Raw genomic sequence first — 72,089 nt, 5'->3', positions numbered from 1 at the left:
CCAGCACTTGTGAATGGAAGAGGGTCTCTGCAGACAAAGTTAAAGAATATAATCATGCTAGATGACCTAGGTGGGCTCTACATCTGATGATGAAAGTCCTTTGCAAGATCAGAGAGGAGAAGACATCACACAGAGGAGACGGTAACCTAAAGGTATGGGCAGAGTTGGGAGGGGCCCCTACAGCCCAGGATCTCCAGGAGCCACCAGAAGCTGGGAGAGGTGAGGAAAATCCCTCCCCCAGAGCCGCAGGAGTAAGCGTGGCCCCACCAACACCATGACTCTGGACTTTTGGCCCCCAGAGCTGTGAGAGAGTGAGTTTCTGTTGCACTAAGCCACCAAGTTTGGCGTAATTTGTTACAGCAGATAAAGGAAACAGTTACAATCTAACAGAGCGATTTCCAGGGCATCACTAAGAAACCAGATCTGCTAAACACCTTCCAGTCATGCTATTTAGTTCCAAACACCTAAATGCTGGTTTTTTAAAAGTTGAATATGTGGAAAACTTACATATCTTAAAGTATGAGAACTAGGTATCTTAAAGAATGAGAATTTCAGCTGGGTGTGGTGGCTCACGTCTGTAATCCCAGCACTTTGGGAGGCCAAGACGGGTGGATCACAAGGTCAAGAGATCGAGACCATCCTGGTCAACGAGGTGAAACCTCATCTCTACTAAAAATACACAAAATTATCTGGGCATGGTGGCGCGTGCCTGTAATCCCAGCTACTCAGGAGGCTGAGGCAGGAGAATTGCCTGAACCCAGGAGGCAGAGGTTGCGGTGAGCCGAGATCACGCCATTGCACTCCAGCCCGGGTAACAAGAGCGAAACTCCGTCTCAAAAAAAAAAAAAAAATGAGAATTTCAAATTGTGTTTTTAGTGAAGTAAGTGCGGTGTTCTTTACAAAGCAGGGACCTCAACCCCAGGGAAACAGACCAGTACTGGGCTGCAGCACAGGAGTGAGTGGCAGGCGTATTTACAGCCACTCCCCATGGCTCACATTGCCACCTGAGCTCCGCCATCTGCCATATCAGCAGCAGCATTAGATTCTCATAGGAGCGTGAACTGGATTGTAAACTATGCATGCGAGAGAGCTAGGTTGCAAACTCCCTATGAGAATCTAACACCTGATGATCTGTCACCATCTCCCATCACCCCCAGCTAAGACTGTCTAGTTGCAGGAAAACCAGCTCAGGGCTCCCACTGACTCTACATCATGGTGAGCTGTATGATTTATTAATATATTACAAAGTAATAATAATACATATATTTCTATTTCCCCCTGACCTGGTCCATGGAAAAATTTGTCTTGCAAGAAACCAGTCCCTGGTGCCAAAAAGGCCAAGGACCACTGTTGTATAGTACAAATATTTTATCCAGAACAAGTAAAAGCGGCCGACATGCCTGAGTTTTGCCATGTGTGCTGGTTGAAGGAACGTGTCTGTGCAGCTCTGCCTTTGGCTTCCTGATAGCAGGTGTCCCAGAGCACCTTTTTACTCCACAGAAGCTCAACAGAGCTTCTACAAGCTGGAATGCAGAACCAGGCTGCAGACCTGCCTCCACTGTTTTCTAGCCCTGTGATTTTTTTGACAAGCTACTTGGCATCTCAGCCTCTTATTCCTCACCTAGGTGATGGTGCCCATGACAGAACTGACCACTCACTGCCGATCCTGGAAATCATGCCCGTGGAGCCGCGCCAGGCACTGCAGGACCACCAGCCACCTCCCCCACAAGTATTTGCCTGTGGTCTAATTCTGTGTCCCTCCGGCCCTCACAAGGGACACAGGAACCATGTCATAGACAATCCCTGCATTTTGAAGTTGGCCCACAGAGAGTCGTTTTACTACAATCTGATTTCTAACTTCAACAACCGAGTCCAGGATGAAAGCTCATTACCTCAGGGTGGCAAAATGATTAAATTTCCTCATTTTATCCTCATTAACTTCTGGTTTTACACATCATAATTAAATAACTAATTATGGCATCCATATGAGTGTGACAAATAAGGTTAAGAAATTGACAATGTTATGCCCTTGAAAGGTTGGCCTGGGATTCTGTGTCCCACCACAAAGAGGAAGCCTCTGAGCCCAAATTCTCCCAAGGTGAAATGCTGGTCACTGAGAGAGAAGGGGACAGCTGCCATCTTCCTGGGGACCATGTGCTGTGGACCCTCTCACAGATGCTCATACCCCCATTTCTCATCTGGCTTATGGAATGACACCCCCATTCCCAGCAACTTTCATCTCACCTGTGCACAGGAGCACATGTAAAAGGCCTGGGAGCAGTAGGCTTTGATCTAAGGTGTCCTCGGGACACTGAAAGGGTGGCTTGCTAGAGAGAAGCCAGTGAAAAGTAGGGCTCTTCAAAGTTCAAAAAAATAGCCAACATCAAAAATGTCCTTTGCCATATTCAGTGCACACACTGTTTACAACAAATATTGTTCCATTTGACCTCCCCTCAAACTTCCCATTTTAAAGAATGCAAGTTCAGGTCCCAGTGTTACCTTTTCTGTTTAACTGCTGCTGAAGGTGGCCCATGCATGTCAAAGCGGGGAATCCTGTCTTAATGGCTGATTTCCAAGCAGAGAAAGGTGGTGAATCCATAGGATCATTTCTAGTGGCTCTCCTTTCCACCCAAGACAGCACCTGGTCCAAAGTCTCTACTCCAGCTTGCTAGCTAACTGCTGGGGCCAGCCTGTGGAGAAGGAGCACATGCCCCAGGTCTTCCATCAGTGGACACTCACACCTCCCTCACAGACTGCATCATTCCTCCCCTCCCGTCCCGTCCCGTCCCGTCCCGTCCCGTCCCGTCCCGTCCCCGCCCCGCCCCGCCCCTCTTCCACTAGCTTTCTTGTCCTGTGAGGTTCCATTCTACACGGAGCAGGCAAAGTGAGCTTTTCAAGCTGCAGCCTCATCGCTTCATTCCTCTACCTGAAATTCTTCAGTGACTTCTTGTTACTCTCAGGATAAAGGCCCAAACCCCCTGCCATGGCTGACAACCTCCTGCATGGCTGCCCTGGGGCCAGCTTCTCTATTCCTGACTCAGAACATGCTCATTCTTTGAACATCAGCCATTCTTCCTTTACTTCCTTCACCATGAAGCTCCTCCCTGCCTCAGGACCTTTGCACATGCTATAGATGCTTCCTGGAACTCTCTCTCCTACTGCTCTTCACCCTCTACATCTCCTGCCCCTTCCCTGGTTTTTTTTTTTTTTTTTTTTTTTTTTTTGTGGCAGATTCTCATTCCTGTCACCCAGGCTGGGGCGCAGTGGTGCAATTACAGCTCTCTGCAGCCTTGACCTCCTGAACTCAAGTGATCCTCCCACCTCAGCTGCCTGAGTACCTGGGACTACAGGCATGCATCACCACACCCAGCTAGTTTTACATATTTTTAGTATGTAAAATATAAGGTATGTATCTTTTTATTTTAGTATGTAAAATAAAAAGAGACAGGGTTTCGCCATGTTTCCCAGGCTGGTCTCAAACTCCTGGGCGCAAGCTATCCACTCACCACAGTCTCCCAAAGTGCTAGGATTCCATGTGTGAGCCACCCCGCCTGGCCACTTCACCCACTTTGTTCTCATTCACTTGTTACCTATCAGATTAAATGCCATTTCCTTAGGGGCGTGTCTTCTCACCATCCCCATTCAAACCATGCCCATTTGCACAATGAGAGCACTGCATCCCTCCCTTGGCAGCACGCACACAGTGGCAACCTGCAGGCACTAATTTGTTTCATTCCTTCCTGCTCTCCCTACTGCTCTGCATTTGATTTTTTTTTCTGCTCACCGTTATATCCTAGAGACCAAGACCTGGCATGTAGGAGGTACCCAATAACGCTTTGTGACCCGCACAGTTCTCCATGTAAGTCCATGCTATTATTGGCTACTGACAAGGCTGGCACAAACTTAGCTTGCAATCAGAGAACCCTAGTGACTGAGTTAATACAGTGACCATCGTATACTTCATTCAGGTGTTTTAAAACCAGGTCGTAGTGTGACATGAGATCCTAAATACTAAATTTTCTAGAGGGATATCAATCAGCTGGAAGTAGATTGAAAACAAACAAAATGCTGGGGATACCCAAAGCCAGGCTGTGGGGAAGATGTATGAAGGATGCTTGAAGAACATGGCCATGATGGAAGAGAACTGCTGCAGGGAAGTGAGTGTCATCTCAGGCCACCTAAATGTCTGTCCCCCAGGAAAGGCCAGGCATGTGCTGAGCAAGTAGGAAGCCTGGACTATGGGGGCAAGTTTGGGAAATCAGATTTCAGAGCAACACAAGGAGGAACAAGCACTCCCAGAGGTTGAAACTTTGACACCTGTGTGATTGAGAGCATCTTACTCCTGCTTGGCCTCATTTTCCACATGTGTGAAATGGGTGACAGTGTCTTCCATCCCATTGGTTTTTGCAAAGATAAAATGAGAATAGATATGCAAAGCCATGCCCCGCAAAGGAGAGCTCACAGCCAAGCTCTTCACCTTTGTGTAAAAGGGACCACCTCGGCTTCTTCTGAGCATCAGGCCTGGTCCTTATTCCTTGTTTAGGATCAAAGAGGCAGCAGCAACTGTAAGGCCAGTTGCCTCGCAGGGAAGTTGGACACACCCACCTCTGCACCCGGCACCAGGCTCTGCACTCACACCCAGCTCTGCCGCATGGCTCTCCTGGAAGGCTCCAGCTGATGCAAGGCTCCTGGCCAGCTCTCCCACTGGAAAACCCGCCCAAGAACCCGCCAACCAATAGCGGCCTGCCCCATCTCAATCCCGCTCCCCTGGAGTTAATCAGAGCACCCAGCTGTTGCTCGTTCCCTCCAGCCATAAAAATCCCACACCCCAGAAGCTGGTGCAACTTCCCTGACCCCTTTCCCTGGGACCATGGAACCTCTCCTGAGCTGAATAAATTGGATTTTCGTTTTCTTATACTGGCCTCAGTTTCCTCATTTTAAACTCAGCAATAAACCGTACAGCAATTATCAGCACTGGGCTTTGGGATGAACAGGTGGAGAAGCCGAACACCTACCAACTGCCACACCTCTGATCACTTTCCTTTTGCTTGTTGTGTTTTGCTCTGTATTTTTTATACTATGGACCAAACTATTTTATAACAGTTGGATAGAGGTGGTCACGTCCAGGACTGCCTGTTATTCCAATGCAAATATTCAAGGTCACACACCTTCTGTGTTTTTGTTAATGCATACATTCAAATAGCAAAAAGTCCCCTCATCTCTGCAGTAATGGACAAGTCTGTTGGTTGCAAAGATATGTCTTTTTGCAAAACCAAGCCTGTGATTCTTTTAACACCATTAGTGACTGGAAATATGTTCACTGTTCATTAGGATGTCAGATGCAGAACACTCAATATCAAACAAATGAAATATTTATCTGTCATTTTGGAGTACAAAAAGTTAGGATTTTATTTTCAGGAGGAGCAAATGGCATTAATACTTCTGACTACAGCAAAAAAACGGTAACAGTACCTGACGTTTACTGATCACTAGCTTGTTGTCAGTAATTTCGCACATAACACCTCAGTTCCTTTTACACAGAGAGGGGGTTGCCCAAGTTGGCTGGCTTGTAGACTCATGCCTCAGTTCACCAGCCAGGCCCAGGCTGACCCACAGCTGCCCACTACTCTTCCTCCCACACAAGCTGGTTGTTTTCAAACACAGCCAGCTGTAATCAATCCAGAACACCTTAAATAAATCATTAGTCATGGGCATTCAGTTAAATTTGTGTTGATGATTTTTCCCTGCTCTATGCATTTTTTAGTACTTAGCCTTGAGACAAATGTGTCTCTTTTGTTGTTGAGGAATTAAATGTGATTATGAATGTATGATTCTGATTCTGCTCAGGGACATTCAGTGAAAGCCCACTTGTACATGTCCTCTTTGTAGGGGTTGAGCAAACAGGCCAAACCCTTATGCCTCCCTCATGAGACTCACAGCCAGGGTCAAGAAACTCAGTCAAGGCTCAGCACAGAGCACACAGGAGCCCTTTCAGGGAGCATGCTGGGTGGCAGGGCACACATATCTGTGCCTGGTTCATGACAGGCCATCCATCTTGGGGCAGCACAGAAAAGAACCCTCTGGTTACAGGGTAGACTCACCCCCCTGGAGCACCAGAAATGGACACCATCCTGGGTGAGCTCAGAGGACACAGTCCTTTCTACAAAGAGCAAACCCAGCAACTGGGGTTGTAAGACATAACATGAGAGGATGCATTAGTTCATTCTACTGCTCCTAATACAGACATGCCCAAGAGTGGGTAATTTATAAAGGAAAGAGGCTTAATTGACTCACAGTTCAGCAAGGCTGGGGAGGCCTCAGGCAACTTACAAGCACGGTGCATAGGCGAAAGGAAAGCAAGACATCTTCTTCACAAGCCAGGAGGAAGAGGAAGTGCAATCAGGGAAAGTGCCAGATGTTTATAAAAGCATCAGATCTCGGGAGACTCACTCATCATGAGAACAGCCTGGGGTAAACCATTTCCATGATTCAATACCTCCACCTGGTCCTGCCCTTAACAAGTGGGGATTATGGGTATTAAAATCCAAGGTGAGATTTGGGGAGGGGCGCAGAGCCAAACCATTCATATAGCAGGATGAATGAGGAAAACAAAGAAATAAAGATCTATTAAAAATTTATTGCTTACAATGTGATAAGCCTAACCCTGGATCTTCACATCTAATTATCTCAGTTTGCTCTGAAAACAGCCCTATTAGAAAGCTATTATTACTGTGCCCATTTTACAGTTAAGGAAACTGAGGCTTAAATAAGCTAAGTAACATTTGCAAAGTCTCACATTCAGCTTTCAAGTGTTAGGTCTTCTGACTCCAGGTGCTATGCACACAGGGCACCCTGTGAAGGCATTGATAAAATCTGGGTATAACCCAGACATGAGAGGGCTCATCATGCAGCCCAGTCTCTGTGTGGAGTCACATAAAGAAACAGGCTCACACAATCACACCTCTGACTGCTCAAACAAAATTGAGATCATTTCCATTTTTTGTTGGAGTCTCTCAAAGAGCATCAGAGAAACTACAATTCATAACTCACAGTAAGGCTTTTATTTCTAAATTCCTGTTCCACTCATTCTTGGTCTCTCCCATACCCTCTAGCTGCCCTCAAATTCTTTCTATCTATGTGCCTCTCCCAAATTTTTCTCTTGAGCTTCCACTCCTACATGAATCTCCCCAAACCTAGTGCTTTGCATTGGTGATTGTCTCCCCTTTCTGATCCTCTCTCAGTCTCTTTTTATTTTGTTTCCCAGTGAGCAAATATTCCATAATCACTTTTCATTCAATGACTCAGACTCACCTGCCTCCCACCAGTTCTCCTGTCTTTCTACCCATTATCCTCATCTCAAACCAAAGCTGGGGCCTGAAATTGGCAGAGGATAGCATAGCTCATCTCAAGCCTACGGGGAGGTGACCTAGTCATTTTCTCAAAATGAATTTCTTGTGAAGGGGCTGATAGAATTTGGATATTTCTCCCCACCCAAGTCTCATATTGAGTTGTAATCCCCAGTGCTGGTGGTGGGGCCTGGTGGGAGGTCTTTGGGTCACGGGCATGGATCCCTAATGGCTTGGTGCTGTCTTTGCAAGTAACTGAGTTCTCACAATATATGGTTGTTTAAAAGTCTGTGGCACCTCCTCTCTCTCTCTCTCTCTCTCTCTCTCTCTCTCTCTCTCTCTCTCTCTCTCTCTCCCTCTCTCTCTCTCTTGCTCCTAGTTTCGCCATGTGATGTGCCTGCTCCCCGTTTACCTTCTGCCATGATTGCAAGCTTCCTGAGGCCTCACTAGAAGCCAAGCAAATGCCAGCACCATGCTTCCTGTACAGCCTGCAGAACCATAAGCCTATTAAACCTATTTGGTTTATGAATCATCCAGTCTCAGATCTTTCTTCATAGCAATGCGACAATGGCCTAATACAGAAAATTGGTACTGAGGAGTGAGGCATTGTTATAAAGATATCTGAAAATGTGGAGGTGACTTTGAAACTGGTAATAAGCATCTGTTGGAAGAGCCTGGAGAACTCAGAAAAAGATGGGAAGATGAGAGAAAGTCTAGAACTTCTTAGAGACTGGTTAAATGGTTATCACCAAAATGCTGATAGTGCTATGGACAGTGAAGTCCAGGCTGAGGAGTTTTCAGTTGGAAATGAGGAATTTACTGGGAAATGGAGCAAAGGTCACACATGTTACGCCTTCATGAAGAACTTACCTGCATTCAGTTCCTTCCCCAGGAATCTACTGACTTTTGAGCTTGAGAGTGAGAACTCAGGTATCTGGCAGAAGAAATTTCCAAGCAGCAAAGCATTCAAAAATTGACCTGGCTGCTTCTAACAGCCTAAGCTCACATGCGGGAGCAAATAAATGACTTAAAGATGGAATTTATATTTAAACAGAAAACAGAGCATAAAAGTTTGGAAAATTTGCAATCTGGCCATATGTCAGAGAAAGAAAAAGCTTTTTCAGGAAAGGAATTTAAGTGGCTGTAGAACAACCACTTGGTAGAGAAATTTACTCAAAACTAAAAGGGAACAAAGTGTTAATATCCAACACAATGGGGAAAAGGCCTCAAAGACATTTCAGAAATCTCCCAGTCAGCCTCTCCTATCACAAGCCCTGAGGCCTAACAATAAAGAATGGTTTCATGGGCCAGAAGAGTGCCCCACTATTACCCTTCACAACCTGAGGCCAGTGCTCCCTGCATTCCTGCTGCTGTGACTCCAGTTGAGGCTCCAGTTACAGTGTCAGTCTTGGCTCAAAGGGCCTCAGGCACAGCCTGGGCTCCTACTCGGGAGAGTGCAAGCTGTAAGGTTTGGTGGCTTCCACATGATGATGGGCACACAGAATGCAAAAGTGAAGGCCTGGGTGCCCAAGGCCATTTAGAAGATGTATGAGAAAACCTGGGTGCCCAAGCAGAAGCCTGCTTCAGAGCAGAGCCCTCACAATAAACTCTACTAGGGCAGTGTAATGGGGAAATGTGGGGTTGGAGCCCCCACACAGAGTCCCTACTAGGGTACTGCCTAGTGTAACTATGGGAAGGGGGCCACCATCCTCCAGACCCCAGAGTGGTAGATGCACCAGCAGCTTGCACCACGCACCTGGAAAAGCCACAGGCACTCAACCTGTGAGAGCAGCTGTCGGGGCTGATCCCTGAAAAGGCCACAGGAGTGAAGCTGCCCAAGGCTGTGGGAACCTACCCCTGCACCTGCACCAGTGGGCTCTGAATGCAGACTGTGTAGTCAAAAAAGAGATTATTTCAGAGCTTTAAGTTTTCATAACTGCCCTGCTGGTTTTCAGATTTGTGTGGCGCCTGGAGCCCCTTTCTTTTGGCTGATTTCTTCCTTTTATAATGACAATGTTTACTCAATGTCTATACCCTCATTGTATTCTGGAAATAAATTACTTGGTTTTGCTTTCACCCACTCTTAGGTGGAAAGGGCTTGCCTTGTCTCAGATAGGATTTTGGACTTCGAACTTTTGAGTTAATGCTGGAACAAGTTAATATTTAGGGAGACTATTGGGAAGGCATGACTATATTTTGCCATGTGAGAAGGACATGAGATTTGGGAGGGACTGGGGGACATAGTTTGGTTATTTGTCTCTGCTGAAATCTCATGTTGAATTGGAATACCCAACGATGGTGGTGGGGCCTGGTGGGAGGTGTTTGGATCACGGAGGCAAATGCCTCCTGGCTTAGTGCTATATTCAATTCATGATAGTGACTGAGTTCTTGTGAGACCTCATCATTTAAAAGTGTGTGGCACCTCCTCCCCAAAACTCTGTTTCTCTCTCTTGCTTCTGCATTCATGATGTGATGTGCAAAACTCTGTTTCTCTCTCTTGTTTCTGCATTCATGATGTGATGTGCCAAACTGTTTCTCTCTCGTTTCTGAATTCATGATGTGATGTGCCAAACTCTGTTTCTCTCTCTTGCTTCTGCATTCATGATGTAATGTGCCAAACTCTGTTTCTCTCTCTTGCTTCTGCATTCATGATTTGATGTGCTTGCTCCCTCATCACCTTCCAACATGGTCATCAGCTTCCTGAGGCTTTCCTAGAAGCCGAGCAAATACCAGCACCATGCTTCCTATAAAACCTTCAGAACCACTAGCCAATAAAATTTTTTTCTTTATAAATTACACGGTCCTCTGTATTTCTTTACAATAATGTAAGAACAGCCTAGTAACAGGCGGTGGGTGACAAAAAAGGGGTGGCAGACATAAAGAATATTTTCCTTCCTGATCCATCCTGAGAAAACCCTGAAGACAGGTGGTTGAAGGGCAAGTGGTGACCAGTCGCAAGTCTTCATCCATCCAGAGGCAATCCCTGGAGGCTTCTTGGGGGAGGAGATTCTTGAATTATTTGTAAAGCATAGGCAGCATTTAGAGAAGAATAATAAAAAATAAAAAGAAGGACACAGAAAGGTGGGGAACGATGGCATTAGCTGTCACCACTCCCTCTGTAATTAGCCTGTGTCAGTCAAGTGAAATATTCAAACCTTAACCTTTTTAAACCTTTGATCTGGGTCTGAAGAGAACTTGAGGATAAGACAATACTCACATTTCCATCTGAGGCTACTGTTCTTACCAGAAGTACCTATTACCCATCATGAAATAACAAGCTAAAATTGGCTGTGAAAATGAGTTTCTACTTCATAAATACATAATACAAGCAGTATTTTTTTTTAGATTGACTTATCTCAGCAAATTGTTTCTCCTTTTATGTTAAAAAAGCTATATTCTGCTTCTAATTTAATTATTGCAAGTTTTTATTAGAATTATTGACAGAATTCATAACTAGAATTTGAAACACCTTTTTATCCTTCATGGGACATAGAGTGCAGAGCCACATTTGTCACCAGAATGAGACTTTCGTTACACTTACAGGCATCATGGTAATTGGAAGGTGATGGATTATTGGGTGGAAAGCATGAGCAGGCACTGAGGGTCAATTCTGCTATTTCTGCTGAAATACCCTCTTCTAGAAAGCTGAGAGCACAGTGCTGCTGCAAAGACCCCCAAAGTTGGCCCCACTGGGGACAGGTCAGTGGCCACCTATTCCTCCAGAACAGGAGCAGCTGGGACAGGCACTGCACCTAGAGGGATGCCAGGCCCCCAGTTGCTAGACAAGGCTGAGATTTGTCACTGGGCAAAAGCTCTAAACATGAAATTCCAGGCCAGAAGCAGGACCCAGCTGGGGACCACAGAAGCAGAGTGGGGTCAGAGGGAGAACTCCTGGAACAGACTTCAGTGAGAAATTCCTAGGACCAGTGCTGCAAATATCCTGGGGCCAGTAATCTGGTGGTCAGCCTAATGGACCAGGGACAGGGAGACAGGAGCCAGACGAGCCACAGCCACAGTCAGCCCTGCAACCCAGAGACAGTGACTCATTCACTCTCTCCTTCATTCTTCTCTCTCCCCCTTCCTCCCTCCTTCCACCTCCTCTCCTTCACTGTCTCTCTCAGCTTTCTTCCTTCTCTCCTCTGTCCCTGCCTCCTCCTCCTCCTCCTGAAGCTCCTCCTCCTTTTCTCTCCCTCCCTCCAATCCTCCTCCTGTTACCAGTGGAGGGTCTTGACTACAAGTTGTCCAAGCTACTGGCGTTTTGAACAAAGCATTGAACAAAACGCACAAGCAAACCAATGAAAGAATGAAGCAACAGAAGCACAGATATATTGCAATGAAACTACACGCCACAGAGTGAGAGCAGTCTGGAGCAAGCGGCTCAAGATCACAGGTTACAGACTTTTCTGGAATTTAAATACCTTCCAGAGGTGTCCCATTGGTTACTTGGTTTACATCCTATGTAAATGAAAGAAAGAGTGGCCTGTGACCAGTCTGATTGGTTGTACAAGGTGGCCAATCAGAGGCGGAAGTAAAGTTACTACATCCCTATGCAAATGAAGACTAGGCCCATGGCCAGTCTGATTGGTTATGGGAGGGGACCAATCAGATACTTTCTGTTTATCATCTGCCATGCCGCAAGGGGGTGGAGAATTGCAAAGGGTGTAGGTTCTATTCTTATGTTACTGGAAAGTTGGGGTTTTCCTGTGGATTTAGTAGCTTTTTTTCCCCCTAATTTTTAAGTTTTTGAAGGGATGGGGTCTCACTATGCTATCCAGGCAGGTTTCCAACTCCGGAGCTCAAGCAATGCTGCCACCTTGGCCTCCCAAAATGCTGGAATTACAGGTGTGAGCCATTGTGCCTAGCCTATATTATATTTGTTATAAATATATAATGTCTGGCTGGACACTGTGGCTCAAGTAATTTCAGCACTTTCTGAGAGCAAGACTGTCTAACACACACACACACACACACACACAGTTTTTGGCCAAGTGCAGTGGTTTTGCCTGTAATCTCAGCACTTAGCGGGGCCAGAGTGGAAGGATTGCTTGAGCTTCAAACTTTGAGACCAGCCTTGGCAACAAAGAGAGGCTCCATTTTCTTTCTTTCTTTTTTTTTTTTTTTTTTTTGAAAGAAAAAAAAGGAGAGAAGGAGAGGAAGAAAGTGGAAGAAAAAGAGGGAGAGAGAACAGGAATATTGCTTTATTCTAAAAATGGGTATTAATAATGGCCAATCAATATTTTGTGTATTTAAAGTGGAGAATGTATATTTTGTGTATTTCAAGTGGAGAGCTCTATAAATATTTATTAAGTTTACTTGTTCCAGATCTGTGTTCAAGTCCTGGATATCCTTATTTATTTTCTGTCTCGCTGAGTCTAAATCTCTTTATGGGTCTTATGTATCTGGGTGTTAGGATCGTTAGCTCTTATTGTTGCATTGATCCTTTTACCACTATATCTTTGTTGCTTTGAAATCTTATTTTATCAAATGCGAGAATTGCGACTCCTGCTTTTTGTTTATTTATTTTTGCTCTCCATTTGGTTGGTAAATTTTTCTCCAACCCTTTGTTTTGAGTCTTTGTGTATCTTTGGATATGAAATCGGTCTGGATGTAGCATACCGTTAGATTTTGGCTGTATCTTTCAATTGGGGAATTTAGTCGATTCAAATTTAGGGTTACTGCCATTTGATGTTAACTGGTTATTTTATCCATTTGTTGATGTAAATTCTTCTTTATGTTGATGCTCTTTACTTTTTGGTATATTTTTAGAAAGGCTAATACTGGTTGTTCCTTTCTATTTGTAATGCTTCTTTCAGAAGTTCTTGTAAAGCAGGCCTGGTGGTAATAAAATCTCTGAGTACTTGCTTGTTCATAAAAGATTTTATTTCTCCTTCAATTGTGAAGCTTAGTTTGGCTGGATATGAAATTCTAGGATGAAAGTTCTGTTCTTTAAGGATGTTGAATACTGGCCCCCACTCTCTTCTGGCTTGTAGGGTTTCCACTGAGAGACCTGCTGTAAGTCTAATAGGCTTCCCTTTGTGGGTAACCTGACCTTTCTCTCTGGCTGCCCTTAGTATTTTCTCCTTCGTTTCAACCCTGGTGAATGTGATGATTATGTGCCTTGGGGTTGCTCTTCTTGAGCAATATCTTTGTGGTGTTCTCTATATTACCTGGGGTTGAATATTGTCCTGCTTTGCTAGATTCGGAAAGTTTTCCTGGATAATATCCTGAAGAATATTTTCCAGCTTGGATTCGTTCTCTCCATCACATTCAGGTATACCTATCAAATTTAAATTAGGTCTTTTCACATAGTCCCATATTTCTTGGAGACTTTGCTCATTCCCTTTTATCCTTTTTCCTCTATTCTTGTCTTCTCATTTTATTTCATTAAGTAGGTCTTCGACCTCTGATATCCTTTCTTCTGCTTGATCAATTTGGCTATTCAAACTTGTGCATATTTCACTAAGTTCTCGTGTTGTATTTTTCAACTCTGTTAGTTCATTTATATTCCTCTCTATATTGTCTATTCTTTTTAGCATTTCATCAAACCTTTTTTCAAAGTTCTTAGTTTCTTTGCATTGGGTTAGAACAAGTTCTTTTAACTCCCAGAAGTTTCTTATCATCCACCTTCTGAATCCTACTTCAGATAATGGAACACAGTTCTTTTCCATCAGGGCTTGTTCCGTTGCTGATGAGGAACTGCAATCCCCTGTAGAGGGAGAGGGATTCTGATTTTGGGTATTCTCGGCCTTTTTAGGCTGGTTTCTTCCCTTTATTATAAATTTATCCATCTGTCATCTTTACAATTACCGCCTTCCCAATTAGGTTTCTGAGTGGACGCCCAGTTTATTGATTCCCAGTTCTGGGATCCGAGCAACCCACTGTGACAGCCAAAATAGCAGTGATAAGACTGATGATGCTTTTCTGCCTGGGAAGCTCCAGTCTGGCTTCCTTCTTGAGTCCGTAACAAGTGGCTCTGCCTTCCCGGAGCTCCAAACACCAGTCAGTAGGGGAACCATTCCCATTTGCTCTGCATGAAGAGCTACCACACCGAGGCACCAGCAAAATCGCTGCGCCAGTCACAAGAGTCGTGCTGGCGACCCGTGGGGCTCCTCCACTGGAAATCTTCTGGTCCGTGAGCGACGAAAATTCGTCTGAAAGTGTGGCGTCCTCTCATTCTCTGCGCTTTCACTGGGAGCTACAATTCCGAGCTGTCAGCGATCAGCCATCTTGGATCTCTCTCCAAGAGAGGATTGCAAAGGGTGTAGGTTCTATTCTTATGTTACTGGAAAGTTGGGGTTTTCCTTTTGATTTAGTAGCTTATATTCTTTTGTTATGTGGAAAGTTGGATAGCTCCAGGAAGTCAATGTGAATTGGCCTTAGGTTCTCTGCCTCCAGTCCCTATTTTCCTGACTCATTTCCACCCTGAAAGACGTGATTCCCGTAAGTCTTCACAGCAGGCAGAGACCCTGACAGTCTTTCTTCTGTAACTGCTTCAACCTGACTTGGGCACAGTCCCTACCTTTTGGGGAATCACAGAAATCCCGCCCTGCTCTGTCTAGTGGAGAAAGAGTAGCTTCTTGATGGTCAGAGGTGGTGTCTTTACCTGGAACTGACTGGAAGCCCTGCTGCGTGATTATCTGAAGCTTGACAGTCTCTAGGCAGGAGGAAATGAATTTGGTTGAGAGGTTTAACAAACATGGTCCAAAAACCAAGGCACGTATTACCATTCATGATGAGCTGGCTAGAGGAAGGGGTCATGAACCTCAACTTAGCATTTTTGACCAGGAGTTCCATGACTTCATAGCTGTTGTCATATCTTAGAGGCCCAGTCAGCTAATTTTTCTGGGTGGCATTCCTTACTAATCCTAATTAGTTGACATAAAAGCAGCATTCTTCCTCTAGGAAAAAGACATAAGCCACCTTTTTTAGCAGTTAGGAGATCCAGTCCCCTCCTATTTTGTAAAGTGACTGCTGCCAAGAAGTCTACCTGATTTTGCAAGGTGACAATACTTTGGGCAATGTCATCCAAGCTTTCCATAAAATCCATGGACAGGCACTGATAACAGGATAGGAAAGTTGCAAGCCCACTAACTTCTGTTCCTAATCCAGTTGTTATTCCTAGCCCTACCAAAAGGGATATGAGTTGGATGCTTTACTTGTGCCTGGCAGTTTCCGACAAAGGTATAATGAGGGACTGGTTATTAGGAGCTATATTAATTGCAGGGGTTAAGTAAACAAGTGTATAGGTTCCAGTCCAATTGGCTGGTAAATGTAAGTAGGAATTAGTTCCACACAGGAAAAAAGCTCCTTGTTGTTCAAGACAAAAATTGTTTTCTATGGGGAACGTGTGTGGGTTAGCTTGCTGTTTTTATTTTTCCAAGTGGTTAAGGTCCCTGCTAAGATGGCCCCAGTTAATGGCTAGAAAATACCTTGGGAAATACCCTGAGTTGTCCCAGCAGTTCTGCTTTCCCAATGGAGTTTGTTATGCTTAGTGTCCTCCAATAATCACCCAGAGGTATTATTTATGCTGGGAAAGCAAAGGCAACCAGATGTCTGAGGATTGGAACAGTCTTCTCAAGGGAAATGTGAACACAGCTAGTGGGCCTACCTTGACAGTTAGACTGTGTTTCCTTTAAAGTGCCCTTAACTAGGGGTGGTTTCCATGAAAACCATACAGGTTTCTAAATAATGCAGTTTGGATAACTGCATAGCTTACATGATTCTGTGAGGAGTTAATTTCCAGGGTTCCATCATACTGATAACTTTCCAAGGTTCCCAGGGCCTGACCAAAATTGTAGCTTCTCTTAATATAAAGTGGCACCTGGAATTTTAGTTCTGTGTGCACTGATATTGGCCTCCAAATGGGTTTCTAAAGGGGATGCAGCACCAGAAGTGTTGCTCTGATGGAACTGGAGAAGGTTTACCGCTCGTACTGTCATTGTAATAACATTGTAGTTGTCCTTTCCATAATTGTAAAGACATATAAGTCATCTGGGCTTATTAATTTGAAAGGAGTTCCTCCGTTGTAGTTAGGATGATAGGTTATTTTCTCAAGGGCCCATGATTGAGCTGGGATTGAGTTGGCAAAGTATTTGGATGATAATGGAGATAAACAAAACCAACAGTGCTCTGCCAGTGGGGCTGGTGGTATTTAACAGTCTTGACATTAAATTTAAAGTTCTTAGTAAGTACCCAGAATCTATTAATTGATGAAGAGGTAAAGAGAAGCTCTGTTGTAAAATAAAGCTGATGCCCATATGCATGGTTCCACTGTACACATGCTGTGGGTGGCCATTATGGAGCACAAACAATACTCATTTGTTATTTTTTTCTTTAGAATGGAAACTTCAGGGTGGGGGTGGTGGTGAATACCTATCCTTTCAGGAATGATTGTTATAAAAATTGATTATAACATTGTGCTTTGCTTAATTATTAGAAAGGAAGTGATTCCATCTGTTTGGAAGAAAGCAATTAGATTGTAAAAATATAACAATGGCTACTAATATCCAGCCTACAGTCACTATGTAACAAAGACACCAAGGAAAGCTGGGAAGTATTTACTTATCTTTTGACTGTCTTTTAAACAGATACGTCAGGTCTTCTACATGTTCACAGGTATACTGGCTGATGGTAGCTTCAGATTCCAGGTCCAGGGCTTCAGGTATCTCAGGCTTGACCCTGGAAGGATGTATCCAACCATGTAATCCTAGCTCTGTGACCACAGAAGGCATGGCCAGTGTCACTGAAAATGGTCCATTCCGTTTGGGTTGCAATTTTTGAGCAGGTGATCTGTCCTACCATGTTTTAATAAGTACATTATCTCCTGGCCTGATTTGGGGTTGCTGATTTGTTCGTGGTGTGGGGAAGTCTTTGAGTTCCAATTTTTTGTACAGCCTGCTGAAATTGTCCTAGGCTAACTAGGTATTTTATTAGACTGTGAAGTCCTGCCCCCAGGGACTGATCACCAAATCTATGCTAATTTTTTATTACTTTAAGAAAAAATTTCAATCCCAATTTTGACATGTGCCCTCTATAAGCACCCAAGGATGGAATAAAAAGAGGTTATTTCAGCCACATGTGTCTTCCTGAGTCAAAATGTTGTTCTTTAAAATAAAAAGAGAGCAACATGAAAAGAGAAACATTTACAAATGCAAACACAAAGTTACTCTCCTTTCCTGAGGGATGAACTTTAGAAAATCCTTCTTCTATTCAGGTATATATGATAAATATAATTTCATAACTGATATCTGGTCATCAAGCAGCACAGTGGAAGAAATGCCATAAAAATTTGCATTTGAATTTAAATGTTTAACTCTACTCTGCAAAAAAACAGACAAAAGAGGGTAGTTCCAATAAATTAATTAGGTCCTGCAAAGTAATGACAATAAGTTAGAACTTTTTCTATAACCTTCAAATATTATATTGGCCCAGTGCAGTGGCTCATGCCTATAATCCCAACATTTTGGGAGGCCAAGGAGGGTGGATCACTTGAAGTCAGGAGCTCAAGACCAACCTGGCCAACATGGTGAAACCTCATCTCTACTAAAAATACCAACAAAAAAAAATTACTTAGGCATGGTGGCAGCTGCCTGTAATTCCAGCTACTCAGGAGGCTGAAGCAGGAAAATTGCTTGAACCTGGGAGGTGGAGGTGGTTGCAGTGAGCAAAGAGCACACACCTGTGCTCCAGCCTAGGCAACAGAGCGAGATTCCATCTCCAATAAATAAATAAACAAACAAACAAATATTATACAGATGTAGCAAGATAAATATGTATTTTTCCCTGCTGGAATCCCTCCAAAAGACTTACCTACTCAGTGGCCATGGTGGAGAGCAAGACAAGGAACCTCCCTTTGTATTGGGGAAACTCCAGGTGTCTGCACTGTGGAGACATGGGGGATCTGGAAAGATGGACACCCTGATGCCTCTTGCACCATCCATGGCCACACCAATGACCAGGAGTTGCACTAGGGCATTCACACCCCATTCTTTACAGATTCCCCCAGCACATCTCTCATTGAGAAACATGCTCTGAACAGATAATGGCAAATGGTAAAAGAAAAATCTGGGGAAGAGTTGGATGTTTTAGTTTATAGAGTGCTTACCTAAGGATTATGTCTACAAAATGAACTACAGTAACTACAGTAACACACTCAAATCAGAAGCATATGGACACACTGCAGTTCAGGGGATATCTCTACAGACAGTTCTCCCTCTGCTTAAAAGTACAAGGCATCATTGGGCTGTAGGTCCCATTAGGCAACAAAAGGGTGCCATCTTGAAATGGCTCTTCCATCAGCAGCAGCAAGTGTAAATTCTGTGCCCCATATGCTTAGAAAGAGCCTGGGTCTATCTATTTCCCTAGTTGCTCAAAGATCACTCTTATCTGGGTATCATCGTACCATCCACGGGGAAGCCCCACCATTGCAAGCTTCTGGAATCTGTTCTAGTTAGATGTGAATTGACCTCTTCTGTGCCCATCACAAGGTAGGGAAGAGGGCTCTGGCTGCAGGAACAGACCCTGGCATTCTTCTTTGAGAAGCACTGCTTTTTAATTACTTCACATAATTTTTTGATATAACCCAGTTCTGTCCAGGAAGTTATCAGGTAGATGGGACTCAATATGCTGTGCAAACCAAAGACACTGCCACAGACCTTCATTAATGAATGAGATGGAAAGAACTCAGACATTCCAGATCTTAAATCTCTGCCTCCACACACATTAAAATCTCTCATCAAATGATTACCCATTAAGGAAATGCACACAGAAAAAAATGCATATAGAACCTCTCTCCAAAGTGTCTAAAAGTGCCGTTTCTGAACAGAGAAAATGAGTATTTGGGAAACATACGTGTTTAAAGGACCAAAATCTAAAGCAAACATTTAATCAATTAATACCTCTCATTAAAAAGTAATACGTGCTTAAATACCTAGCAAGGAAATGTGCAAGGCAGTTAATCCTTTCCGCTTATGGTTCTTATCATTTGGCATCACGCAATCTCGCTTCCCTAGCGTTCCCCAGGGGAAGATCCAGCAGGAGCGAGAAGAAAGGTGAAACGCACAGCTAGGCATTCCAGGTGAACTCTCTCTGGCTGAAACTTTTTTAACCGTTACCTCCCACTCCGCAGTCGACCAACTTCGGTTGCCTTTATTTGCATTTTAATAGTTACCCTAATTCCAAACTTAAAATTATAGACTTTTCCCAGCTGCTTTTTAAATGCTACATTATAATTTTGAGGAAGCATCATACGTAATTACATTTAATAGACATGGAATTGATTGAAACACTTAGCTGGAACAAAAAGCCCAGACCTAATTTTGTAAACATGTTATTGTACAGTAACCCCCAATGAGTTTGTTCTTAAATCTTCTAATTAATTTTTAATTAAAAAGCTCAAAGATGCTATTACACTTGTTGTTGTAAATGGCAGCCTCATGCAAGTAGAAACGGCAGAGCAGTGTAGACAGATATCTCCCATTAAAGACTGTGTTAATGAGAACTGCTGTGTTCAGGATTTCTGCGATAGAAAAGGGGCAGAAACCACCATTTAAGGGAAGCATTAGATGGAAGGTTTTTCCCCTCTAACTTATAGAGAGATGTGCACATCAAGTGTGATGAGTTTGTATATGGCAAGCTGTCCAAAACCTTATTTAAACATATCCTTCTTCTACCCTTTTCAATATCCAGCTAAATATAGCTGGTGCATTCAGTGGCAAATTATATTTAATACTGTTACAAGCCAGAGAAGCTTCTGCTTCTTGCAATGATGAGTCTTGCTCTCCTGTTCAAATGCCTTCTAGATGTTAAATTACAGTGCCCCTCCTCACAGCCCCTGCATAGGCAGACACTCTCAGTCTCTCCATTTTAATATCTCCATCTATCAGCCCAATCTTGCAAGGGTTTTGTTGTAATGCAGTAATTGAAACTCTGTTTCTCTGGGGAGGTAGGTGATGTCACAAATGGAGAATTATTAATAGCACCAAACAGTGCAAGTGTCTTTTTTCAATGCAATATCTTAATAACAGGAGGAAAAGTGTTTCAGCAAAAACCGACCAGATCATTCTCCTTGCCTATAACTCAAACATGATCAGCACATCACCAGACCAGGTGTCCTTCCTCTGCCTGGCTGCTGAGGAAATGAGCCACGTGGAGGACTGTAATTTAGAAGTTATGGCGCCATGTTTACTAGCTGCACTTTGTAATTAAAAGGAAAAATATCCATTGCGGTCCTTGTCATCTTGGTTCCTAAAAAAGGCAAGATTTATATAATGCATGGTCATCGTTCTGAGTGTGGACATATTTCTCCTTTTCGAATTTTCTAAGGACAGATCCCAATGCTATCCAAAACTTCTAGGCCAGGGTTCCTTGCCAAAATGAATTGTGGACTATTTCATCTTTATGCAGGCTTCCCCTACAGACCAGGGCTTTTCGGCCCCAGTACCATTGATATCTGGCTGCATGAGTCGGCTGGGGGAGGCCCTAGGATGCCCTGGGGGATCCTTCTGCACCACAGGATGTCCAGCAGCAACCCTGTCTCCCAGCCACCGGATGACAGTAGTGCCACCCCTCCCAGGTGTGACAGTCAAACAGGTCTCCAGACATTGCCAGGTATCCCATGGGAAGAGGATAAAATCGCTCATGATTGAAAACTACTACTATGGATTGAACAAGGAAGGCCCCCCTAGGGCAACCATGCACATGAATAAGAGGGTGAATATTGACATGGCAAGTAGCATCGCTGACAGGAAGACTCATCATAAGGGTCTCAGATTGAGCCAGGCAACTAAGATGATGGGCTAGGGTGTGTGTATGTGGCTGTGTGTGTGTGTGCACGTATATGCATGTAAGTATGTGTGTATGTGTGTGTATGTACTTATGTGTGTGTATGTGTCTGTATGTGTGTGTTTGCACGTGTGTGTGTGCTGTGTGTGTGTGCCTGTGTGTGCTTGTGTGTGTTTGCATGTGCTGTGCATGTGTGTGTGCCTGCATGTGTGTGCATGTGTGTGTGTGCGCATGCACTCAAGCACTCAAGCATGTGTTTGTGTAAGAAGATACAGCTGCTGAGCCAGTAGGGAAGTTTCCAGCTCAACTTTAATTCATGCTCATTCTTTCTGAAACACCTTGGTCTGATCTTCTGAAAGGAAGCTGCTAAAGGCCAGAAATGAGCAGGAAGTCCATCCACCTTAGGGCTTTCCGACAATACCCTTTATTAACACGCCCCATGGAGGAGCACAGGCACACGCCTGAAGCCCAGCCAGCAGTGGGGGCAGGCCAGGAACCAAGCACAGGATGAGGGGGGCCTGCAGAGCCGTCTGGCCCAAGCTGACCAGGCAGAGAAGGCTTCGAGGGTGTGAAGGAGGTCCCCTGAACAGGGTGGGGTTTGCTTTCTCAGATGTGTTCCTGTCATCAAATGGACATACTCCGAGGAGGACATCCTCGGTAACTGTAAACCAAATCACATTGGCAACATGCTCTTTCGTTTAAGGAAACTCAATGGCCATTCTTTTGAGAAGAGGAAGAAGTGTTTTTCTGTGAAGTGAACCATCTTTATTAATTTCTATTTTTTCCAGTTTGGATGTTGGGGGCTTCTCTAGTAAGAACCATTGTCTACAGGATGTGGTGCTTCCAAATGACAGGAAAAAACAGAAATAAAAGATGTCCCAGGAGAGGAATTCTAGGCATTCAACAGAGCCTGAGTTTGAATTCTGGCTCAGACCTCAGCCACGCCACTCAGGCTTGCTCAGAGTAACAAAATCTGTTCTCTTTACATCAAAGCGTGTTTGAGGATCATATAACAAAAGGGCTGAGTAAACTGTAGATTGCTATTGCAGATAACGTTACTTATTTTTTATTTTTTAGCAAGAAAACATTTCTTGGTGACTGGTGGCAGTTAACTGACGGTATAGATAACCTAGCAAGCTTCAGCAGTGGCCTGACAAGTTCTGGCTGCCTCTTCCAAAAAGCAGGGACTTATTCTCGTCGCTTCAAGGTCACCTGCAGCCCTTAGCTTTCCCAATAGATTTCTCTCTCCAAAAGTCCCTATTTTAGCTGTTTTCACAGGGGCACCCAGAGGCAAATATTATACAGAAACTGCCACATTTAGACTGTGATAACCCACACCTGCTGGACAGGAAGTTAACCTTTGTATAAAGAAGAGGGTTGGCTGAGTCAATTTATGGCAAGAACAACTTGGAAAAGGTAATGCTGAAACTACACAAGTTCTTTCTCAAGCATCCTCCAGCATTTCAGAAGCAGCTGCCAATTAATATGTTAATTACAAAGCATTCTTACCTGTTCAGGAAAGGGCTCCTAAGGCCTTCTTCCAGGGGAGACTTTCAGCTTTATGAAAGCCACTATGTTGGAAGAAACACAAAATACTTTCCTTCCCTCCAGCCTATCCTTCAGACTTCTTCCCCTTTCTAAACAATGTCCAATCTCCATCAGAATTCCTGAGTAGCAACTATATTGCATTTCTTCTGCAAAAAGTAAAAGAAATAGCAACTATGGAAATTATTATCTTGAGGTATACCCCCATCCAAAGTTCGCCTCTCATTTGTCTGGGATAATTTTCCTAAATCACTTATATTTTGTCTTATTCCTCAGCCAGAGTACATTTTTATACTAGAATTTCAGCACCCATCTCCACTGCCAATTCTCCCTTGTTCTGGCGTCTGTCTCTTCGGAATGCCTTGCAGGTATTCGAGCCCAAATTATCTAGGTCACTTCAATCCTGTGTTCCTGGGATTTGAGTCATGGTTTTGAAATTGTAATAAATGTGTCAGCAATTCTTAAGGTACTAACCTTTGTGAAGTTCATACCAAGCAGGACTAAGAATCGGGTAAGTTTTAACCATGATCAGCCTAAATCTCTGATGTCTAAACTTACATGCACACTGCACCCCAGCCAGCATCTTGCTTCTTGAGAAAAGTGGTGTTTTTTTAAAAAGTTAATGGTGCTCCAGGCTTCTCCCTTCCAACAGAGAGAAAGCGATTCTTCACGTCATTACTAGCAGCCCTGGAGGGGAATTGTGGGAGCCATCTCCAGAAAAAAATCAGTGCTGTTCCCCTATCATGGTTGTCATTAAATCCAGCATTCTAGATTCTGTCACTGCCATGATTCTGATAAACCATCAAGTTTGTTAGACCACATTCAGATCGCAAAGCCATTCAGTTGAAAAATATCTGCAAGATTTGTTCACCCTTCCCTCTCTGGACCCTCCATGAGAGAGAGGTTGGGCTAGGTTGGATTAAGAATTGAGCAATCTCTCTCTGTGGCAAGGGGTCAGTCAGGAAGAGGACTCTATGCAAATTATTGTTCACGGAGGGTAGTGCAAAATGTGGGAACATCAAATCGCCATTTTTTTTTTTTTTTGGAGATAGAGTTTTGCTCCGTTGCCCAGGCTGGAGAGCATTGGTGCAATCTCGGCTCACTACAGCCTCCACCTCCCGGGTTCAAGAAATTCTCCTGCCTTACTTAGTCTCTTAAGTAGCTGGGACTACAGGCATGCACCACCACACCTGGCTAACTTTTTTTGTATTTTTACTAGAGTCGGGGTTTCACCATGTTGTCTAGGCTGGTCTTGAACCCCTGACCTTAAGTGATCTGCCTTAAGCAGTGGCACCTGGCCCCAGTAGCAATTTTCCATGGGCTTGCACTTCTGTTGGAGGTAGAATGTATATTCATTTTAAGTGCCTATCAACAATGATATATTTCTAATATATTAGATCTTTTATTCTTCTTTGTCAAGATTTCAATTCAATATGACTGTGAATGATGTGTTAAAAAATAAATGCTGGCCAGGTGCGGTGGCTCATGCCTGTAATCCCAGCACCTCGGGAAGCTGAGGCGGGTGGATCACTTGAGGTCAGGAGTTTGAGACCAGCCTGGCCAACGTGTTGAAATCCCATCTCAACTAAAAAATACATAAATTAGCCCGGCATGGTGGTATATGCCTTTAATCCCAGCGACTCAGAAGGCAGAGGAGAATCGCTTAAACCTGAGAGGCAGAGGTTGCAGTAAACCAGTATCACACCACTGCACTCCAGCCTGAGTGAGACTCCTTCTCAAAAACATAAAAATACAGATAAAAAAGGCTGGCCTTTCTGACTGCACCAGGTGTTGTGCTAAGCATCTTGTGAGTGTTAAAGTATTTGATCTTCACAACAACCTATTATAGCTGAGAGTGAGACAGAGCAGCCTAGTAACTCACCCAGTCACCTAATTAGTGAGTAGCAGAGATGGGAACCTAGCCAGTCTGGTTGCAGTCCCTGTTCTCCTGAGCCCTGTACTAGACTTCCCAGGAAACCCAACCACTGTCCACTGGTCTTCCTAAAACACTTCCCCAAAGTGCTTCATCTGCCTCACTGGCAAGTGCACAGCCTGGGTTTATGCCTGCCACTTCCCTCCACACACTGAGATCACCAGAAGTAACAAGGAGCCAGGAGCCACATCTAGAGCCTCAGACCCCAGAGGGACAGCTACCACCTGCACCAACAGGTTAAATCTCCAAGATGTTCCTCACTGACACAATCTCCTCACTAAGGTCCCCGAAATGACCGAGAGAAGGTGTCCTCAGCCTGCTGGCCTCTGTTGTTTCTCATCAACAGTCATAAATCTTCAGGGAAATCAGAAGTAGTGACTTCTCCGGAAAAGGTTGAAGACCCTCCAGCAAGGATACTGTGAAGGTGCAAACACTCCAAGCTAATGAACCGAGGAGAGACAAATCAGATTTCCCTCTCAAGCTCAGTCTGCAGTGACCTCCAGGAATTTTCAGCACTCGGGGGATAATTGATTTGTGAGTGCTTTGATTGGAAGCGGGCCATTTTTGCCTGATGGAGGCAATCCTGTAAGGGGGGCGAAGGAAAATGTTTTCTCATGGTTTCTGCAGAGCAGTCCCTGAATAAATAAGACACAGCAGAGTAATGAAGTAATGACAGCTTTTGTCTTAGCCTTGAAGAACGTCATTATGCAGGAATAATTCATGGCTTGGTACTGTCAGTCCTATTTATGTGACTCTCAACTGTCAAGCCCTATGAAACTAGACTCCGTGTGAGCCCTTATGTGCCACACTCAATTTACATATGCTCCTGAAATTCAGAGACTTTACCAATTGTCACTTATTCAACAAAGGCCTTAACTAGCTTAACTTTTATGTAGCGCATCAGAAAGACAGCTCCTGCCTCCCAGAAAAAGACTTCTAGGGACTCAGTACACTCTGACCCTAAAATGTTGACTCAAGTTTCATCAAGATTTGATCATACACATGTGAGTATCAAAGTCTCTTTTTCAGGAAAGGCAAAAGTTTTCTTTGCCTGAAATCCACGGATATGTTAACATGCTCTACATTGCTGAGAAGAAATGAATTACATGAGGAATTGGTAATGAAAGTGCTTTCATTAGCCTCTATTGGCTAATGGGGAATTATCAGGTGAGGAGATCTCTCTGGAGCTTCACTAAGAAAATACATTTTGTTCAATGCCCATTTCAAGGATGAGAGTCTGCATCCCACTAAGTGGCTGAGAGCTGAGGCTCATGGAGGTGCCTTTGGTTTCTCCAAGAAATTTAAGGAGTGGGTGGCCTTTAGAAGTGACTGTGAAGGGCCATTCAGCCCATCTCCAGCTAGTTGCTCCAGTGCCTGTGCATGGTGAACAGAAAATGATATTTCTCCTCCCAGAGCCTTGGACCCACTCCCATCCTTGCCCACCCTCCATGCCCTGCACTACACAATGCTTTCTTGGGTACAATGGAGAAATGCTCAATTCAGACTAGCATGGGGGAGAAGAAATACACCTGCTTATGTACCTGCGAAGTTCAGGGACTCAAGGGAGGTCCCAGTCTATGTGTTCTTAGAACATCCCTGGCTCCAGCCCTCCCTCATAGTAGGCTTGATGGTTTCACCAGGAAACAATTTAGCGGGAATCCTGATTGACCCAGTGGCCATGCACACATCTCTGAGCTGATAGGTTCAACCTGGTCATGTGCCTATCCCTGAGCTGACTGGTTAGGTCCAGTCATGTGTGCATTCATATGCTGATTGGTTCATCCTGGTCACATGAACCTCCTTGAGTTGTTTGGTTTGGTCTTGTCATATGTATATATCTGAGCTGATTGGCTTTAGTTGGTCACATGTGCACCCCTGAGCTGCTTGGTTTGAATTGGTCATGTGTGTGTCCTTGAGCTGACTGATTTAACCTGGTCACATGGATATCCCTCAGCTGATTGGTTCAGACAAGCCAGGTCATTGCCTATTCCTAGGAGAAGGTTGGAATATTGAACCAAGTGAAATGTACTCCTCATGGCAAGGAAGGGCCCTTTTAGCAGAGAAGAAGGAAATTTTTGGCAGGCAGAAACACAGTCACACTCCAGGTAATTTGCAGCTATGAGCCTTGTGAAATACTTGTTTTATCTGCATGTTATAGGTGGAAAACATGGACCCAGAGAAGTGATGTAAATTGCCCAAAGTCACAGAGCTGGTAAATGGTGGGTCCAGGACTCAAACAGGGTCTGCGTGATCCCAAATTATAAGATTTTTCTGCAGCCTGCTCCAACATTCCACTCTTGAGCTCTTGATTTTAAACCCTACTAATGCCACCAACACTCACACTACAAATAGAGTAGAAATGCTGTGACGTTTAAGAAGCACCAATGTTAGAAGGCCCGTTTACAATCCCACTTGGACAAATTTTCTTCTAAGCAAACCCTGCTGTAGCCAATAGGAATGGGATGCCTTCTGGAGGTGTGACAGCAGGCCCCAGGGACTGGGCACCTGCTAGGTCACTGGGATCTGGTCAGACAGGACACAGGTGGAAGGATCAGTTTGCACCAAAGGTCAGTTAAAAAGCAAGGTGCAAGGCGCAGGGGATGAGATTGTCCAGAGGCAGGGACTGAACATTGATGTTCTTACCAGCCCTGAAACCCCACAGGCTACTCACAATCAACTTATGGATTTAAATGACAGGGGCTCTTTCTCACAGCACAGCGAGGAGCTGTAGGTTGGAAGTCCACATTGAGTGGGGGCCTGGGGTAACCTTTCACTTGCCATGCCCTCAGTCTGTGTCCTTTGCCAGTTGCCACAGACTGACATGTTTGGCCACTGTTTTCCCAGCCATGCCTGGTGGCAGCATTGCTGCTCCTTGTGACCTGTGGTCCAGACTCCTGAACACAGCAAATGTTCACCCAGAGCCATGGAATGATGGGCACACCTGCTTAGTCAAGAATGACCCCCATCTCTCAGAATACTAGTGTAACCTTCAGTGGAGACCTGGCACTGCAGAATCTGAGAAGAATCCTTCAATCTTGAGGGTGTCACCATGCCACACCCGTGACATCCTGCCCTGGTCCTGGTCTCAATCATGGGGAGCCTTCACGAAGAGAGATTATGAGGTCAAGAGCCCAGCCTTTCCCCTGCTCCATCTCACTTTCCACCATCCTGTCCCTCTCCATGGGGCAGGAGGAGAGCCTTTGCCGTATTCAAGTGCAGTCGGTATGTACTTACTGAGCACCTATGGCATGCCAGGTCCTCAGCTGAGCCCTTTGGATACTCTGATGAATACTCTGATGAAAATGTCCTGTTCCCATGCAGAGCTCACAGGAATCACAAGGGGACAAGTCAGTGAGATCGTCTCAGATGGTGACAACAGTATAGAGAAAGCAGAACCAGGTAATGTGATGCAGAGTGACTGTGTAAAGGCGCCTTTCTGTCAGATTCTCAGGTAAGACCTATGGAAGGAGTTGACAGGTGACCCAAGACAAAGGACCTGACAGAATTTACCAGAGGATGAGCTGGGAGCCTGATGGGCTGGGGCTGGGCTCCACCACCCAGAGCCCCGCTTCCCTGTCAGCAGGAAGGTAGCAGAGGCATAGCGGGCCCCTGAGCTGCAGCAAATGAATGGGCAACTGCACAGTGGGGAAGTCTTTGGGAATAGGCAGCCTTTCAAGCAGATTCTGAGTGTTAGATAACAGAGGCTGTTTTCTCTGCCCTGGAGCTCATTTCCAAGTATGTGGCAACACCAGACCTCGTGAGGGTTACTAGTATCACTTGATAAGTTCCTTATCCCCCATTCCCACCCCCCCACCACCCGGAGTGTATTTCCACAAGGAGAGAAGCAGCTACCTCCATCAGGGAAGGACTCAGGGAAGGGAAGGAGGGGCCCTCCGTGCACCACACCTCACCCCACCCCACCCAGGAACACAGATCTGAGAGGAGGCCAGACTTGCTATCATGCCCAGATGGGGCTGTGTAGGCACAGGGGAGAGATGAGTGAAGGACTCCCAGCTGATGTCAGGTGAGGAGGCCCCTGCATGCGCCATCTCTCTCTAAACCACAGCCCCCCATACTGCCTGGCACCAATGGAAGTTCTGAAGCATTGGCAACTTCCTTGGAGGAAGTTCAGCAGCTGTTGGCTCAGAAACATCACACAATGGGCAGTGAGGGCCAAGCTACCAGGTGCTTCCCTGGCAAACAGGAAGCAGTGCCCATTGCAAGCGAGTAGAGTTGGGAGCCAGTGAGGGATCTTGAGCTGAGGAGGGACGGGCAACAGACAGCGGAGAGAGGGTATATTGAAGCATATACAGCTGGGACTTTTAAAAGCTAAATGAGAACAATAATGATGCCAGCTGGGGCTGCGTGTTTACAGGAGCCAGGAATAATAGCTCTGCTATGTACTCACAAGCACGATTTCTCTCGACCCCACAAACCACATGAGGAGAAGCCCTAGGTATATGCTTTTCAGGTGAGACAAGGAGTCTCACAGAAGTTAAAGAACTGCTGCTGGCAGGTAGCAGGCGGGTCTTCAGCCCAGCAACAGCTGAAGGGGCAGCCCCATCATCAGTGAGGACATCTAGGCCTCCACACTGCTGACTTGTGGGACTGGAAGATTCCTCCCGAGGGTATGCTGTGCTGTGCACATGTGATGTTCATGCACCCGTGCGCATCCCAGAGCTCCACCCACTGTATGCAGAAGCAGCCCCTCCCACGTTGTGGCACCAAAATGTTCCCAGACATTGACAAATGTTCCATAGGGGATGGGGCGGGCGGCACAATCACCCTGGCTGAGAAAACGGTTTAAACCAAAGCACCCTGTACTCAGCCCCAGGGAGAGCGTCTTGACCAGGAAAGCAGAGCAACGCCGCGCAGCGCCACCGCATGGTACTCAGAAGAATTTGCACCAAAGACCAGTTGCATCTGACCCAAAAGGCAGGCGAATAAAGGCAGAGAAAGGCTTTGATAGCAAGAGAGACTAGTCTCAACAGGTATTTATTTAATAGTTACATGTGCTTATAAATATCTGTGACCCTGTTGTCATAGACTAAGCTCTCAGAAAGAGAAGTGTTAAGGGTCTCAGTATATTTGTTATAACACAAGGCCAACCATGAGCAGACGCTCAATAAACAACCTTGATGACACTGGAGACCCAACGGGGATGGAGGGGGCTGTCGGCAGCCCGCCGTGCTCTGAGGTTATCTTCACCCTAACCAGCTGCCGCACCCCCCAATATCCACCTGCAGGCCCCAGCAGATCCCCCAAACCCAGAGAGCTCTTTTCCAACGCACCCGGTTTCTTCCCTGCTGACTCATGAGCACATAGAGACAGGGAACATGATGCAGACAGGAATCTCATCCTGGAGCCAGGCCCCACCCCAAGTTTCAGGGCTTGGTTCCTTTAGGAACAAGGTCAAAGCCCATCCTCCTGGGCCTAAGTTAATCTCCTTGAAAGTTTTCTGTGTGTGTAAAGGCTAAAGCCACAATTGGTTTTCCAGGTGATTTTCCTACAAACAGGGTCATCATTTCCTCTGCCCCCATCTTCTGCAGTAGCTCTGGGTACTTCTACCTTTCTTATCAGTACCCAGAGCTACTTACTCCCTCTAACTAAGTGTTATAAACACAGTTTCCTCCAGCTGTATTTACTATATGCACAAACTGTTGCTTGGCCTGGGAAATACTGAACCTGGAAATTCATGGTACAAAGACTGTGGATGTAATGGTTAAAATGTTTTTGTCTCAAATGGAAATGTTTAGCTTAAATAAAAGAAGAAAACTGTCAGAATTTTTATGTGAATGTCTCTTCAGTGGAAAAGACACCTGAACGCTAAGAATTGGTGTCCCCACTGCAGAGTGATGGGTTATTAAGGAGCTTTAAGGAGCATCAGTGTGTGTGAAAAATAGTTGGAAGAAAGTGTGACTTTGACCCTTCTTGGTGAATGGCAATAGTTCTGGAATGCTGAAGCTGTCTGCTGTGCCCACTAAATCAGGGCAAACATGACCAAATGAATACGTTGCAATCATATCGCTGTTATTTTTCTGTATCTCCAATTTATTCAGGGAGCAGGAGAGATATTTAACAATTACTTAGCAGCCTTCTTTACAGAACGAGAGGATGAATACAGATAACGCTGGAAAAGATTATTGAGAGCAGAATATTGAATTATCTGTGGATGGGAGCGAGCACATGAATAATTCATTCTCCCCACCTTCAGTGTGGGGCCCCTCCCGGGCTTGCGAGGCCAGGCTGCTGGGCTGAGCTGAGCTGTGGCAGGGTATATGTGGAGGAGGCATGCTAACATCTTGGCTTTCCCCATTTTGCAAACAGTGCAAAGCTAGGCGTAGAACTTGCTATGCAAAAGCAACTTCATTTCAACCTTTTTGCTTTTCTGCAGAGCATATGTAATTTCTGCATTGCTGTGGACAGTAATCAGTAATGAAGTCATTAAATGCAAGAGGGGTGGAAAGAGAACTGTCTTCCAACCTCCCCCATTAAATTCAGGTACTTTGGCACATCTCTAATTAAGATCAGGAGGCTTGGGTTCCAATTGACAAAGCTCTTCATTCCCCTGATACTCTGTCAAGAGCGCTCGAGGGCAGAGCTAATACAGCGAGCAGGGTAATGGCTTGGATAATTCCAATAAAGATTTCAAGTTATACTAGATTCTGGAGGTTAACTGGTATTACCCAGAGAAGGAGGCCATTTCTGAAGGTGTTGCTAAGTCTCTTCCAGACCTACAGAAATATGTCGTATTCATGAGACAATGGCTAAGCAATTTGCGTAGAGTCCATGGGGACCACCTTCAGAACCCTCAGGCTCAGAACTCTCTCTTATTAAACTAATGGTGTCTCCCTCTAAGCGCCTGAAATCGTCAGTGTAAACTGCTCCCAACTGGATTCGCCCTAGGGAGCAATAAGGAGACATATCATGTCTATGGAAAAACCAGTGGCCAGGTAATTCCTAGGGAAAGTGTATTGTTTTGTTTTCCACTCATTTAGCTATTTGAAGAAAACATTTTGACATTTGCTGGTTATTCCAGCTTTCCCCCAAAGAACCAAGCTTGAATGCATTAATTTTAGATTTATATTTAAGAAACCCATATCTGATGTGTGAGTGTGGAGAGTGGAGAGGAGGAGGGAGAGGACATAGAAAGTTTTGGCTACTGTATCTTAAAGGATTCCTTTCTATTTAGATGACTGGAAACAGAGAGGTGCCCAGAGAGGAGGAGGTAGTGTTATTTGTGAAGTGCAAAAAGGCTCCCCAACCACTAGGGGTCGCTCTCCAAGACAGGCTCATTTTCCATCCAGAGATGTCCTGCCTCTATGGCCAGTGAGCAGGCTTACCTGCCCACCTGCAACAGGTAGACAACTGCCCAGGTGAGGACTTCATGGATTGTGAAGACAAAAGAGCTGCAGCCACCAAATATTTGGGTTTGCTCTGTCACCTTGCTCTGTCTGTCCATTTCCAAAAGGCAATCAGTAAGTCACAGAAAAGCCTCCAGAGAGTTTGTAAATTGTCTTTCCATGTGGTTTTCAGTTGATGGCCAAGTTGGAAGTCATTTGCTTGTATTAGATGCCAATCTACAGTGTTAATTTGGGAGTTGGCAGCTCTACCTCTACCCCACTGAATGATCCAATAACAGAACCCAAGAAAACTTCTATTTGAGCTGCAAACTATAGTTAGGTCAAGTGGCCTTAAAATCTCTATTAAGCCATATCCCTGGGTTCCATGAAACTCTCATATTCACCTTTCTTTTTTCTTTCTTTCTTCCTTCCTTCCTTTCCTTTCTTTCTATTTCTTTTTTTATTTATTTATTTTTGACAGCGCCTTGCTTTGTAGCTCATGCTAGAGTGCAGTGGTGTGATCTCGGCTCACTGCAACCTCTGCCTTCCAGGTCCCAGTTAAGCAATTCTCCTGCCTCGGCCTCCTGAGTAGCTGGGATTACAGATGTGCACCACCATGCCCAGCTAATTTTTGTATTTTTAGTAGAGATGGGGTTTCACCATGTTGGTTAGGCTGGTCTTGAACTCCTGACCTCATGATCTGCCTGCCTTGGCCTCCCAAAGTGCTGGAATTGCCATTAGCCATCTTTTTAATGAACAATTCTTAAAAATTATTTCACAAAAGACTTGTTATATCTCTTTGTCTTGAAAAGCATAGCCTGATTTTTAAAAAGTTTATAAAAATAACATCAGATCTATAAGACTCGTTTTATTACTTAAAACAATTTATTCAAATAGTCTGTGATGTTATAAATAATTAAAGCCATACCAAAACATTTAGAATAAAAAGTAAGAGCTGTTCTTCCCCACCACACTCCCACTCTAGTACTGCCCCATGTCCCTGGCAGTGGGGGGCCCTATTAAGAGTTTGTTCTACAAGTTTTTAGAGCAAAGTTAGAACAGTTATACTTTTGTCACAATGAAAAAAGTGACTTTAATAAGACACTTTAAAATGTAATAAAGTAGCCAGAAAAGCAAATAATAAGGCAAGAGAAAGGAAATCTTGATAAAATTATCCCAATGGACATGACCACATCAGGAATTAATCTGAAACCTACAAAGGCAGGCACAGAAATGACACTACACAGCCCCTCTCAGGCAAGGGTTAGTGAATGTGCACTGAAAGTAACAGTAGATAGGGCTTCTGCAAGAAGCATTGGTATGTTAAATGGAGATTTAGAGGAGAATCTTGTCACATGAGGAAATAAAGATTATAGAGACAGGAGAAGAAAATAAAAAATGAACAGGAAACAAATAAACGGATTAGGTGGGTGGCTGTTGACAATCCTAAAAACTTAGTTCTCCGTCTTTTTAGTGACTGCTGGATTTGCAAGGAATTGCTTTTTTTGGCATTATTTCCAAGAAGAAGGCTCAGGGGCAATACCAAGCAAATCCTTTATCTAATGGCAGAGATGGGTGAAGCTCAGCTCTTCTGCTGGCAACAATGCCTGTTGGTCAATAGAAACAAGTCCCTGAGAAATCCAGGAAGGATCTAAATGGTCAAGACTTTTTAGATGCCCTCACTGCTTGATACCCAATAACCTAGTATTGATCAGGAGAAGGAAGTTGGAGCCAGGTAGATTTTGGTTCAAATCCCAGCTACACCGCTCAATAGCTGTGTAACCTTTAACAGTTTACTGAAACTCTATGATACGTAAATTACACACACACTCACACTCACAAAGTGGGAGGATCCCACCAACAGGATTTCACAAATATTTGTTTAATTCATAGAGAACTAAAGATTAAGTAGATATTTGTGAAAAGTGCCGAGAACATAAAAAACAGTCAAGAAGTGTAGCAAATACAGTCAGCAAACATTGAGATACATGAAAATAAGATGGAAAGAAAAGACCCATAAAAGAAAATCCCAAATGCTTTTCTATTCTTGCCCTAGGCATTGACTGATCACAAAGGGACAATCTGGCTTTCTGGCAGCAATATTGCTAAGCACGTTGAGTCCTCTCTAAGTGGTGCACATTGGTTCAGCACCTGCTGCGTGCCAGGTCCTGTCCTAAGCACTCTACATGCATTTCCTCCAATCCTCCGAGGCTGATGCTTTTCATCAGCTCCATTGTACCAAAAAGAAAACCAAGGATAAGAGAGGTTAATTTGCACAAGTCCACACTGCTCATAAGTAGTGTGTGAGCTCTTGAACTCAGGTTTTGGAGTGGTAGGGCTCAACCGCTTCACCAAAACCACATACTGACACCCACATGTCCTGACTCCATGCCAGGACCTTGCAGGCGCTGGACCCTCCTGCCCCTCTGCAGTGAGCCACCCTTCTTGTAATGCCCTTGGCTGTGCCTGGCACATACAGCCAGGCCGAATAAACCACCAGGCTTCCCTCTGAGCCCCACCCAGCTTCCAGTGCACCTTCCCCAGCTCCCATCTCAACCACGTCACCTCTGCAGGAAGACCTCCTTGGCTCCATCTGGGGAAGAGCTGTCTGCACACTGACTACTGGTTTCCTTGCTGTTTTTCATCCTGGTACAGTTGCTGTGATATATTTGTCTGCTTGCTTGGTTTTGTCTATCCTTCCCACAGGACTGTTCCTGAGGAGGGTGGGCACCTGGGGCTCTTGTTCCCTGGCACACAGTAAAGATTATGAGGACCATCAGCTGCAGGCTGCCTGGGCACCTTCCTGATGTATCTGTCTGTCTTGCTCCCAGGCCCTGGCAAAGAATAAGGACACTTGTGTCCTCACAGCATGTGGGACCAGGTCAGGCATCCATCCTAACTGCAGGGACCTGTGTCTAGGGCTACACCAATAGCAACAAAGCTTGCCACATAGCAACCTTCAAAGACAGTGGGGCAGTGGGCAGCCTGGACCCTGCAGGAGGCAGCCCAGTGTGGGGCAGTGCTCCAGGGTGCATAGATCTCAAGCCCAAGTCAGTGGCTTTCCTAGAGATACTGTGGGCTAACCAAGACCCGTTAAGGAATTCCCTTTATGTTGAAACTAGCTACTAGCTAGGACAGCTTCTACATTTGCAACTGAAAAGCATGAGCAAGATGGAAAAGCAACGGACAGATATTCAGAAGGGTGAGAGAGACAGAGATAAGACTAAATTTCAACATACTCTAGCATCCAAAATCTAGCTATGAAGCTGGCTAGGCGCAGTGGCTCACATCCATAATCCTAGCACTTTGAGAGGCCGAAGCAGGCGGATCACTTGAGGTCAGGAGTTCAAGACCAACTTGGCCAACATGATGAAAGCCCATCTCTACTAAAAAAATAAAAATTAGCCAGGCATGGTGGGTACCTGTAATCCCAGCTACTTGGGAGGCTGAGACAGAAGAATCACTTGAACCTGGGAGGTGGAGGTTGCAGTGAGCCAGAATTGTGTCTCCAGCCTGGGCAACAGAGCTAGATTCTATCTGCAAAAAAAAAAAAAAAGAAAAAAGAAAAAATCTAGCTATGAAGGCTTTTCTATGATCCTGTGTATTTGTTTTCTTTCCCTAAAGGATCACATCTTTCCTCATTGTTGCCTTATGTTTTCGTAGGAGGCTGAAACCTAGTCTCAACCCTGATATTTGTCCTCTGAGAAAACCAGCAGCTTATACTGCATGCATGGATTTTCTTGGTAACAGGAATTCTTGGCAACAACAACTGAGAGATTCTATTTCTTCCTTCTGGGTTGTATTGCAGCACTTTAGCATGAAAGCAGGGTGTTTCTTACAGAAAGTCTGACTAAGTTTTATCTACACTTAGGATTTCAGGGTCACTGACGGGTCCACACTAATTCCCATGCCACACGATGGATATGCCACTCTGGCTTAAAAGGTTGCCTGGACTTCCAGCATTATGATATAATTTGTGGGGATCAACTATTTTCATATATAAAGAAAATATTTTTTTAAATAGGAGACCCCTCCAACACACACATGCACACACACAGAGAGAGAGAGAGAGAGAGAGAGAGAGGAAGAGCTGAGTAAGTAGCTAAATGCTGTGGGCATTTCCAATCACCAAATAGTCTAGACAGAAAGAAACATGCACCTCTTTTAGGGAGAAAGAGAAGAGGGCATTCAGAGACCACCTAGCCCTTTCTTAACTTTACCTTTTAGGCATATGAAAGGGAAATAGATGAATAAGTAGACTCTAGGTTTAAAAAAAAGACATCACCTCCATCTCACCACGAATGAAGAAGATTTTGTTCCAGAGACTGGGCTGTGTCCCAGCAAGTGTCCACCATCAGGATGGCCTTGGCAAGAATGCCTGGTCCTCCTGCCACTCCAATGGCCCTGAGTAGGGGGAAGTTGATTAAAGAGTAATTTTTTAATGGAAGTACATTGTGTGAATCTCTGTCCTTGGGGCAGGAGTATTTGATTACTTACAGGAGCAGGTAGAGACCGCTATAACCTGATTAAAATTCTGCTCAGCACCACCTTATCTCCTTCCCACTCCCCTAACCCACACTCAGAAGCAGGTTAACTCTAAATAACACCACAGCATATTTATCTCCCAAATCAAATCAATAGTTTGGGGTGGAGAGACAAAATGAGCAGGAACATGGCAATTATGGGTCAGGTGAACCCACACTTGAAGTGGCAAAAATAGATTCATTCCAAATTTCTTTCTTTTTTTTATTTTTATTTTTTGGCAGAAAATCTTCATTACCTCCTTGTCCAAGGTCTTGGTGGTTTTGCAAGGGATTCTGAGTGGGGGAGGGAACGTTCTCGGGTGTCTCATTTACAACAGGAAGAGGAATACGTGTCATTAAGCAGCCGAAAGTCCTCACAGAAGCAGCCTTGATTCCCCATTTTGGTTGGTCAGTGGGGCCTCACCTTGTTTAAGTAAATTAGCTCTTCATCCGCTTTCCCACTTTCCCAGTTCATGATGGTAAATGAAGACTTCCACTGCCATGCTCATAAAATAATTTTTGCTCTAGAGCCTTCTGCTACAGGTGACACTGATGGCTGAGTGCTCAGTCAGTCTTTTCTCCTGGAAAGGCTGCTGGGTGCAGATGGCACCACTGGATCCTGCAATCCCCCTGGTGTATGTGCCCCTGGGTTTGCCATGAAGGTGTTGCATGAGTACATGCACACAGACAGAAGCAAGTGCAGGCAGTGCATATGGTGAGCATCCACAGGTCTGCTGAACTGAGTTCATACAATCAGTCATCAACTCAAACGCGCGCGCACACACACACACACATCCATTAGATACAGCAGGTGCAGGGAGCCTTCAAGGGTCACCTACTATGTGACACGGTCCAGGAATCCCCTTGCTGGAAACCACTGGCTGCCTGCGAGATTTGCATAAGAAAGGGGCCTGGGACAGGAGGAAGGTGTTTTTCATATTTGGAATCCCACCTCTTTTACTCCTGGTCATGGCTCCCACAGAGCCACTCACCTGCTGCTGAACTCAAATGAACTCATTTCTCCTCAACCCTCACCTTGAGATTCCTTACACTCTGGCTTGCCAGCGTCACAGGGTGCACTTTTGATGAACAAAAGGGCAGCGGTGTCAATGTTCTGAGTGACTCTGGGGAGGCTGAACAATCCAAGGTGATCGTTAAATGGTTCAGAGCAGGGGAAGATTGGAGGCAGCAGTTTGAAGGTCCTGAAGGACTTGCATCTCAAAATAAAGAGAGGGTTCTTTATTCACTGGGGCCCCCATGTGTGCTGGGCCCCTGCTGTGCCTCAGCATGAGTGTTCTGAATTTCTGCATCAGTTACAGGCACAGACTCCAGAGTCAGACAGACCTGGGTTCAATCCTAGCTCGGTCACTCCCCAGCTGCATCACATCAGACAGCTCAGCCTTTCGTGTCTCAGTTTCCCCAATTACACAGTGAGAATCATAATTCCACCCCCCATATTCCTTCATTTCATTCCTATGAAATGAAGCAGAGTGCACATCACTTTTATCCTGCGTCTGGCACAAGGTTTCTCAGCCTCAGCCCCGGAGACTTTCTGTGTCAGACATTACTCTGAGGTGGGGTCGTCTTGTGCCCTGTAGGATGCTGAGTGCCATCCCTGGTTTGCACCCACTAGATGCCAGGACCACAACCCCCAAATATGCCAATGATGATGCCCCCAGATGTCGCTGAATATCTGCCATGGGGGAAGAATTCCCCTTATTGAGAAACATCGGTCTAGCCCATCAAGAATATCCCCTAAGAGTTGGCTGCTTCCTGCGTTCAACAATACTGTGACCACCCATGGGGATGGACACACAACAGGGACACTGCCTCGCACGGCTCAGTCTGGGCAGCCGTTGAGGATCACAGACACTGAATTCAAGTAGGGTCATTCTAGTGCTCTGACTGGCCCTGATGCCTAGTGCCTCATGCCTCCACTTCTGCTCTTGACCCCACACCCCATCGCTGCTCAACATCTGCTCCTCATGAAATCGGACTCTGACTATACATTTCCCTGGCTACAAACCCACTTCTCCTGTCACTCAGATGCAGTCCAAACCCTTCCTGAGCCCGAAAGGCAGTGCTTCTCCCACTCTTTCCCACATCCCAGCCCTTCCTGCACTGCCCCCACAGCCTGACCCCTAATTCATCTGAAGGCACCTTGTCCCCTGGGCTCAGGTGGCCTTGCAGTTTTCCAGAAAGACTTGCCCTAATCTGTAGCCACCCCCTCCAGCCCTGAGCTGTCTCAACATCGTAGCTGGCATCTCACAGCACACCCATGGGGTTGTCTGCTCCCCTATCTGCTGTGTATCTCCTGGCTAAAGTGTGAGCCCCCCCAGGGCAGGAACTTTGCCATTTTGCTCACAGCTCTCACCTCAGCACCTGGCCATGTGAGAGCTGTGAGCATCTGGATCATAACAGCTGCTCCGAAATATCTGCTGAATACATGAGTGACTGAGAGAACAAAGTTCCCTGGTGCTGGGAGAGGAGAATGAGCTGCCCAGACACACTCACCGCTTTGACTTCATTCCACAGCAGGTTTGTGGGCTTGTTATGAGTCTGCCAGGAAGCCAGTGAATACGACACGAGACGCCATGGCCTCCCAGCAAGGAGAGGTCCCCACATTGACCCCCACAACACAGCCTTTACCAGCACAGAGAAAAGAAAATATTGACCTCACAAATTAAAAGGAACATGATTAAAATTTTAAGAACCTAATATAGGGTGGCCAGTGCCCTGCTCACCTCTCCTCAGCTCCATCCGAGATCATTCTACATGAACTCACAGAAGCACCACGCTCCATCCGAGATCATTCTACACGAACTCACAGAAGCACCACGCTCTCTCCAGGGTCTCTAGGAAGCTCCTCCCTGCAGATTGGGGAGATTTTATGCCATCTGCAAATGGGCTGTGGGGAGGACACCTGGCTGGTGTGTTTATGAATCCCTGGGAGTGTCCTTGTTCGTATTCAGTTTCTGTGTCCACAGCAGCCTTACACTGCCTGCTCTGATTCCAGCTACTGCCGGTCTACACCACAGGCAGCACCCCCTTTCCTCTGGGGTAATGGGCAGATTTCTTTCTCATGCAAATGCCTCTTCCCAGCAGGACCCAGCCCCCTCCTTGCCTTCAGCTTCAAGGAGACGCTGAGAAAGGAAGACCCCAGCAACACCATGGGGTCTTCCTTTGCACCTCTCATTTCTTACACTTTGCACCTGATTTGAGCACAATGGACAGATGCTTTGCCTGTGTGTCACTATTCTATTTCCCATCATTTTCTAATATAACGGTGTCTCGAGCAACATCACTAGGTCTGAGGGTGAGTGCTTGGCCCCGTGCCCGTCCATCTCTCTGATGAAAGTGACTCAACAGTTCCTGTGCCTGGGCGTTTTGGATATTGGCTTCCTCAGGAGGGTCTGTGCTTCAGCTACACACTTTCTGTGTCCTCCATGCCCCTGCCTGACAGGGTCACCCAACCAAAAAATTAAGTATCTTTCATGGCATCATGCCAAAAGGACTGGACAAATTTTCACCCAATTTTGCTAGTGTGTTAGGAAGAATCTGGCTTGATATACAGGCCTTGTGACACATTCATGATTCATTTGGAGGGGCCTTGGGGCTCAGCAAGACTCAGCTTTAGAGCAAACAGCAAAAGAGGCCACGTGGAATAAGAGGATGAGGATGGAAAAAAACACACCTGGCTGTTTCAAGCGTGAGTCCCAAATCAGAGTTCCAGAGTGGATGCGCCAGAATGCTGGCGTCTGCAGTGGGGCTGCCTGGGTGTTCCATGAACCATGCCGGGTGAGAGGGTGGGGTGGGGGGCAGGAGTAGTGGGGCGGGGGGCTGTTTACCTTCAGGGAGACAATTCTGTGTGTGCACCTATGGGTGTGCTCTTCTGGCCTAAGTTGTAACTAAAACATAGTTCAAAATACGTTTTATGAGAAATGTTATATTTTGAAATTATTTTCAAAGTTATGAAAGAATTTGCAAGAATAGCACAAAGATATCCAACACACCTCTTACCCAGATTCATTCATTTTTAACATTTTGCCAAATCTTCCACATGTGTGCACAGGTGTGTGTCCAAGTTTGTGTTTTTGAGCCATTTTTAGGCAGGTTGCACCCACCGTGCCCATTTCTCCACGATGTTCAGTGTCTACACCCTAAGACAAGAATTACTGCATAGTCACAGCACAGTCACTAACTTCAGAAAGTATCACATTAATACAAAAATCTAACTTACAGATCATATTCCAATGTCGTCAGTTATCCTTTACAGGAGTTTTCCTCCACAGGATCCCGGCCCAGACACTTGGTGCATTTAGTTCTCATGTTCTCTTTAGTCTCCTTTTAACATGAAACAATTTTCTAATCTTGAGGCTTGTTACTCTATAGCCTGTCCATCAACTGGGGTTTCCCTGTTTCCTACTGGGTAGGCTGGCCCCCTGCTGGTGAGTAGACACCCTCCACTAATATCTACCTACTGGCCTGATCGATGAAATGAGGATCCTCAAAGTGGACCCAGAAATTTCTGAGTGTCCTGATAGGAGTTCTTTCCAGATACCTGTCCACCAGCTTGAGGCCATGGCTCCATCCTCACCATCCACCCAGATGTCCTCTCCCACCTGACTGCATGGCAGCCTGGAACTCCACTTGAAGAGGCCACGCTGGGCTGCACCAGGCCAGCAGGAAATGCAACATCCTACACCTGCTGGTCAGCATCCTCAGAGAGCTCCAGATAGAGGCAAGGGGAGAATGAACCTCCCACCTGCCCCAGCCAGTGCCTGGGCTCCAAAGCACTTACACTTAGGCTGGGGATGGGCGGGAGCTGCCCAAGAAAGATTCTATCGGCTTCTTTCCACCCGAGGTACCGGCTCAGCCACAGACAGTGCTCTGCCCTGACCACCTCTCTCCTGGGCTCTCTCCAGGTAGGAATGACAGTGGTTACAGACATACACTGGCATCAGTGCCCCTGTAGTTTGCAGAAAACACCCTTCCTTTACATACCTAATACTCATCCTGTAAGATTCTTTCCTAAAGAATCTGTTGGCTGGGCACAGTGGCTCAAGCCTGTAATCCCAGCACTTTGGGAGGCCAAGGCAGGTGGATCATGGTACTCAAGAGATTGAGACCATCCTGGCCAACATGGTGAAACCCTGTCTCTACTAAAAATACAAAAATTAGCTGGGCATGGTGGTGTGTACCTGTAGTCCCAGCTACTCGGGAGGCTGAGCAGGAGAACTGCTTGAACCCGGGAGGCGGAGGTTGCAGTGAGCTGAGATTGTACCACTTCACTTCAGCCTGGTGGCTGGTGACAGAATGAGACTCTGTCTCAAAAAAAAAAAAAAAAAAGATCTGTTAAGAGACTGAGAAAAGCTGCTTTCCGCTTTCACCAATACTGTGACCACCCGTGGGGATGGGTACGGAGCAGGGACACTCTGCCTCGCACAGCTCAGTCTGGGCAGCCATTGAGGATCACAGGCACTGAATTCAAGTAGGGTCATGCTCCAGCTTTGACTGGCCTTGACACCTAGTGATACTTAGTATTAAAATATTTAATTTTTTGGTTGTGTGAGCCTGTCAGGCAGGGGCATGGAGGATCCAGGAAGGGTGTGTCTCACCCACAGATCCAAAATGTCTGGAGATTCTGTTAAGCCTTCTCTCTGTCACTGCCACCACTACAACCAGGCGGTCAAAGCTCAAGTTGTCAGGACCCCCAGGTGTCAGGCTGAAGGAAGGAGCTGGCTGGAGACAGGTGAGGGTCCTCCTCCACACACGGAAGGTTGCTACATGGGGGGCACTCCCCACTCTGCCTGAGTGCAGAATCAGTGATGGGAGCAGCCTCGGCCCTGGAAGGGTGGAAGCTACAGATGGGCCCTTGCTGCCCTAAGCCTCCCCCAGACAGTGCAGAGATGTTTCCTCCACGTCCCTCATGGCGCCGCAGAGGTTGCAAGCAGGGTCAGCTGCCTTGTGGGATATAGCTTCAGGATGCGCCTTCAAGGATGCAACCCCCTTCCCTCCCCGTCTCACTTCCTCACTCTCTAACTGGTGTTTCCTTCAATCACTCAAATCCTTATCTCGAGAGAAATCCCAACTCAGAGACCCACATCCCCTAAGGTTCTTGTGGGTTCTCTGTGTTTGTATCTTATGTGCCCTGAGCTTTGGAGAGAGGTGGTATCTGAAATGAGCCTATCCTCCCTGTGCAGAGCAGCAGGAGTGCAACTCTCCCTCCACTGCCTGACCTTGGCCCCTTAGCAGAAAGGTCAGATGTCAAGCCAGACAGATCTTCCTGACAGGTCTGAGAGGCCATCAACCCGACAGTCCCTCAGAAGCCTTGAACAGATAGAAGCGGCAGGGGGATGAGTACAGGAACTAAACAGAAGCTGACTCCCTGGATGAGTCCCTAAACCCATCCAGGGGATCGCTAAAGCGCTTCTGCCCACCAGGAACTCCTGCCCCCTTGCTTCTACTGCAGATAACTTGAAGCTATAGGAGTGGATGATGACTGTAACGCTTATGAGTTATTAACAACACTGGTAACTGTAAAATACAAATAACCATTGAAACACTGTATGATACCTTAAATTGCAATTCAATTGCAATAATCACTGTTATTGTAATAGTGAGAAAGAAAATGATTTTCTGTTAATAAACAAATGAGTAAAGGACAATTCCACACTGCATGCGTGTGGGCCTGGTCCCTACCAATGATTTGAGGATAAGCCCTCACCCCTCAGTATTCAAGGTGTGGGTGGTAGGGTGGGCAGTGGGAGGATGATAAATATTCTTGAATGCAAACCCTCCTAGAATAGCTGCAACCAATCAATGATCAGAGCACCTATGAGCTGAGAAGTAAAAGACAGGCTGATAAGATCCAGAGAGCTTGAATGACATTCACTTATGTGATGCTGGAGTTAATAAACAGCAGCCTGGGTCAGACACTCGGCATCTGGGCTGTTAAGGGGGGAGAGTGGAGGTGATAAGAACAGGTATGGCCTGTGGGTTTGGGGAGCTATTCTGCAGAGTGCCTTCTAGGGGTTCTCTTGTCCCATCCTCCAGCCACCCAATCAATCAGATAGTTCCCCTGCTGTCCCCACTCTACAGGTGCCAGCATGGAGAATCACAGAGGCTGAATGGCCACCCCATGGCCCAGCCAGGTACGTGGTGGCTACACGACTCCAACCCCAGACTCCAAGGCTCTATGTCCGTCCTAAAAGACAGGGAAATCCAGCAAGAATAAAAGTTAGGTCAAGGCTGTTTTGTGTGACAGGAAAATGTAATGCAAGAGAAAAACCCACACCCAGACATATGAAACAGAGGCACGCTCATTCAGGCACCTACAAGGTTAACCTTTTAATACAGAAATAATTCAGAGTTAATGTGCTTGGTTTTCCACTCGCTGTGACACTATAGCCAAGGCATTTTAATCTGTTTGTGATTTTAAATGTCATAAAAGAGATGCATTTGGAAGTGGGATTTTGAAATGGTGTGTTTCTTGTTCCGTCCCCTTCCAATTCCTTTCCTTTCAAGAAAAATAAGGTGTGGCCTCATACCGCACCTTCTAATGAAATTTTAATGTATTTGGCAGTATTTTCAGCACTCTACCATTTCATAGAAATGAAAATATAAAAGCTCTCAAAAGACTTCAAAACTGAATTAGTCTCTGCAACATATATTCAAGCTGTATTTCTTTTTGACCCAGTTTATTTTTAAAAGTCCAGAAAGTATCAAAGGAGTTTCTTTTTCTCTTTTTTTCTCTGTTCTTCTTCATAATTTAACAATTATTGAACACCTGATACGTGCTGGGTGCCTTACAAGAGTAATGTTATTCAATTAAAAGAGCTACCCCGGGAGGTTAGTTGCATTGTTATTTCTATTTTAAAGGCAAGGAAACTGCATCTCAGGGAGGACGACGGACCCTGCAGGTGACACCATGAGCCAAGGATCGCAGCAGGGCTCATCTCTCTTGATTTGATACATCTGGGGTCTTTGGTGCTTCCTTAGCTTTTCCACTGTTGCTATTAACACTTTGCCACAAATTCAGTGACTGAAACAACACCAATTTCCCATCTCACCCTGTGGCACTAAGAGGGCAGGTGTAGGTCTCATGGGGCTAAAATCAAGTTGTCCTTCGGGTTGTGGTTTCTCTCTAGAGGCTCCAGAGAGAATCTGCTTTCTTGCCTGTTCACTACACTAGTGGAACACATTCCTCATGGCTGCAGGACCAAGGTCCCATCCCCTTGCGGTCAGCCTCGGGCCCCGCCCAGCATCCAGAGGGAGCCTGCATCTCTTGGCTTGTAGCCCCCTTCCTCCATCGGCCCAGCCAGCAGCACTGAGTTGAGTCTCTTCAGGCTTTGAGTCCCTCCTCCTCCCTCTCCTGTCTCAACCCTCTGAGCACTCTCCCACCTTCCTCCAGTTTAAACGACTCGTGGTTACATTGGGCCAGGATGATCCAGGAAAATCTTTTTGGTGTTTGTCTTTCCAGCATGTTTCTCCAGCCCTCTCCTTTTTTCTGATGACACAGCCTCCCTGGGCCCACAGCATGACTGAGGTTGGTCCAAGCCAAGGTCCAGTCATTCAGAGCCTCCTCCAGCACATTTGTCTGTCAGAGCCGCCAGGGAAGACCACCCCATCGCAAGGAGCTGCCCAGCTGGCTGGCCTGTCACACGCCAAGAGCCCACCTGTACTGGGACAGAGTGAGAGCTATGCATAAAGGGGGCCTAGCAAAGGATAGGGAGACAGGGAGAAAACAGGAGAGGAGAACATGTGGGAGGGAGTGTGGTGGGGAGAAGAGAGAGAGAAGGAAAGAGGGAGCTCAATGAGGAACCTTCAGTCCTTCCTGAACACTGAGCCAAATTTTACTTTTTTTTAATTTATTTTTATTTTTTATTTTTTTATTTTTTTTATTTTATTGCATTTTAGGTTTTGGGGTACATGTGCAGAACATGCAAGACATTTGCATAGGTACACACATGGCAGTGTGTTTTGCTGCCTTCCTCCCCTTCACCCACATTTGGCATTTCTCCCCAGGCTATCCCTCCCCACCTCCCCCCCCCCGCCACTGTCTCTCCTCTCTTCCCCCCAATAGACCTCAGTGTTTGGTACTCCCTTCACTGTGTATATGTGTTCTCATTTTTCATCACCCACCTATGAGTGAGAATATGCGGTACTTCATTTTCTGTTCTTGTGTCAGTTTGCTGAGAATGATGTTCTCCAGATTCATCCATATCCCTACAAATGACACAAACTCATCATTTTTGATTGCTGCATAAGATTCCATGGTATATATGTGCCACATTTTCCCAGTCCAGTCTATCATCGATGGGCATTTGGGTTGGTTCCAGGTCTTTGCTATTGTAAACAGTGCTGCAATGAACATGCGTGTGCATGTGTCCTTATAGTAGAAAGATTTATAGTCCTTTGGATATATACCCAGTAATGGGATTGCTGGGTCAATTGGAATTTCTATTTCTAAGGCCTTGAAGAATCACCAAACTGTCTTCCACAGTGGTTGAACTAGTTGACACTCCCACCAACAGTGTAAAAGTGTTCCTTTTTCTCCACATCTTCTCCAGCATCTGTTGTCTCCAGATTTTTTAATGATCGTCATTCTAACTGGCGTGAAATGGTATCTCAATGTGGTTTTGATTTGCATCTCTCTAGTGACCAGTGATGATGAGCATTTTTTCATATGTTTGTTGGCCTCTTGTATGTCTTCTTTTGTAAAGTGTCTATTCATATCCTTTGCCCATTTTTGAATGGGCTTTTTTTTTTTCCTGTAAATCTGTTTGAGTTCTTCTTTGTAAATTCTGGATATTAGCCCTTTGTAAATTCTGGATATTAGATGGGTAGACTGCGAAAATTTTTTCCCATTCTGTTGGTTGCTGATTCACTCTAGTGACTGTTTCTTTCGCCATGCAGAAGCCGTGGAGTTTGATTAGGTCCCATTTGTCTATTTTGGCTTTTGTTGCCAATGCTTTTGGTGTTTTGGTCATGAAGTCCTTGCCTACTCCTGTCTCCTGAATGGTTTTGCCTAGATTTTCTTCTAGGGTTTTTATGGTGCCAGGTCTTATGTTTAAGTCTTTAATCCACCTGGAGTTAATTTTAGTGTAAGGTGTCAGGAAGGGGTCTAGTTTCTGCTTTCTGCACATGGCTAGCCAGTTTTCCCAACACCATTTATTAAATAGGGAATCATTTACCCATTGCTTGTTTTTTTGTCAGGTTTACCAAAGATTGTATGGTTGTAGATATGCTGTTTTGCCTCCGATGCCTCTATTCTGTTCCATTGGTCTATATCTCTGTTTTGGTACCAGTACCATGCTGTTTTGATTACTGTAGCCTTGTAGTATAGTTTGAAGTTCGGTAGCGTGATGCCTCCTGCTGTGTTCTTTTTGCTTAGAATCGACTTGGCTATGTGGGCTCTCTTTTGGTTTCATATGAAGTTCATGGTGGTTTATTCCAGTTCTGTGCAGAAAGTCAATGGTAGCTTGATGGGGATAGCATTGATTCTGTAAATTACTTTGGGCAGTATAGCCATTTTCACGATATTAATTCTTCCTAACCATGAACATGGAATGTTTCTCCATCTGTTTGTGTCCTCTCTTATTTCGTTGAGCAGTGGTTTGTGGTTTTCCTTGAAGAGGTCCCTTATGTTCCTTGTGAGTTGTATTCCTAGGTATTTTATTCTTTTTGTAGCAATTGTGAATTGATTCGTTCTTGATTTGGCTCTCTTTCATTCTGTTATTGGTGTATAGGAATGCTCGTGATTTTTGCATATTGATTTTATATCCTGAGACTTTGCTAAAGTTGCTTATCAGTTGCAGGAGTTTTTGGGCTGAGGCGATGGGGTCTTCTCGGTATACTATCATGTCGTCTGCAAATAGTGACAATTTGGCTTCCACCTTTCCTATTTGAATACCCTTTATTTCTTTTTCTTGCCTGATTGCTCTGGCTAGAACTTCCAGTACTATATTGAATAGGAGTGGTGAAAGAGGGCATCCTTGTCTAGTGCCGGATTTCAAAGGGAATGCTTCCAGTTTTTGCCCATTCAGTATGATATTGGTTGTTGGTTTGTCGTAAATAGCTTTTATTACTTTGAGATACATTCCACCGATACCGAGTTTATTGAGGGTTTTTAGCATAAAGCGCTGTTGAATTTTGTCAAATGCCTTCTCTGCGTCAATTGAGATAATCATGTGGTTTTTGTTTTTGGTTCTGTTTATGTGGTGAATTACATTTATAGACCTGCGTATGTTGAACCAGCCTTGCATCCTGGTTCATCCTGGGTGAATTCTACTTGATCATGATGAATAAGTTTTTTGATGTGCTGTTGCAATTGGCTTGCCAGTATTTTATTGAAGATTTTTGCATCTATGTTCATCATGGATATTGGCCTGAAGTTTTCTTTTCTTGTTGGGTCTCTGCTGGGTTTTGGTAACAGGATGATTTTGGTCTCATAAAATGATTTGGGAAGGATTCCCTCTTTTTGGATTATTTGGAATAGTTTCAGAAGGAATGGTACCAGCTCCTCTTTGTGTGTCTGGTAGAATTCGGCAGTGAACCCACCTGAACCTGGACTTTTTTTGTGTGGGAGGCTCTTAATTGCTGCCTCAACTTCAGACCTTGTTATTGGTCTATTCATAGTTTCGGCTTCCTCCTGGTTTAGGCTTGGGAGGACACAGGAGTCCAGGAATTTATCCATTTCTTCCAGGTTTACTAGTTTATGTGCATAAAGTTGTTTGTAATAATTTCTGATGATGGTTTGAATTTCTGTGGAATCTGTGGTGATTTCCCCTTTATCATTTTTTATTGCATCTATTTGGTTGTTCTCTCTTTTCGTTTGTATCAGTCTGGCTAGTGGTCTGTCTATTTTGTTGATCTTTTCAGAAAACCAGCTCTTGGATTTATTGATTTTTTGAAGGGTTTTTCATGTTTCTGTCTCCTTCAGTTCTGCTCTGATCTTAGTTATTTCTTGTCTTCTGCTAGGTTTTGAGTTTTTTTGATCTTGCTCCTCCAGCTCTTTCAATTTTGATGTGAGGGTGTCAATTTTGGATCTCTCCACTCTTCTCATATGGGCACTTATTGCTATACATTTTCCTCTAGAGACTGCTTTAAACGTGTCCCAGAGATTCTGGTATGCTGTGTCTTTGTTCTCGTTGGTTTCGAAGAACTTCTTTATTTCTGCCTTCATTTCTTTGTTTATCCAGTCAGCATTCAAGAGCCAGTTGTTTAGTTTCCATGAAGCTGTGTGGTTCTGGGTTAGTTTCTGAATTCTGAGTTCTAACTTCATTGCACTATGGTCTGAGAGACTGTTTGTTATGATTTCCGTTGTTTTGCATTTGCTGAGGAGTGCTTTACTTCCAATTATGTGGTCAATTTTAGAGTAGGTGTGATGTGGTGCTGAGAAGAATGTATATTCTGTGGATTTGGGGTGGAGAGTTCTGTAAATGTCTATCAGGTTTGCTTGCTCCAGGTCTGAGTTCAAGCCCTGGATATCCTTGCTGATTTTCTGTCTGGTTGATCTGTCTAATATTGACAGTGGAGTGTTAAAGTCTCCCACTATTATTGTGTGGGAGTCTAAGTCTCTTTGTAAGTCATTAAGAACTTGCCTTATATATCTGGGTGCTCCTGTATTGGGTCCATATATATTGAGGATCGTTAGCTCTTCTTGTTGTATCAATTCTTTTACCATTATGTAATGACCTTCTTTGTCTCTTTTGATCTTTGTTGCTTTAAAATCTATTTTATCAGAGATGAGAATTGCAACTCCTGCTTTTTTTTTGCTGTCCATTTGCTTGGTAAATCTTCCTCCATCCCTTTATTTTGAGTCTTTGTGTATCCTTGCCTGTGAAATGGGTTTCCTGGATACAGCACACCGATGGGTTTTGGTTTTTTAGCCAATTTGCCAGTCTGTGTCTTTTGATTGGTGCATTTAGCCCATTTACATTAGGGTTAATGTTGTTATGTGTGAATTTGATACTGCCATTTTGATGCTCGCTGGCTGTTTTGCCCATTAGTTGATGAAGATTCTTTATTTTGTTGATGCTCTTTAGCATTTAGTGTGTTTTTGGAATGGCTGTTACTGGTTGTTCCTTTCTATGTGTAGTGCCTCTTTTAGGAGCTCTTGGAAAGCAGGCCTGGTGGTGACAAAATCTCTGAGTACTTGCTTGTTCGCAAAGGATTTTATTTTTCCTTCACTTATGAAGCTCAGTTTGGCTGGATATGTAATTCTGGGTTGAAAGTTCTTTTCTTTAAGGATGTTGAATATTGGCCCTTACTCTCTTCTTGCTTGTAGAGTTTCTGCTAAAAGATCTGCTGTGAGTCTGATGGGCTTCCCTTTGTGGGTGACCCAACCTTTTTCTCTGGCTGCCCTTAGTATTTTCTCCTTCATTTCAACCCTGGTGAATCTGACGATGATGTGCCTTGGGGTTGCTCTTCCTGCGGTGTATCTTTGTGGTGTTCTCTGTATTTCCTGGATTTGAGTGTTGGCCTGCCTTGCTAGGTTGGGGAAATTTTCCTGGATAATATCCTGAAGAGTATTTTCCAGCTTGAATTCATTCTCTTTGTCCCCTTCTGGTACACCTATCAAACGTAGGTTAGGTCTTTTCACATAGTCCCACATTTCTTGGAGACTTTGTTCATTCCTTTTTGCGTTTCTTTCTCTAATCTTGGTTTCTCATTTTATTTCATTGAGTTGATCTTCGACTTCTGATATTCTTTCTTCTGCTTGGTCAATTCGGCTGTTGAAACTTGTGCATGCTTTGTGAAGTTCTCGTGTTGTGTTTTTCAGCTCCTTCAATTCATTCATATTTCTCTCTAAGTTATCCATTCTTGTTATCATTTCCTCGAATATTTTTTCAAATTTTTTTCAAGATTCTTAGTTTCTTTGCATCGATTTAGAACATGTTCTTTTAGCTCACAGAAGTTTCTCATTACCCACCTTCTGAAGTCTGATTCCATCATTTTGTCACAGTCATTCTCCGTCCAGCTTTGTTCCCTTGCTGGTGAGGAGTTTTGGTCCTTTGTAGGAGGTGAGGTGCTCTGGTTTCAGGTGTTTTCCTCCTTTTTGCACTGGTTTCTTCCCATCTTTGTGGATTTATCCACCTGCCGTCTGAGTAGTTGCTGACTTTTCGATTGGGTCTCTGAGTGGATGCCCAGATTGTTGATGATAAGGTATTTCTGTTACTTGGTTTTCCTTCTACCAGTCTAGCCCCTCCGCTGTATGACTGCTGAGGTCCACTCCAGGCCCTGCTTGTCTGGGGTACACCTGTAGCAGCTGCAGAACAGTGAGGGATGCTACCAGTTTCTTCTTCTGCTATCTTTGTCCCAGAATGATGCCCACCTAATGTCAGTCTGATCAGTCCTTTTTGAGGTGACTCTAGATATACAGGGGTCAGGGAGCTGCTTGAGGAGATGGTCTGTACTTTATAGGAGCTCAAGTGCTGAGCTGTGAGCTCCGTTGTTCATTCCAGGCTGCTAGGCTGCTACGTTTATGTCTGCTGCAGCAGAACTCTTAAAACCCCTTTTTTTTTTCCTCAGATGCTCTGTCTCAGAGAGTTGGTGCTTTCTTTATGAGTGTCCGTTGCACTATCCTGCCCACCTAGGAGGCAGTCTAGTCACTATTTGCCTGCCGAGGCTCCGCCCTGCTGATGTGGGGTCTGCCCTGTTGCTGTGGGCTCTGCCCTGCAGCCATGGCTCCGCCCTGCTGCCACGGGCTCCGCCCTGCAGTGGAGTCTCTCTGTTATGGCAGGTTGCCTCTGCAATGGCAGGCTGCGTCAGCAATGGGAGTGTACCTCAGTAGGGGTGGATTGCCTCGGTAATGGCAGACACCCCTCCCCCATCGAGCTGCACCGTCCTGGGTTCAGCTGTGCCCACAGTGAAACTCTCCACCTGGAGTGTTTCAAATTGCCATTTTGTTTGTCCCTGTGGGGGTGAAACCCACAGAGCCTGCTCGCCTGGCTCCCTGCCTCAGAGCACCTTTTTTTTTTTTTTTTAAGTTGAACGGATGGCTCTCCCCTAGGTGTTTCGGTCACCTGCTGTTAGGGCACTGGGATCTGTGTGATTTCCCGTGCAGCTAGCCACTGCGCTGGCTCAAACGCCACTTCCCAGGAATCTCCTGGTCTGGTTCACTGTCCAAGTCCCATTTAATCAGATGGATATGCTAATCTGCCCTCCCAAATCTCAGATTGCCAGTTTAGCAGGGCACCCTGACCAGTGTGTTTTGTGCGGAGTGTTGCAGAGTGCTGCTGCGCTACAGCGCTGGCCAAAGTGGCCACAACAGCCAAAATGGCTGCGCTTGAGTCTCGTGTCTCTCCTACACCTGGGAATTTCCCCGTTCTGTGGGCAACAAAGATCCGTCTGGAAATGTGGCTTTGACTCACCCTCTGCATGTTCACTGAGAGCTGCGATCCTGAGTTGTTCTTACCGTGCCATCTTCGAAATTTTAATCTATTGATTGATTCATTGTAGGGCTAATTTTATTCAGATTGCAGTGATTTGCAGCCAAGAAAACCAAAGGCTTCACCATGTTTTGTACAATAAGAGAGAGAAATGGTCAACCTTCTCACCACGCATCCTCTTAGAGTGTTAACACATTACCCTAAAGCAACACTCCTCAGTACTGCCATGCCCATGGCTGGGAGATCAGCTCCATCCAGAAGGCAGCAGAGCAGGGAATGGAGCTTCTAGAATGTGGAACACACACCACCAGCAGCAGCATCACTTGGGAACTTGATTGAAAGATCAGTTCTTAGTCCCCTTCCAAGACCTGCTGACTCAGGACCTCTGGGGGTGGATCCCCCATCCATGTCTTAAGGAGTCCTTCTGATGATTCAGTGCTAGCCTGGGAGAAGCGTGCCACAGGGGTGAGGAGTGCAAGCTTGCAGGCTGAGTCACCATGGCTCTGAATTGCAGCTCAGCCACATAGCAGCTCTGGGACTTGGGGAAGATGACCTCAGTTCTGTGAGCTGTAGCTTGCTATCCATGAAATGGCCATAGTAATTGTACAGCCAGGACTCTGGTTGCAGACAACAAAACTGAACTCAATCTGAGTTACAGAAAAAAAATGCTAGCTCATGTAGATGGAATTTCAGGAGACACGTGGAGCTGAAGCGAGGCTGACTCTGTGTTCAAATGTTCTTGGCATGTCCCTCCCTTGCCCCCTGGATTGCTTTCCTGGGGATCACCTCATGTCCAGTCTTTCTCCATGAGAGTGAGGAACAAGCTCAAAGCCCCTGCTTCCATGAAGTTTACAGCTCTGATCTCACAGCAGGAGACCTTCTCTGGCCCCCTCCCCCAACCTACTGCCATAATCTATTCTTGCAGGGTATTGTAGGTCACATCCTCATCCTTACACAATTCCCAATGCCAGGGGATGGCATCTGATGATCGAACTGGTGTGAGTGGCAGCTTCTCTGATGGGAAGACAGGGGCAGTTAGCCTCACCCCAAACCTACTGAGTGACTTCCCAAAGAATCAAAGAGTTTATACACGTTAAAAAAAAAAGCATGTCACATCATAAAATTTTAGCATATGGATCAATTATTACAACTCTGTTGATATCATCACTGCTATTCTTGATGTTATTACTAAATATAACCAGAAATTTATGAAATTTCAAGAGAAAGGAATGTCTTTCTGGAGAAGGATGGAAGGAGGAGAGTCTTTTTATAAAGATGTGTCAATCAATAAAAGCCCATGCCTACTCTAAAGAACTGGATAAAAATACAGAGGAAACCATTTTTGCAAGGCTGAGCCTATGGAGTCAGGAGACTTTTTCTAACACAGTAAAGATTGTGGTTAAACCAGCACCAAAAGACAGTACAAGACCCAAATGAATTCTAGGAATTAGAAAAGATCAGTAAATAATAAATCAGTATTGATGTGGTTTGGCTCTGTGCCCCCACCCAAATCTCACCCTGAATTGCAATCATTCCCTCATGTCAAGGGAAGGACTCGGTGGAGATGATTGAATCATGGGGGTGGTTTCTCTCATGCTGTAATTGTAATAGTGAATGAGTTCTCATGAAATCTCATGATTTTATAAGGGATTTCCCCCTTTGCCTGGCACTCATTCTCTCTCCTGCATCCTTGTGAAGAAGTGCATTCCTTCGTGATTGTAAATGTCCTGAGGCCTCCCCAGCCATGGGGAACTGTGAGTCAATTCAACCTTTTTCCTTTATAAATTACCCCGTCTTGGGCAGTTCTTTACAGCAGCATGAGAATGAACTAATACAAGTATCAAAGAACTTGGGTGATGGAGAAAGAGCTTCTTTCCCTTTTCTTTATTCCTACTGGAAGAAGGTGACGTGTGTGTGTGTGTGTGTGTGTGCGTGCGTGTGTGTGTGCGTGTGTGTGTGTGTGCGTGTGTGTGTGCGTGTGTGTGTGTGCGTGTGTGTGTGTGCGTGTGTGTGTGCGTGTGTGTGTGCGTGTGTGTGCGCGCGTGTGTGTGTGTGCGTGTGTGTGTGTGCGTGTGTGTGTGTGCGTGTGTGTGTGTGCGCGTGTGTGTGTGTGCGCGTGTGTGTGTGTGTGCGTGTGCGTGTGTGTGTGCGTGTGTGTGTGCGTGTGTGTGTGCGTGTGTGTGTGTGTGCGTGTGTGTGTGTGTGTGCGTGTGCGTGTGCGTGTGTGTGTGTGCGTGTGTGTGTGCGTGTGTGTGTGTGTGCGCGTGTGTGTGTGTGTGCGTGTGTGTGTGTGTGTGTGTTCACACAAATACTAGTTATTTGATAGCACAGAAACAAGGCCTTCGTCTCCAAATGTTAGCATTTGCGATTTCAAGAATCAGCATTCTTGGGGTGCATGCTCTGCTAGACCCCATGAACAGGGTTCTGAGAGGAAAACAATTGAAAACGTCTCATATATCTTACATTGGGATTATTTCTCTAGAAGAACAACACATACAGAGAGCCCAGTGATGAAGAGGGTTAGAAGGAGAGAGAGAGAGACGAGAACATAGGGGAGAGAGTGGGGATGCAGAGAAGAGAGAATGAGAAACAAAAAGGAAAGGAAGAGAGAGAGAGCTCAGCCAAAGAGCATCCTATCATTCTCACCACACACTGGACCAATATTTTGATCTATTGCTTGATTCATTGCAGGGGAAATTTTACCATCTCTAGAAAAATGGTCTGAGAAAATTAGTGTCCAAAGATGTTATTTGGTTGCTCAGTGTCTTCCTTTCCAGAGGGCTCCAAAAGGGGTGTGTTCAGAAAGAGAGCCAAAGAGAAGCTGCATCCCTTTCTCTAAGGGAGCCCGGGAGCCCAGCAGCATCTCCTCCAGAACATTATCAAGGCCATTGCAAAAGCCCACCCAGAGTCAAACAGAGGGGACATGAGATACTGCCCTTGGAGGGAGCAGTGCAAGGTGCTACAAGCCCTGTGGGACAGACATCTTGCCATGGTCACTTCTGGAACATGCAGGCTGCCGAATGGCCCTGCCTTCCTCCCAGAGGCTCACTTCTGCACAAGGTAGACATCTCTCCCCATCCCACTTGCTTTCCTTCACCCCAGCTCAAGATGTCATCTAATTCTTGGGGCTTTAGAACTTACTCTCCAAGCAGATGTCCTCATCACTCCGATTTAACTTAGACCAGCAAATTGGCTCATATGTAAAAAGACCTGTTGAATTATTTCTCACGGGTATCTCAGACCCATCTGGCTGGTGGGGTGCTTGGGAGAAGAGCCCTCTGGGATTAACAGAGAATGAGGATACACACTTGCAAGAACTCCAAAATATACCCCACTGCTCCTCACACTATTGCCAAGGCATTGTCATTTTAAGATAAGCAACTGAGCAATGGCTCATGCCTATAATCCCAGCACTTTGGGAGGCCAAGGAGGGCGAATCACCTGAGGTCAGGAGTTTGAGACCAGCCTGGCCAACGTGGTGAAACCGTGTCTCTACTAAAAATACAAAAATTACCTGGGCGTGGTGGCAGGTGCCTGTGATTCCAGCTACTTGGGAGGCTGAGGCAGGAGAATTTCTTGAACCCAGGAGCAGAGACTGTGCCACTGCCCTCTAGTCTGGGCAACAAGAGCAAAACGCTGTCTCAAAAAAAAAAGAAAAGAAAAAGATAAGTAAGTGAAAAAAAAGTAACTCACCTGATACCACAAAGTTAAGGGACAGAGCAGTGGGGCTGGGGTTTGAACCCAGCTAATTTTCCTCTAAACATAACATCCTAATTCCCATCCAGTGGCAACATCTTCCAGTGAAAAGGCCTCTGTATCCAAGCATGTCCACCTTGAACCTCCATTGTTAAAACACAGATTCCTGGGCCTCGCCACACACGTCCAGGGTAGGGACTGAGAACAAATATTTTGAATTCTTCTGACAAGCTTCCCAGGATTACCTTGGGTGCTGCTGGCCCACAGGCCTCACTTTGAAGGCCCTGCACTCTATTGTCACAACAGTGACACAGTTTCCAGGCTCTCACAGCATGAGTGTAAAAACCAGAAAAATGCATGTCAAAACCACATGGAGATACCATCTCAGTCCAGTTAGAATGGCAATCATTAAAAAATCTGGAGATGCTGGAGAGGATGTGGAGAAATAGAAACACTTTTACACTGCTGGTGGGAATGTAAATTAGTTCAACCATTGTGGAAGACAGTGTGGCAATTCCTCAAGGATCTAATAGAAATTCCATTTGACCCAGCAATCCCATTACTGGGTACCAAAGGATTATAAACCATTCTTTTATAAAGACACATGCACACATACGTTCATAGTGGCACTGTTCACAATAGCAAAACTTGTAACCAACCCAAATGCCCATCAACGATAGACTGGATAAACAAAATGTGGTATATATACACCATGGAATACTATGCAGCCATTAAAAAGGATGAGTTCATGTCCTTTGCAGGGGCATGGATGAATCTGAAAACCATCATTCTTAGCAAACTGACACAAGAACAGAAAACTAAACACCGCATGTTCTTACTCATAAGTGGGTGTTGAACAATGAGAACACATGGACACAGGGAAGGGAACATCACACACTGGGTTGTGTGGGGAGGAGGACTAGGGGAGGGATAGCAGGGGGTGGGGAGATTGGGGAGGGATAATGTTAGGAGAAATACCTAATATAGGTGACGGGGGGATGGAGGCAGCAAACCACCATGGCATGTGTGTACCTATGCAACAATCCTGCACGATCTGCACATGTACCCCAGAACTTAAAGTAAAATTAATTAAAAAAACAGAGAAGAGAATTACAAAAGGAAAACCTTTATTTCTTTTTCTCTGAGTACAGCAGCACATTCTCACATAATAAATACAAACACAGAAAACCTTTTGTTAAAACTCTTAAATGTGTATGTTTATGTATATATATCTTGCAATGTATATTTTTATTTTACAAGCAAAATTAGTTTTTCTTTTAATAAAAACTATATGCAATTTGAAAAATAATCAAAGAGGAGAATATTGATGATGATCCTAAACTTAACAGAGCTCTTCGAAAAAGTAAAGGGTGGCTATTTTGATTATGAATCTTGGTGTTATCTTACGGGTCTGATTCAACAAAATCCCCAGCCCCGTCTTCTGAATACCTGGGTTACAAGCAGTGTGGTTATGAAACCCAAGCCACGTCACCATCAGAACTCTTTTTTGCCGTTAATATTCTAATAAGAAAGGCTAAGTGGCATCAATAGGAACCATGTGAACCGTCTGTGGAAGAACTACAAAACTTTTTTCTATTGTTATTATTTCAGTTTCTAGACATTTCATTGTAACGTGAGAAATCAGAGGCCTGGGCCGAGACTTAATCTGTATTTTGTGGTACAGCGAAGAATATTTTCCCCTCCTAATCTCTACTTAAATTGTAAGTAAGAGTGCCTCATCCTTCGCTGTGAACAAAAAGCACAAAAGGATTCAGAAAGTAATAACAAAGATAAATAACTTCGCAATAAAATTTCAGCTCCAGTAATTTTCCATTTATATTTTCTCACTGAATCATGTAGTCCCAAGCATTGCGTTGTTAACGCCTGAGCTGCATCATGCAAAGTAATTTCATATCTAATGCTTCCCAGAGAGCCCCAAATCTAACGCCCTGTGCCCTGTGCTCCGCGGTTCAGCCAGCGAGTCACACCGCCCACCCCAATAACAGGACTTCCTGTGCGATTTCATTTTCTTTCCCAGTCAATCAGTCTCAACATCTCAGAGAGAATGAATTGCCAGGAGGCCCCTCCAGCGAAGAGGGTCTGATGCTATTGCTTATGCTACTCATTGTTGGAAGCTGAATGTGGTCTTTCTGGGTGAAGCACTGATGTGGTTTTCAGCCAGCAAGTGTAGGCCTTGGTTAGCAAGGCAATAGTTAAGTGCATTAGGAGACCTCAGGGAATGTTCCAGAGTGAAAAGTGGGGTGGAAGAGTGGGAGGTAGGAAGCAGGAGGAGCAGAGAGCCGTTCTTCAGGCTGCAGATAGGGAGCGCACTCTGCTCTCTTGAAAGAAATCTCTCTCTCTCCCCCATAGCTCTCTTTCTCCATCTCTCTCCACATCTACCTCTGTCTCTATGTCTCCGTTTCTCTCTCCCTCCTTTCCCCAGTTCTTTCTCCCTTCCTCTTTCCTCACTCTTCCTCCCCCTCTTCTTCATCTACATAGAGATGTTCTCCACCCAGCCTTCTACCTTTTCTTCTCCTTTCCCATCTATCCATCTCCCTTTCTCTTCCTTTTCTCTCCAGGTCCCTTGCCATTTTACCCCTCCCATTCCTCTCTGCATGCCCCCCACCTCCACTCTGGACATTTTTCTCTCTGAGTTAACTGAAACCCGATGCAGCAAGAGCTCTGTAGAGACCACCCTACATTAGTATCCCCAGGTGCCTGTGAGTCCTCCTTGGACCCTGTGTTCATAAGTCCATATGCAGAGTGGGGCATGTCTCCTGGAAGCTCCCAGAAGATCATGCCGATCTTGCTGTTTGTAGGTCACTGAACTAGGTGTTTCTCTATCCTCCATCCAGTGCACCTGCTAAACCCTACATGCTCTCTTCTTTCTGCCGCTTCTCTCTCCCTGGCTCCCAGCCATTCCAGGGACTTTAAAATAAGTTCAATGCACATCCAGTGAGAACAGAGCTCCTGGCTTCACCCTGGAGGTGAACACCTGCTCATGTCCACCCAGGGCTGCTCTTCTCCTTCACCTGGGTTCCTGGACTTTCTCATCTCCACCTCTTCAGGCAGGGCCAGCTCATGTGAGCTCTGAGAATCCTTTATACAAAGTCCATGTCTTTGTATTCACAGGCTGCTGTTTGCTTAGTTAAGGTCTGCACACACATGCACACACACCCATTTATCTGTAAGTTCCTCAATGCAGGGTCTTGTCCACGTCTTGCTCTTTGCATCCTGCACTGGATAGAATCATGTCCCTCAAAGATCCCTGTCCTTCCTGGACCCTCAGAATGGGGCCTTATTTGGAAGCAGGACTATTGCATATGTAATGAGTTAAGCTACAGTGAGGTCAGAGGAGAGTGGGCTCTTAATCCAGTACAGCCGGTGTCCTTATACGATGAGGGAAACCCAGAAGGAAGCAAGAGAACACCATGTGACTGGGTAGCTGCAAGCCAAGGAAAGCCGTAAGTTGCCATCGAACACCAGGAGCCAGAAGAGGAAAGGAAGGATCCTCTCCCCGAGCCTTCCAAGAGAACATGGCCCTGCCCACACCTGGATTTCCAGCTTCTACCCTCCAGAACTGTGAGGCAGTATCGTAAATTTCCATTGTTATAAATCACTCCATTGTTGATACTTTGTTGTAACAACCTTAGGAATTCGAGTCCCCAGGCCCAGGGTCTAGCACCACGCCTAGGTCTGTGCTAATGGCCAGCCTGGAAGTGACACATGGTATTCTGTATTTCAGCTTAAGCTTCAGTCAATAGTCCCATATTCTCAACTTCACAAACCACACATCTTAATCTGGGTAGCCCCGGAGCAGACCAAGGCTAGGAATCCAAGGGCGGATATTTTAGTAGGAGGTAACCTGGCAAACACCGGTAGGGCTGGGGAAACAAGGCAGAGGAGGGAAGGCATTAATAGGGTGCCCAGCAGAGAGTCTGAAGTTACCTGTGTGGGTCACTGGGGCACAGACTCCCTGGGGACTTCTGGGAGACAGTGTAGACAGCACTCAGAGAATCCCACCTATGCAGGGGAAGAGTGCTGGCTGAGAACAGGGACACAATCTGATGGCACCTGCTACAACTCTGAAGACATAGAATTGTCACCTTTTATGTTGTCAAGTTGGAAAATAATAAATGCAAATTTCATTTAATGCCTCTCCATGAAAGGAACATTTAACATAACCAACGTCAAGATGATCATTTTAGAATAGAAGAGAGTTTTTCAAGTTTCTGCCAAGGTCTTTCTGTCTTTGCCTTTATTTTGTCACTGTTGTTAGTTTGGGCTTTTTGGTTTTTTTCGAGGGAAGCAATAGATTGTGTAAGTAAACTTTTATTGTAGAAAAATGTATATTTACAGAAAAGTTGCAAAAATAGAGAGTTTCTATATATCCTTTACCTGGCTTCCTGTAGTGATGACATCTGATATACTCATAGTATAGCTGTCAAAACTAATAAATTAATATTGAGACAACATTATTAATTACTTGGTTCTAATTTTTAGAATTTTATCACTAAAAATGATACTAATCCACAGATTAGCATCTGGGAACCAGTGCCTTAATCTAATAAGAAGTATGTCACAGTGCAAGTCTCTTTGATGATTTTCTGTCTTGCCTCTGAGCAGTTGACAAGTTAAAATTGGCCTCCATCTGTAGGTGGGACCCACAGATCACTCAGGAATTTTTAAGCACACAAAGGCCCGGCCCTCAGACTCAGTAGTCCATGCAGGTGAAAATAAAAAGGCCGTGCCTACAAATGTATCCATAGTATACAACATACATAAATGCATGCATTATATATAAAACCAGACAAGGCGCTCTCTACAAATGAACACTAAAGGACAAATTTCATCAGCAGCTACACTAATGGCTTCATTAATATTTAATTTATACAACGTAAGGTTTACTTGTTTAAAAAATACAATTTCATGATTTCTGTTCTATTTACACAGTTGTGTACGCATCCTCATAATCTAGTTTTAGGCAGTTTCATCATTCCAAAATGAAAGCTCATAGCTATCAGCAGTCATTCTCCATTTCCACTTTCCCTAGCTCCTCGTCCACCACTCATCTGCTGTCTGTCGCTATGGACTGCCCTATTCTGGACATTTCAGATGAAAGGAATCATGTGCTATGTGGCCTTCTGGATCTGGCTTCTTTCACTTAGCCTGATGTTTTAAGATTCACCCACGTGGTAGCAGGTATCAACACTTTATTTCTTTTTATCACCAAATAATAACATCCCATTCTATGAATATACTACATTTGGTTTCTCCATTCATCAGTTCGTGTGTGCTTGAGTTGTTTCCACTTTTGCATTATTATGAATGTTGGATGAGTTAAATTTGATCAAACATGGTGAAAAGTTGGATCTGCAGGAAAACCTTCATTCTGCAGTAGGAGGATGGTATAGTCAAGCCGTGGCCTCAGAAGATTGGAGGTCTGCGGATCTCAAAGAAACTTTACCAGCATCACAACTTCAACTGAGACTTAACATATGTAGGTGGCTGTGTGCTGGACTCTGCACGGATGATCTCATTTGATTCCCCCCGTAACCACTTCTGCATTTTACAGATGGAGAAACTGAGGCTTGCTCAAGGTCACATAAGAGGAAGGGGTAGAGATCAGATTTAAATCCACACTTGCAAGACTCCGAAGCCCACATCCTTAGCTGGGACACCGTACCAAGATGCTGGGCAGGGACCATGGGCAGGGAAATGTGGACCCTGGCACGCGTCTGCACTGTTTATGTGGACCCTGGCACAGGTCTGCACCATTTGTCTCTTGCTGTCTCTTGTCCTCTCTGCTGCTGAGTTACCCATTGCTAAATTCCAGCCCACCATTGAAAACTGGCTTCAAAGGCAGGGGTTTAATTCTTCCACAGGACAGTCTCCCCGAACCGAATTTCATTAATAAAAGACGAGAAATAAATTTCCATAAAGAACTTGCTGAGATGCTTCTGCAGCAGCACACACTGTCAAAAACTTTTCTCCCTCTTAAACAAAAAGGATTTTTCTCAGCAGGGCAAAATCATCCCCACTCCTTTATGGCAAGTCTACCGAGTGCTGGTGTGGAAGGAACCCCCACTTCATGTTCGTATTTACATGCACTGTTGCTTAACTCTTCCCTGGAGAAAAATGCACAACTCCCTGGCATATTCAAAATATGCCATTAATTCCTGAACATCGTCTTGGTTTGGAAAGGAAAAAGAGAGCACATAATCGGAGACTCCCTCTCACTCTGAAGGTGGTCGGGGGACATGGGAGGAAGTCATTGGAGTGTGACTGGTTGTCACCTCTGAGCTGGCTGGTGACAGCAGATGTAGGCAGTGCATGGCAGAGAGCATCATCCTTGGAAGGCAGCTCGCTCAGTGGAAATGCTGCCATGGCTCAGGGCAGACTGAGGCTTGGCATTGATGATATCGCTTTGTTTCATTGCACGGTCTGAAAATCTGCCTCTGGATTGTGGAGCCAAATTGCAGGGCCCAAAAGGCACAGGTCCAGCAGGCAATATAGGAGTCTGCTCAGCTCTGGCAGAAGCTGTGCCAAAGCAAATTTTCATAAGCCAAACCGTCAAAGAGGTGCCAGGTGTCCTCCCTGCTCACAATCTTTAAGAGGCTTGCTCTGCACGTCTTCTCTCTGTGGTTTCGCAGTTTCTGTTCAAGTTTACTCAGGCTTGTTCCCTATGTCGCTGCCCAACAGAACAAGAGGACTTGGTCAGATCCGTCCAACTCTGGATCAGAGGAGAGCCAGAACAGGACGTCATGTTTTCTTGCTGCCGGCAGGTTCAGAGCGTGCGGTGCTGTGACCGCAGCTCCACATAGTAGGCAGTCCTTGAAGGAGGTGCTCCTTTCCTGCAGCCGCCATGCCTGCTCTGTGTTTTGCATCTTGTTAGGAGTCTGTGATGTGCGCTGCACCCTGCAAAGCCAGGGGCTTCAAGATATCACTGCAGAGTGCTTAGGAAGAGAGAGAAAGGGGAGTTCACAGAGTCCTCATCAGTTCTGAACAATGCTGTAAAGCAGCGTGGGCTCCAGGCAGCTCAGATAAATTGGAAGTCATGTCCTTCCTCCAAGACAGCAACCCGCCACATCCTTCATTGTTAGCCTGTGATGCTGGGCTGTGTGATCAGCCTTAAGTCGTGGCAAGGATGCAGTGAATGAAGCCTGAATCTGACCAGACCAAATGCAAGATGGGACAACCGCCCTCAGGCTTTTCCTCCAGACCCTGCTCTCATTGCCACAGCACCCTGATTTCTCTGAGGACATTTGGGGGTTTTTAGTAGGGTGACCCACTTGTCCTGGTTTGCCTGAGACTTTCCTGGGTTTAGCATCTGAAGTCCTGCATTCTTGAAAATGCCTCAGTCCCAGGCAAGCTGGAGCCATGGGTCAACACATCTGTCTTTGCAAACCTTACTGGCCAATACCCAATATATTTTCATTCATCCCTGTGAGACTCACTCTGTGAATATTCAGTGAGCACCTACTATGTGCCAGGCACCGTTCCAGGTGCTGAAGATGCTGACAAAGCAGGGACAGGCCCTGCTCACACAGGAGACAGCTGGTGCCACTGAATCAACGTACCATCAGCACGCTGTACGGTCACAAAGGCTGGGGATCAAATACAACTGTGGGCAAGAGAGACAGAGTGCCGGGGTGGGGGAAAACCATGCTAAATGTCTAGCAACAGCCTCAGCAATGAGCCAGCATTAAAACTAAATCAAGAAGAGAGGGAGAGAGGGGGCCTTGTGGACATGCAGGGGTGGAGTCCTGGAGAAAGGCCAGGCATGTCTGCAGCAGAGAAGATGTGGGGAGGATTGATAGGGGAGGAAGGGCAGAGCAGTGCAGAAGCGTCTTTGTGCACCCAGGCTGCTGAAACACAGCACTCTAGCCTGGGTAGCACACAACCAACAGAAAGTCATTTCTCCCAGGCTGCAGGCTGGGAATACAGCATCAGAGCTATGGTAGATGCAGCATCTGGTAAGGGACCTGGATTCTGGCTAGGAGAGGTGCCTCCTCTCTGTAAACTCACATGGTGGCATGTACAAGGGGGCTCTCTGGGACCTCTTTTAAGAAGGCACTAATCCTTAATCACCTCCCACCGTCAAATACCATCACATGGTTGGGTAGGTTTCACCTAGGGGACATCAGGTCATGATTCAGTTTGATTAACTTAGTCAATTACATGTTCTCTGTAGCAAGGTAGTAAAAAAGTGTTATTCCAAGAGCTGATAACTATCTTTTCTTAAGGAGAAATACGTCTTTGTTTAGAATACCTTACAAAACCACATGGGTAAGTGAGCCCCTGAATTTGGTGAATGGAAATGAAGGAGTGAAAACAGTCATGAAATTGGTATGCATGAGAAGGGAACAGAAACATGGAGATGAGAGAGACAGAGAAGCAATGAGGCTGAAAAAGGGAGAAAAGAAAGGGTCAGAGGTGGCCACATGTCCAGGATGGTTCCAAGGGACTTCTGAGACTCAGAATGTCTGACTTTCAGCTGGCAGCTGGAGGACACAGAGCTATAAAATCTCCCCCTTTCTAAATGTAGTGAACCAGCGATAGTGTCAAGTTCATTTGTGACCCGCTGAGAGTTAGGGTCCTCCACAAACCTGTGCAGGCTCTCTGGCTGCCTGGCCAGCAAAATAAAGAGCAAGTGATGCTGGCTCTGCTGGCTTCTGAGGCCACACCTAGGCCCCCAACACTTGCACTTCTGCTTTCTGCCTCTTGGAACCTCAGTTCTCAGAACCCAGCCCCCATCCTGTGAGGGAGCCCAAGCAGCCCTACAATAATCCTATCATGTACCAACTTGATTTTGAAGGTGATATATTATGCCAACTGGATTTTATAATATACCAACCTGATTTTCAAAATTTATGAATTCTATAAAATGAAGCCCAAAAAGAATGACTACCTAGCTCAAGCTATGTATCTTATGGTGGAAGACGTAGGGTTGGAACCCAAAGAGCCTGGATTTTAAGTACTTTTGAAAACAGCACAAAAATATATCAATTTAGGATGGTTTTTAAAAACTAACTTCAGTGGATTCATGTCTATTTAAGTTACAACTATGTATATAATTGCATAAACTTTCCAACACATGTAAAGTGTGTTGTGCCTGAAGAGGAAATGAAGCCCTGATTAACAGCCCTGTCTGACCTCCCAGCCCCAGTTCTGCAGCCACATGAGTGAAGCATCTTGGAGATTCATGAGCCACATTCATAGTTGTTGATGTTTTCGGCCACTATGGTTTGTGTGGTTCGTACTCAGCTGTAGATAGCCAGGACACTGAACTGTAAAGGAGCTGCCTCCATGACAGCCTGGAGAAAGTTGTGTTGTGATCACCGAGGAAAGAGACTGAGTCCTACGCCAAGGCCCAAGTGATACAAACCTGAGCAGCACAGGCAGGAATGCTGCAAGGCTGCAAAACTGAGTGAACTGGGTTAAAGCTGAAGGCTGGAGTCAATAACTGGCAGAGATTAGGGAAGGGCATCAGATTTCCTATCTGTTCTTATTTTGTCAAGAACCCAAGAGTTAGGGTGACCCCATCCGATCTTTAGGCTCCCACTCCCTGCTAAGCAGAACCCATCATGCCAGTCCACCCAGGTTGGGCTGTTCTTGGGCAGTGTCCATCCCAGATCTCAGAGGCACTCCCTGCTGACCCATGCACACTAGATACCCACGCTGCTCCTTATACCTGGTCTTTTAGGAATTGCTCTTCTAGCTGCAAGACAATGGTGATCATGAGCACCATGACCACTTTATTTGGCACAAGTGCACCTGGACAGCATGCAATGAAAAGAAACAGAGTTCCTGCTGCCGTGCTGGAGCAAGCAGAGCTGAGCATGATGGAATTTCTCCAAAGTTAAAGCTTCCATTTTTTTCCTATTCAACCAAACTTGAGTTGAAGGTTTACCAAGAAAGAAGACACTTGCCAAGGTTAAAATGACTGTATTCCTTCAGTATTCTGAGCCCTTTCATATAGCTCCTAATCCCCACAATTATCCTATAATATGCCAACTTGATTTTGTAAGTGAAATTACCAAAATGTATAAATGTTGTAAAATGAGGCCCCGAAAGAATGACTACGTAGCTCAAGCTATATATTTTTTGGTGGAAGACCCAGGGTTTGAATCCAAAGAGCCTGAATTTTAAGTACTTTCTAAAACACCACAAAAATGGATTAACTTTGGATGGCTTTTAAAGCCAACTTCAGTGTCTAAGTTACAACTGTGTATATAATTGCATAAACTTTCCAACACAAATAAATCTAAGCATGCCAGACTTTGGAAACATCCCGCCTTAAAGAAAGCGCATTTCATTATACAAGTAGGCATACTGTGAGTGGTAGGAGGAAAGCAAAAAGACCATCTCAGTCAACACTCTGCAACTGTAATTCCCCTGAAATCTCCGTGCTAAACCAGAAGTTCTCTAAAACCATAAATGAGTTAGCTAAAATACAGACAAAGTATATAAATACAAAAGCATTATAACATCAGAGAGCAATACCATACAGGTAGATATCTGCTTATTTATTCCTGATGCTGTGACAGTATTTGTGTGTATTTTTTATTGAAGGAGGTTTTTCATAGATAACACAATACAAATTATTTGAAAGAAAATGTATTTTGTTATTACTTGGAATAGAAAAAGGCAATCATGTTGGAATGAAATGCAGATAAAAATGAGATCATATAATAAAGGATACAGAAGTTGGCAATTTAAGCAGAGCCATTCAAAGGTAGGTGATTCATGAATAAGCTGAAAAATGGTTTGACTAATGTTTTTGAACCACCTACTATGCACTTGGAAAATGCTATATTATCCTTCATTTTAACTGATAATGTAATACTATAATTTGTAAAAGAAAATATTTATTTTGCAGGAATGTCCCTGCAGAAGACATTGAAGTTGGAGGACTTCACATATGCTAATTCTTCTGAGGCTGGCACACCTTTCTTTTTACCTATACCATCCAGGCAGAAGAAATGCTGCCTCTCTGAGTGCCCTCTGTATTTGTGGGAAGGGGCATATGCCAGAGTTCTGGCCAATGAGAGGTTAATTGAAGTCTTCTAGGTACTAGGACCCCTGGGATAGAAGCGGCTGGCACAGATCTTCCTTTACTCTTACTGCCTTGCATGTCAATATAATGTCTGGAGCTGAAGCAGCCATTTTATGACCATGAGGAGGAGATTTGCAACGATGTTGACTCTTACATTGTTGATCTACTGAACCAATGCCAAGAACTGCCTATGTTCAGATTCCTGGTCATTTTAGATAAATATGTCTTTAATTATTTAAGATACATTAAGCACAGCTTTGTTTTTCATTTTGTTTGTTTGTTTATCCAGAACATTCTTAACTGTGTATCCCTTGTATTATGTGAAGGGGATACAATGGATATCTATTCTTCTTTATATTGGTAGCTACATAAATGAAGTTTAGGTGTTTTCTTAACACTTAAAGATAACTATTCATGGCCACAAAAATAGGACATATGACTTCAAGATTACCAAAAAGTGATTAAAGGCAATATAATCCATACAGCAAAGAGAGGAGGAAGCATAAACACAGAATACAGAAATAGAGTGACAAGAAGAAGATCAAGTATATCACATCCATTGTGACAAAAATGTAAATGTGTTAAACTTTCTATCAAATGATAAAATATCTTCTACTGGTACATATATATCTAATTATATATGTCTAAAAGACACTCCAGCATAAAGTGATAAAGAAAAGTTAAAGATAAAAGGAATAGTGACAGAAGTACTTATATAACTAGAAAAATGCATCTTATTAGAGGTTAAATGGGAAAATCCTGTCATCACCTTCTACATAGATGTAGGCATAGAAAGGCATCTGATAATATTCAACGTTCTTTTCTGACAAATTTTCCTAATAAACTCAAATCAGAAGAAAAGTTGCTGTCATGGTAAAGACTCACTGCTTTCAGGCAGCACCACTTGAAGCACTCCATTATTGTCTATACAAAGGTGAGAATCCCCATAAGCTTTTTATTTGTCATTATTCCATCACAAGTAATTAATGATCTGTTAGAAAAGTAGAGATGATGATTATTACTTTTATACAAAAAAGAAAGTCTACCTGGAAACAGAAGAGCTACTGAGATACTAACGAAAGTTCATTAAATGACCTGTTAGTAAGTAATAAATCAATGTGTGTCTTTACCCACAATAACCAGTTAAAAAATAAAATAAGTACTCCAGGTACAGTAGCCACCAAATGTAACATACCTCAGGCTAATCTAAAAAGGAAGTGCGCAGGACTTTATAAAAATATTACAGCACTGTGCTGAGAGGCATAAAAGATGATGAAGAAATGGAGAGGGCATCCTAGTCTTCAGTGGGAGGATCTAATGCAGTAAAAATATCAAACTTTAAACTATAAATTTAGTGAAATTCCAACGAAAATCTTATGTAAGGCTTTCTGACTCTTAACAATATGATTTTAAAGTTTTTCAAGAAGAAAAAAATGGATAAAATCAGCCAAAAGGTTATGAAAGAGAGAAAGAGAGCGAATGGGATGGAGGGTAAAACAAGAGAGAGAGAAAGGGAGGGAGGAGAAGGGCAGAGGTGGGTTGTCTTAACAAAATATGAACAGTAAGTTAAAATAGTCTCTTGTTATCCAGAAATAATCACAAATATCACTAGGAGAGACTCAAAATTTAGAAGCAAACCCGTGAATAGTGTGTGATAAGAATGACATTTAAAATCAATGGTACAAGGTGACAGATATGTAAATTCACCTGACTGAATCATCCTACATTGTGTCCATATACCCAAACATCAAATCGCACCCCACAACTGTATATAATTATGTGTCAATTAAAATAATATTAATAGTAAAATTATTTTTAAAATTAACACTAAGTGGATAATTCAACAGATGTGAGATTATTTACAATAAAACAAAGTTGGATCCCTACTCACAGCTTGCACCAGAATAGAATCCATGAGTATGAATGATCGCAGGGTCAAAAGAGAAGTAATAACTTGGAGAAAATACCTGCATTATAAATGTATCGTATTCTTAATACCCAAAGAGATCTTCTAAATAAGAAAGTGAAAAGCACCTCAATAAAAAAATGGTTAGAAGATATGACTAGGTAAATCGCAAAAGAAAACGCAAACGTTTGAAGTTACCAGAGGTGAAATGAATTCTATAGCATCGTTTCATTTCTCACTTAGAAGCTTGGGAGATATTTTGAAAACTGTGATGATTTTTGGTGATCAAAGAAAGGTGGGATGGAAAACGCATAGGGCCAGGGAGCATAAATTAATAGATTTCACCATGGACAGTGATTTGATGTTACTATAGCAGACTTGCAGGAAAGTATCCTGAGGAATAAGCTCAGATGAAGACAAATTAAGAACAAGGATGTCAGAGATGTGATCGTTACAATGGTGAATACTGAGAAAAAACTTAGGAGCCCAAGAATAAAGGAGTGATAGTCCAAATTCGGGCACCGCCATTTGAAGACATGCTATGCAGCTATGAACAAATGCTTTTAGAGAGAACTTAACAGCATGGGAAAGAAAGACAAGCGAGAAAAGGCTGCACTATCATATAGTTGTACAATGCCAGTAAGGAAGAAGAGAAGGAGGTGGTGGGGAAGGAATGGCTGGAATTCAGTTCTTTTTCTGTCTTATAGGAAATGGATCTCCCCAGGGTCCCCAGAGTGATTAAGTCTGGATTGAACCATTGAGTCATACTGTTTGCGCGGAGACCTCGAGTGAAGGATTTTTTTCTTCTGTTCTAGAGATAGTGATGCTTGCTGTCCCCGCTGCTTAAAGATAGAGGTTAACCCGGCAGGCTGACAGTGTGTATCTGAGGCCATTTGTCTCACTGTGACTGTTGGCTCGTCAGATTTATTTGCAGCAGTAATTCATATGGGACAACTTAACACCATTGCCATTTCCTCCCCGGCAGTTCAGGGACATTGAGATGAATCTTCAAAGTAGCAACATAGCTCCAGATTCAGGACACTGTCTCAGACATGGGCCATTTGTCGTATGTGGGCACCTGCAAAAGCTGACATCGCCCAAGCTCAAGCCACACCCATCTGTCAAGGAATAGATTGGCTGGTGCTTCTTGAACTAGAGTTTGTAGAATTTGATTTGAGAGCATTCTACAGTATTTAGAGGAAATAATTTTTAAGGAACAGTCATAAATCATCTGTACCAACTAGATATCAGATACCTGCCTAACAGGTATATATGATCTTGTCCCAATATGTAGATGTAAGGGTCACTTATATGAATCTCCTGTCTCCTACACCCTTTTCATTGCGTTATTGCACTTTGCCATTTTTGCCATACTTGTTATGTAACTATATTCCAGGCTGTAAAAAGAGGCTAACAAAGGCAAGTCAAGAAAATTAAGACACGATTCTGCTAGTAAGCGTCCCACAGTCTACTTGGAAAAACAAATATATAAGCAAATCATCAGAGCTCTGAGTAGAGTGAAAAGGATGCAAAGGAGGGGCTGTGGGAATTGGAGAGGGATGCTCGGCCCTGCCCCCAGGGAGATCTGTGATAGACAGTGACATCTGAGCTGTCAATACAAGTCTTCAAAACAGGCAGGCACATTTCCCTTGAAAGGCACAGCATGCACAAAGATGCAAAGATGCGGAAGTGGGAAGAGCACAGAACTTGGTATCTGCAGGTACTCTGGCCACCTGGGTAATTTTACATTGATTTCTGGCGTCCCTTGACATGACCATGAAAACCCAATTTAGTATAGGTTGCAGCTTTTAACCAAGAATTCCTGGAGCCCAGAGAGGCTGAACATATTCTCCAGGGACGCTGAAGACCCTGAAAGCAAATATATTTTCCTGGTCCACAGTTTTCACCAGATTCTTAGGGATCCATCACTCCCTAAGGTTCCAAGAGTCATGTAGATGTGGTTAACTCTTGCATTGCTGGACTCTTGTCTCATGGAAAACCTTGAAAAGAGAGAATCACAGGAGCTCTCCACTATCGGCTTACATTCTGGTGAGGTTGGTATCTTTGAGAATATAAGTCCTCTCCTTTCACAACTCCAGTCCCATTGTTCCATGTCAGGTTTAGGTTCTGGGTGCTGAAAAGAAGCTCACCCAGCAGAGGTCCCACCCAAGACTCCTCTAATGCTAGACCAGGGAAGAGACGCAGTGCAGAGGTGCAGAAGCAGCAACAGAGTGTCTACCCTCTGAAACCACCAGTGTCCATGAGGCGCAACCAGCTTGGATCCTCAACTGCCAGCAAGAGCAACCCCAAGCACCTCTTACAGGGTTATGTAAGGACCAGAATAAACCACATGTATGAACACATTTTGAAAGGTATCATGATGTGCCCAGCTATCACAATATTGAAGGGCAAATGTCAACAGAGACAGGAAGCTCTGCTCCAGCCACACGCATGTGGTCACCTTTTGGCATCTGAGAGGGCAGAGTGCTGGCTGGATTTTGGCATTCCCCTTGCCCCCTTGTGCAGTGAGCAGCCAGTACAAAGCACCTTGGCCTTTTTCCTAAGGGCAGGCTGCTTGGGCAGTATCAAATGATAACGAGGTCTTAATTTGTCTAATGTTATGTATACTCCATGGGTTTTTTTCTCAATTAATATCATTATTATTCATAACCCAAACTATATCAATAGATAGTTGGACAGGCATTAGTACATTCATTTAAGCAAAGGAGAAAAAGAGTTGCTTCACAGAAGAAGAAATACAGGTGATTGTGATCAATAAACACATAGAAACCAAAAATCTTTGCCTTTCTAGTTATACAGTAAATACAAATTAAAACAAGATACTATATTCATCCTGACATATTGGCAATAATGGCTTTGAAGGTTAATGCTTGTTTGGTTTGTTGCAAAATTTCCTGAGTAATTACTAGGTACGAAGCAATAAAACAGGCAATGAGGATACAGAGCTACACCAATATTACCAAGTCCCTGCCCTCAGTGGGCTTCTGGTCTACAACAGGGCTGCTCAGCCTTGCACAGTTGACATGACATGCCAGGTCATTCTTTGGGTGGTGTGTGGTGGGGGGAGGGGTATCCTGGGCATTGTAGGGTGTTCAGCAGTGTCTCAGCCTTCACCCACTAGTTGCCAGTAGCACCCTCTCCATTTTTGGTGAGGATAACCAAAACTGTCTCCAGACATTATAAAATGTCTCCTGGGGGATCAAAATTGCCCTCAGTTGACAACCATTCATTTAGGGTTAACAAGAAAACTGCAAAATCATATTTATGAGCTGTTTGTGGGAGGAGTATATTAATTAATGGGCAGTGGAAATGAAGCCCTGTACTTCTTCATACATATCACTCAAGGAAGTGAGTGTCCATCAGCACAGGTAAACAGCAAAAGACCTTGGCACTCCTTGGCTCTGAATAAAGAAGCCAAACCTTGCTAGAAATTCTAACCAAGTCTACACCATCCAGAATACAGAGTTCAAGTTTGTACTTCATTTACAGGGCAGAAATTCCAAACCAAAATGAACATAACATTTGAATTTAGGCTGAGGA

The sequence above is a fragment of the Callithrix jacchus genome, chromosome 5 (assembly GCF_049354715.1).
Source record: "Callithrix jacchus isolate 240 chromosome 5, calJac240_pri, whole genome shotgun sequence".
In the NCBI taxonomy this organism is placed as follows: domain Eukaryota; kingdom Metazoa; phylum Chordata; class Mammalia; order Primates; family Cebidae; genus Callithrix; species Callithrix jacchus.
Note: the sequence above shows the minus strand (reverse complement) of the source record.